The sequence below is a fragment of the Polypterus senegalus genome, chromosome 15 (assembly GCF_016835505.1).
Source record: "Polypterus senegalus isolate Bchr_013 chromosome 15, ASM1683550v1, whole genome shotgun sequence".
In the NCBI taxonomy this organism is placed as follows: Eukaryota; Metazoa; Chordata; class Cladistia; order Polypteriformes; family Polypteridae; genus Polypterus; species Polypterus senegalus.
The window spans coordinates 51,940,986-52,001,933 of NC_053168.1; the positions used below are offsets into that span (position 1 = coordinate 51,940,986).

A 60,948-nucleotide genomic window follows, 5' to 3' on the forward strand; every position below is an offset into this window, starting at 1 on the left:
GCAGGGAGACACAGCAAACCTTCTGGCAATGACACGTATTGATGTGCCATCCTGGAGAAGTTGGACTACCTGTGCAACCTCTGTAGGGTCCAGGTATCGCCTCATGCTACCAGTAGTGACACTGACTGTAGCCAAATGCAAAACTAGTGAAGAAACAGTCAGAAAAGATGAGGAGGGAAAAATGTCAGTGGCCTCCACCTGTTAAACCATTCCTGTTTTGGGGGTCATCTCATTGTTGCCCCTCTAGTGCATCTGTTGTTAATTTCATTAACACCACAGCAGCTGAAACTGATTAACAACCCCCTCTGCTACTTAACTGACCAGATTAATATCCCATAAGTTTCATTGACTTTATGCTATACTCTGATTAAAAAGTGTTCCTTTAATTCTTTTGAGCAGTATATTTAATCAAACTAATTTATTTTAGGTAAATTTGAGTTAATTAATAAATTAAGTTTACTCAATAATGCAGTATATTAAATCTACTCAAAAATAGTGCTTGCAATTTGTTGCCTTATTTTTTTTAAGTAATTTTAACGCATTATTTGAAATTGGAAAAAATCAATTCTCACTTAGAGGATCAGGGCAGAACTTTTTCAAAATCTGGCAGGATCTAATCAATAATATTTTAGAATAAGCTCTTAAAGCACTGAGAAAACAGATTCTCTTCCCATTTCTTTTTTCTTCTCCATTTATCTTTATCCGCTTATTAAACTCATCACTTTATTAATTTTTACTAGCTTTAAGTTTTACTTCGTTGGCCATGCTCTTTCTCATGGGTGAGGGTTGATTTGTTTTCAATCCTATTTTTTGTAAAAATGTATCTGTTTGTATGGAATAATTACAATAAAATCAATAAAATTTAAAAAAAAAAAGAATTCACAATATACTGTAACTGTACTCTGCGTCAGGCATGCAGCACTAGCTATTTAAAGTGTTGCACTGGTGACATCGTGCTGCTTGACTTCCAGAACCACACCAATCACAACCAAGCAATGCATCAAAGTAGTGGTTCCAAAAACTCGCAGCATAAATGGGAAAACCAAAATGGCATTGCATTAAAAGACAAACATCATAAAAATTGCATAACTCCAGAAGCTTAATATGACCAAAATAATTAGACTCAAATAATCTCTGATGTTCGAAAGTTACAATTTTATACAGTACACATTTATTAGGGCTTTTGATAATATTATTATTATTAGCACAAATAGTTCTGGCAAGAAAACAATATGAAATTAAATAAACATAGAAAAAGGATTTAAATAAATGGTTAAATGGGCAAACATATTAAGTGTAACTGATGATATTCAGGAATACCAATCCATCTTCTTGCCTGTGAAACTATTTTTAAAAAGTTGTCTGAGTTATAAACACATCTAAAGTAAAAATATGAAAATGCTTCCCATAGAAAAATACTAAACAGGTTTTATTTTATGTACTCTGTGAACAAGAAAATTACTGTGAGAAAAATAGAAATTACCAAGAGATATCAAGAAGCAAAATACGACAAAATGAAAACTAATGTCAAAGTTGTTGAGTAAACAGCAAATTAATTATTCTTAAAATAGAAATAGAAGCAGACGTCATATCCATCTTGGGAAGTTTAATAAAATTTACTTCTTTGGCTGAGAAGTAACTCTGTTAGGCAATTTTCCTTTGAAATTAGAAGCCTTTTGCTGTTTTGCCATTTTCTCCATTTTCAGCTAGGGAAAAAAAGAACTGTATTAATTTATGAAAATGGACAGTTTGTGGAAGACTACATTTTCACTGTAGTTGTTACACTGCTTTTATGGTAAATGCCAATATTTCAACAGAAGTACAAGTAGAACTCATACTAAAAGTTAACATCACCAACTGAGACCGTAAATTAGCAAACAGTCACACATATGAAAATGACAAATTGCATATTACAATTCAGTTTTTACTCTTTTTAAAGGATCAACTGTCCAAAAGGTGCATTTTATTTATGATGGTCAACACTCCTTAGCCTCATGATCAGTATAAAAAGATGCCATGAAGACCGTAATGGAAAAAAACTAAAACAAAATCTAACTTTACACATTCCTAGTTCTTTTATGTGTACAATTAATGGAAAAACACAGAAGTTCAAGGATTAACACATTTAGCCCCCTCAGCTCATTATTGATCCCCTAAGCCACAGAACGCTGACATCTGAGTTCACCATCCACAGTAGCAGTAGGTGGGTGTGATGGCACTTATGCAACAAGAACTGCATTTGTAGGCCACGTTCTGATTTACTAGACTCTGGGATAGTAGAACTAATGAGTGTCATTATTCTGTGTTGTCAGAATAAGATCCATTCTCCCAGCCTTGAACTGGACTAAGCAAGTTCAAAAATGGACAAACAAATGGCCATTTACTTATGGAGGACCCTGTACAGTTCAGCACCTTCTAGGCTCATTATGAAATAAACAGAGAACACTGGTTGTATGTTAAAGGACGAAATGACAGAAATGAATACACAATTCATATTAACACATTGAAGAACTATGTGCAATTAAAAAAGAGAAAATGCACCCATTCTATTCATTTTTGAACTTGTATTTTCTGTCACCTGGTGGCAGAGAACCAAAGGCTTTCTGCATTGACATGTCAGATGAACACTGGGAGAACTGGAAAAGCTCCACACAGGTAATAAATGGGATGGATCTCAGGACATGAGGCAACAACCCTAACCACTACACTACCATAATTCCATAAAAAAGAATTTGATAAATCAAGAATAATAGTTAAAAAAACTAATTGTACTTAATGCATATATTTTTAAAATATTATACATGCTACACAATTTTGGAACAAATAGGTGCACACGATTTAAACATTTGGACAGTAACATCATTTGTCACCCTTTCTTGGTATCGTCTTTCAAAAAAAGCCATATCTTCTTCTTCGGAAATACGCCTGCAGACAGTTTCCTGTGCCTTTGTATCTAAGTTTTTACCTGCAAAAAAATGCCACATGTCATCATAAATCTTTTATTTCTTATATTATTTACTAGAATGAACCATCAAGCAACCCGTCAAAAAATCTTTACCAAAGCAGAAATACTTCATACTTCTGAGTTATGACAATTAATGATCTATTTTTTTGCCCATAAAAAGACACTGTTTACTCACACAGAACACCTGAGTAACATAGTTTATTACACAAATAGCAAAATGACCTGAAACATAAAATAATGTATTTGCAAGAACAGACAATACTGACAATTAAAGTGGCAGATCAATCCCACTCATATCAACATCACTCATGCTTAGCCCTTGTTCACATTGGTGCTCACACACATATATATACTACATAATGTATTGATTTTTTAGTTAATAACATTTCCTTGAATTTTTAACATTGCTTTATGGCAGGGGTCCTCGACTCTGGTCCTGGAGTGCCCCAGTGGATGCAGGTTTTCATTCTAACCCTTTTCTTCATTAGTGACCTGTTTTTGCTCCTAATTAACTTCTTTTGAATTAAATTTATTTGACTTTCTCTTGAAGACTTGGGCCCCTTAATTGTATATTTTTCCATAATTAGCAGCCAAACAATAGTGAGATACAAAATTAACCAAAACAGGACCAGCAAACTGTGTCCATCATACAATATCTGAAAATAAAGAAGGTCTAAGGAATGCTGCTCTGCTCAGGTCCCCAAAACATTTTAACAGAAATCTTAGAAAAGAGAAATTCAGCAATTCCAGAAACATATGCTATTGCACAATGGCAGCAGCAACAAGCCATGGATTTAAAGAACGGGTTTAATTAACAACAACAATCGGTGCCTCATTAAGCAACTGGTTGGAGTTTCAAGCCCTGACTTAGTTGGTCTTCTGTTGGCTCACTCACTTCACATTTCATTTCTGTCTGGGTGCCATTTAAGGAAAGAAATGAAGCAATTCAGAACAAGTCAATTAAATAAAAAGAAAAGAATTAGCAGCAAAAACTGGTCACCAATTAAGAAAAGCATTAGAATGAAAACCTGCAGCCACTATGCCCTCCAGGGCCAGAGATGGGGAACCCCACTTAATAGCATTTGGTGTGGTTTGGTTTGCAGAAAAAAAATCAAAATGTAGTGTAAAATTAAAACACACATTATTCCAAGTACAGTATATTAAGCCAAATTAAAGCATCTATAAAAGATGAATTTCCTGTTACTATTCCTTTTGGGCCAAAACTGATCGATCGGACGACTATAATAAAATGTTAATTCAAGGAAAATCAGAAGAGCCCAGTAATTACTGTTTCTGCTTCACAGCACTAGAGTCCTGCATTTGAATCTAGATCATGGCATTGCTTGGTGGATTTTGCATGCTCTCAATATGGATTTTCCTTTAGATACTTTGGTTTCCTCTTACACCAAAAATGTGTTTCTTAGATTAACTGGCAACTCTACATTTGTCCAGAATAAATGTACATGTGAATGTACCCTGTTATAGACTAAGACTCTGTTCAGGGTTGGTTTCAATCTGCATCCATGCTGCTATGACAGGCACTGTGTCTCTGTGACTCTGAGCTGGATAAACAAATTAAAAAGTCTTCAGAAAAAAAAAAATCCATCTTCATCCTCCTACTTAAACCACATTTGCTTGTATTAATAATTCCTTAGTAGGCAGTTTATTTTCCATAATAAGAAAAAAATGTCAAAGTTTTACTCAGACAAGCAGTGCAAATGAAGTATACAAAGAGTGGTATTTCTGATGTTATATGGTGAATATTAAAATGTGAATATTGCAAAAATAAATAAATAAATTTGTGGTATAAGTAATTGATTGATTGTACCACTAGAGGACACCAAACATTAAAAAAGTGACTGAATTTTCTTTTTATAGATTGTTTTTTATCACTCCCATGCACACATGTAATTGACATAACATACTTCATTACTATTACATATTGGGGTGATGCCTTTATCCACGCAACTTCCAAAATAAGATAAGCTACATCTTTTTATAGATATTTTTTATACTTGAAGAACAAGCAGGTTTAAGTCATTTTTTAGGGGTCAAACAGTGAGGTTGAAATAATAATTGAACTGGCATCTTTTAGTTTTAAAGTCTACCGCATTAATCCATAATGAATAACCTTTTTAGGGCAAATAAGTATGAAAATATAAAAACCTATTTGATTATGTACATTGTGAAATTATACACATTACACAGTCTATTGTGGTGGTGTATTATTATTTTTTTTTTTGTTGTTTTTTCTGTCCTCCTGACCTTACTTTATTGTTACTTAGAATTGCCTAATCTTATTTTTATAAACTTTTCTTTCTTCATCTTGTAAAGCACTTTGACCTACACCATTTGTGTGACAATGTGCTATATAAATAAATGTTGTTATTTAAGGCATATTACCCTGCACTCTGGCGAAAAACAGCGGCACTCATCTATAACTACACTGATACAGAGCTACTTTCATTAAACAATTGCATAACATTTTCAGTTACATTTATTTAAAAATAATGTGAAACCATGTAAAGACAATCTTTAAAACTGGAGTGGATTTTGCTGCTCCCCCCCCCGCCTCCCCGAAAAAACTCCAAGACCCCAGGGGATCATGGCACCCAGTTTGAAAACCTCTGGATTAGAGCACTGGCCACCTTCACCAAAGACAAGTAACCAGTCACAGGGATGCTCTGCCCTTTTACCCACTATTAAAATGACATATGTAAATTACCCTTTGATTCTAGGACATGTATGACAGCCAGAAAAACTTAAAAGACATTACAACAACAACATTTATTTATTTAGCACATTTTCATACAAAAAGTAGCTCAAAGTTTACATTAGTGAAGCAGCAGAGTCAATCACTTCACAATTATGCTATTTAACTGCAACTGTTGAAAGGTATCACTTAAGGAAATCCTAACCAATGACCTGAAAGACAGTAATAAAAACATGTTGCTACCTTGCAAAAAGTAAAAGTAGTTTTTACAACTATTTCTTTTTTTTTCTTGTGTACAAGACTATCTGCCTAATTAATTGAATTCTTCATGTAAAAACAGCTTCTAGGAGAATCTGAGAAATAGTTCTTTAGGTGGTTTGTGAGTTCCAAAAATAGACAGAAAACAAGAACTTTCACAAACAAATAGAAACAAATTAGTCCATCAGGGTTGTTTGGTTAGCTAAGAGCAAAGCTGTCCTGATATCTTGTCCAGTTACTTTTTACACATAATAAATGTATGGCTCACTAGTCTTTCCCACCAGGTTCTCATGAGTCTTTAAGGCGCTTTTCCACTGCATAGTACGGCACAGCACGGTTCAGTACAGCTCACCTTGGTTCGGCTCAGTTCGGCTCGGTTTGCGTTTCGACTGCAGTTTAGTACCGCTTTAGAGTGGGCAGGATTATTCACGTGTCGTTATAGTTGCCGCCTCTACTGCCGTGACACCGTGGAACTTTTACAACAACACGCAGACAACGACAATACTTTAGCTCGACGGCGCAAGGGTAAGCATCTAAAAAAAGCACATCACTAGCTAACTTTTATCACTGTTGCAAAGCATAAAATGAACTTAACTGCCAGTGTAACATTAAAATGCTGATTCTGTATATTACAGATCTTCCACATTTTGCAAAAAAGTCGCCGCAACAGACCATCTGTTTGGACATTTAACCGTGCTTCAGAGTGGTGGGATGTGATTGTTCCCGGTTTTACAAACACTCAGTGGCTGGAGAACTTTTGAATGTCTGAAGAAACATTCATCCACTTATGCAACAAACTGCGTCCAGCGATGGAGAGACGGGACACAAACTTCCGCGTGTGTGTACCTTTAAAGAAAAGAATAGCCAGTGACGCAGTAATGACGATTTTCTCCGGCCAATCAGTGACCAGCAGAGTTTACACGTCACGTTTTGGTAACGGTTCGGCGCGCTTGGAACCTCGGCTGAGATGGTACTAAAAAAAGGACCAGGTACCAGGTACTGTTCCCAGTGGAAAACCCCAAAAGTGAGCTGAACTGAACCGTGTCGTGCCGTACTATGCAGTGGAAAAGCGCCATTTGTGTCAAGAAACACTTCCTAGTCTGCACAAGTGTCTTAGAGTAGAGGGTTTTCTGACCATCCACCTACAGTATACCTCTCAGATGGTTTACCACCGGGGTGACAAACTCAGATCTTGACGGGCTGCACTTTGGTCAAGTTTCAGTCCAGCCACTTTCAGTTAAGCTGCTAGTTTACTGTACTCATTTTTTTAAATTTCACATTTTATTTACTTACTAGCTTTTAATTTCATAATCGGCACTCAAACAATAAAGATGGCCAAAGCCTAATACAAAAAAAAAAACTGAAAAGATCTAGGTGTAAAGGGAGGTGAGAGCAGATCAAGGCTGAGAGACATATGAAAAGGCAGAGTCAATGGTACAACTAGATGAGCAGGTCTGACCTGTCAGCCAACCACCTTAACTAATAACTACTTTCCTGCCCATGGTGCGTCAAAGCATTGAAGTACTCACAGGTTTTACCACTAACAGGCCTAGCCCTAATGGTGTGGTACCATGAGGAAAGGTAATTTTGAATGATTCTTTTTCTGGCCTTTATGCATATGCTGTATTCACTTGTGAATTGAGTTGTTCCAAGTTACAATTTGAGAAATCACACCCTCCCACCTTATTTTTCGCAATTTTGGAAAAAATGTAAGGCTACTATTTAAAGGCAGCTTAATATACACAAAAAGCAATCAAAGAATGGCTCTAAATTTTTTATGATCCAAATACAATGCAACCTTCAGCTACAATTCTAGTTGATCTTGAAATTATTTTTTTTAATTTTATCCAATCACTGCTACTTCAGAAGTTGTCGAAATCTGATAAAAAAAGTTACCTCCGAATTCTTCTACTGGGACCTGTTACTTAAAATGGTGTTAATGTATAGTTACCCACAAGGAAATATCTATTTCCCATAGCATGTGGATACCACGGGTAACTCTATTAGGAAAATTAAGCTTCTGATAATATTTCTCAAATGACCTTTGGACAGCATAGATCACTCCAAAAACTCAAGATCACAGACGTTGTTATTAGTTTCTACAATAAAAATGCACCATAATAGTACAAAACCATATTGGAAGTAAAATAAATTAATTTATAACTATACCTCAATATCAGTTAATGTAGATTGGTGGTGGCTTAAGAGAATTTTATTGAAATTCCATTTTGAATTTCCTCCCTAGTAAATGCCTTGAGAACAGCACTCACTGCTTTCTTACCTTCACATGTAGGAGAATTCTGCCTATTAAAAGTCTGAATGAACATGTTGTCTATAGCTCCTCCTGGTGTGTCAAGAAGGTCCATGGATGGGGCTCCTAGAAGAAAATGAAATATTTTAAAAAGATGGATCTTATTAAGAATATCCTACACCTGTAGATCACATTGCTGACATAGTATGCAACATTATATGAAGATTTATATTGCAAACTACAATTAAGGTATGTAACTTCAACTTTGTATTACTGTGTCTTTTAGAAACTGTAGAGTATTGGATTCCTTCATTTATCGAATTTCATTTCAAGTAAACAATCTTCAGATCCATCACTAGTTTACTTGTCAGAATAACCTCTTCAAATTTCATGTTTGCATTCAGATTCAGGATCCTGTCAACATTTCGTTTTTAATTCAAGAAGAAGAATGAAAATTCTTTAAATAAGAAAAGGAATTATCATTTTAGAAAATATATTGATTGAAATATTAGAATGAGAGATCCAAGGCCAGTATCCAACAACCTGTGGAGCAATATTCTTAAAAACTACATGCCCTAAGATGATCAGGTGTTTACATAAAATGGAAGGCTGCACTGTTGAAAATACTTAATACTCAAGATTAGTTTTAAATCACTTATCTAAACAAACCAAATCCTAGCTGTCAAATAAATTAGCCTAGGCCTCAAGGAAAAAAGATGACTGTTAGATGGTTAAATCAGAATTAAACTGCTGACTCACAGGATGACGTTTTGTAAATCTCAACAAAAAATAAAATGAATCAAAATCAAACAATTACTATTATTAATGATTCAAGTGCTACATTTTCAGACTTGAACTGCAACTTACTTTTGTTGACACTAAAAGAGCATATCTCCTATCCCCTACCCTGACCAAACTTTTGCTGGTACAATATGTTTGAGAAAAGATTATTGAACTTGTGAAATTCGGGTTAGATGTGTGGTGTTTAGAAATGTGATATTCAATTAATCAGTGATTTTGAATACCCTTACTTTTTTTGTTTTTCTCCATTTTATTAGTATTATAAGTCTACAGAAAGCATGTTTCAGAACAACTGAGCATACATTTAATGATACAAAATTGCATATGAAATTCAATTTAATCTTTATCCTCATTTACAACCCATATCAAGTAAGATACAACATAGAGAAAACAAGGTAGTATTAAGATACAGGTCAGTTTGGGGAGTATGCACTGGTACAGTGCATTACTACACCCACTGCATTAAAAAACAGCTCGAAATCACAGTTGGCAACCCCACCAGGCAGACACAAGGAGTCTTGTCTGCCGTTTCAGAGCTGCGTGAAGTTTTTCAAGAGTCAATCCTGCCACCAACCACCAAATTTTCCCTGCAAGTTGGAGGACCACTAGTGTATTAAAATAACACAACATATTTTCGCTATGCAATATTATACTATTTGGTAATTCTCTGAAAACTGCTTTACACAGATTAAAAATAATACTGATTCCAATGCTGTCTGATTGGTAGGGGAAGAAATCCTTGCAAGTGTACTGGATGCCTCCATAAAGAATCTGAACAAGTCAGAAAAATATGGCTCACCCACACCCTGGTGTTATATTACCCCAGTGGGTAATGGGTGGTCAACCCAGTAAGTGAAAGGGATGTCTCATCCATCAAAACAACCACACTATCTCCCTCTCTCTCTTTTGTGCAATGGTGACCCCCACATTTTGCCCTTTAATTGCCAACAATAACCCTGCCTGCACCTTCCCACACTGGAATGTCAAGTTGCTCATTGTAAGTATTAGTGGCTCACTCTCTCTTTATCAATTTTTCACTCTCCTCAGGATGCTGTGTGTACAAAGTTACTCTAGCTTAGTTAACTTGACTAAGTGTCATTTAAGTCAAGTCAAGTTGGGGAGCATGCACTGGTACAGTGCATTGCCGCACCCACTACACAAAGAAACAACTTGGGATCCCGGTTTGCAACCCCCCAGGCAGACACACGTTCCAGTCCCACCCTCCGAAAATGACCCTCTATCTGCCGCAGCCAGGAGTTACGTGGATGACCCCTTGGCCTGGTACAGCCACTCGGGTCCCCAACAATGAGGATCTTACGAGCTGGATCACCCTCGGGGAAACGCGCCACATGGCCGTAGTGCCATAACTGACGCTGTCTCTCACTGTGCAGGTAATGTGCCTCATTCGGGACTCCATGAGCAACTGCTCATTCAACACAAAGTCAAACCAACGGTACCAAAGGATTATCCAGAGAGACACAGTACTAAAGGAGTCCAGTCTTCGTCTCAGGTCACTGGATAGTGTCCATGTCTCGCAACCATATAGCAAGACAGGAAGCACCAGGACTCTAAAGACTTGGACCTTCGTCCTTTTGCATAAATATCGAGAGCGCCACACACCCCTTTCCAACGACCTCATGACCCCCCATGCTCTCCCAATCCGTCTACTGACTTCATAGGAAGAGTCACCAGAGAAATGAATGTCACTGCCTCTCAACAAGGTTAACACTCTCTCCGCAAACAGACACACTGCTGATGGCTGTGCCCAAGAGGTCATTAACGGCCTGGAGCTTGGTTTTTATCCAGGACACTCGCAGGCCCAGACAGACTCCTCGCTCAGTCTCTCGAGCACCCCGGTCAGAGCCTCCATTGACTCCGCGAAGATCACAGCATCGTCAGCAAAGTCAAGATCTGTGAATCTTTCTTCACCAACAGATGCCCCACAGCTGCTGGACCCCATGACCTTGCCCAACACCCAGTCCATACAAGCATTGAACAGAGTAGGAGCAAGAACACAGCGCAAACATGAATATGCAAAATATTGCAGCCTTTGTCGATTTTCACAAAGCGTTCGACTCAGTTGATCGAGCTGCCCTGTGGGACATCCTGAGGGTTTGCGGGATCCCCTCGAGGTTGCTGGATATCATGGCCGGCCTGTACAGTGGTACTGTGAGTGCTGTGCAGAGTGGAGGCAGGACCCTCTGCATTTTTCCCAGTTGATTCTGGGATTCGTCAGGGTAAGTGTTATTACACTTGGCAAAATCTTACCAGCCAGGCATCCGTATAGACAGCTTTTAAATCAATGAAAAACTGAATTATGTTACTAAATTGGCAAAATTTGTGGTGAAATGTGAATGCATATATTGCTGAAGACTCTTTCTACATAGTAAATCACACATAATCTCCATGGACAATTTAAAATATTAGAACATTAGAACAATCTAGACGAGAACAGACCATTCAGCCCAACAAAGCTCGCCAGTCCTATCCACTTAATTCTTCTAAAAAAACATCAAGTCTAGTTTTGAATGTCCCTAAAGTCTTACTGTCTACCTTGATATTTGGTAGCTTATTCCAAGTGTCTATGGTTTTCTGTGTAAAGAAAATCTTCCTAATATTTGTGTGAAATTTACCCTTAACGAGTTTCCAACTGTGTCCCCGTGTCCTTGACGAACTCAATTTAAAATAACAGTCTCAATCCACTATACTAATTCCCTTCATAATTTTAAATACTTCAGTCATGTCACCTCTTAATCTTTTTTTGCTTAAACTGAAAATGCTTAGCTTTTTTAATCTTTCCTCATAATTCATCCCCTTTAGCCCTGGAATCAGCCTAGTCGCTCTTCTCTGGACCTTTTCTAGCACTGTTATGTTCTTTTTGTAGCCTGAAGACCAAAACTTCACACAGTATTCCAGATGAGGCTTAACCAGTACATTATAAAGCCATTTTATAAAATCACTAGACATTTAGCCCGTTACAATAACGGGTGCTAGAACAGTAGTGCATAAACATCAGTAGGAAGAGTCTATATTAAATGGCAAGGGAACTTTCTATGTGGATGTAATATGCATCACTGTATTGTGTGTCTGTAATTTTCTCTGACAGTAATACAGTGGAACCTCAGTTCACGACCATAATTTGTTCCAAAACTCTGGCCAAAACCCGATTTGGTTGTGAACCGAAGTAATTTCCCCCATAGGATTTTATGTAAATACAATTAATCCGTTCCAGACCGTACAAACTGTATGTAAATATATTTTTTTAAGTTTTTAAGCACAAATATAGTTAATTATACCATAGAATGCACAGCGTAATAGTAAACTAAATGTAAAAACATTGAATAACAGTGAGAAAACTTTGAACAACAGAGAAAACTAACACTGCAAGAGTTTGCACTATAGCGCTGCGAACCGCTCCCTAAAAACACTTTTTTTTAATGAGTCTGTGTGTGTCTCTCTTTCTCTCGTGCACCTGTGTGTGTCTGTCTCTCGTGTGTCTGTGTGTGTGTCTCTCTCTCTCGTGCACCTGTGTGTGTGTCTCTCTCGCGCGCCTGTGTGTGTGTCTGTGTGTATCTTGCGCGCCTGTGTATGTGTGTGTGTCTCTCTCTCTCGCGCACGTGCCTGTGTGCGTCTCTCTCTCTCTCTCTCTCTCTCTCTCTCTCTGCAGAGGGAGAGACTGAACATGCCCTGCGCATGCGCACTTCACCAGAAGACACACACACACACGGACACCTGGATGCACACAGGGGTTTTATTAAGGAGGATTCTTTTAGAGACCCACTTCAGTCATTGTATGTAATACAGTGGAAGAAAATTGGACAATGTCCACTTTGCCCTTGGCATTATACTAGGCTTTACTTATACTGAACCTTTCATAAAGCTGGAATAATAACACATATTTCATGTGGTTTGTTTTAAAGTATTGCTTTTTTTAATTGTCAAATGTTTGCTGTTTACTAATTAAACTGTTATCTGAATATTAACATTACAATTTAAAACACACAGTAGCATTAATACAAACATCCTTTGATACTTTTACTTCAAGACTTCTTTGAACATTTCATCAAAAAAGAGAATATTTATAATAAAGACACTACACTAGGTCAGATGTACTAAGAGTTAAATAAGCAGAGTAGGCATATTTTAAACATTTACTTAATTCTAATAAACCTGCATTGCCTCTGCTGAATTTGTTCTCTTTCCTTAGTCTGGAAACACCAATACCTACCAATGCCACTGTCATCAAGTCTCATGTAACCTTCAGCCAAAGAGCTGAACCCTGTCAGTCCACCCATTGCAGCATAAGGAACACTTTTGCCTACCGGTCTGCCACGAGCCAACCGTTCTTCTCTTGTCTCAACAATTGTCTCATGAGCAGAGGCAGGTTGGCCACAACCACAAGTAAATGGGCTATGAAATCCAGTGCAATTTGAACCTGAATTAAAAATAAAATACAAGAAAAACTTAATGATTGTTTTAAAAAGTAAGATGTCAGAATATGATTTTAAAATAAAGAGTTTTTCCAAAACAGAGAAGTTTAATATCTTTGAGAATTTACTTGGACTCTGACTTTGCCATTATAGAGGCTTGAAATCTATGATCAAAAGTAGTTTAAATAATGCTTAATTCTTCTAAGGACTCCTCCATTTCTTATTTTTATTTTATCTTTGTAGCTGTACTTTTTTTACTTAGTGAAAAGCATTTTGGGCTACACTTTTTACAAGAAAATGTGCTATATTAATAATGTTGTTATACTCCTATAAAATTAAAAACAAAAATTGCACTCACAGAAACAATGCTTTTAGCTTTTAGCTAATAATCATGAATCTCAATTACTTATTTTTTATATTTTGTTAATTTGTTCATCCTTCTCTAATATCTTGAACAACAATTTATAGGTTGGAACTTAGTGCTTGTCCTAATCCTATTGACATATACGGATTTTTATTATTCTACATGCCACTTTTCAACACGTAACAATAATTCATACAGCTAGTGCACATTTGCACTGCTTGAGATATGATGGTAGGTAAGCAACATGTGATTTTCCAACCACAGCTATAATTTGATTTTTTCTTATGTTAAGTCTCTAAGTTCTCTCTGTCTTCTTGAGCTCACTTCATCCTAATGTTATTAAAATGCAGTTTATATAAATTATAGTTTGTTTTTGTTTCAGACAGATTGTTACTGGTTCTGTTGGTTAAGGTCAACTTTTAGTTTTCTGTCCACCCTTTCAGACTAACGTACAATCATGCCACTATCAGATTTTGTTTTCAACAAAGCTCAAATAAAACCTGACACTTCAAAACTACCAGAATATAAACCAATGTTACTGTATCTGGTAGGAGGTTAAGAGAGAAGATCAGACTTCGAGAATTGGACAGTAGTTAGTCAGACAGTTTGGTGTTAAAATAAGACTGAGACATTTAAGAAGTTGATTGGCATGGTCAGAACTGTCATAGCAGTTGGTTACAAATATCCCACTATGGGACTCAAATGTTAATCTGTCTAGGTAAAGTTTCCATAAAATGGAAGTACAGGAAGAAATAAAGATTCCAGAAATAGCTAATCCAGAGTGATAGTTGGCAGCAGGTAAACATACTGACTTATTCACAGTCTTCTCTTTCACGTTACGAGGCCTCTAAAAGGTTGTCTAGCCCTTACATTATTGACAAGTGTGTGGGACTACAAAGATGCTGAGTTTGTCAAAGGGAGTTCTTCATGGATGGCTCATAGAATTCTGTGAAGACATCCTGAACACTCAGCTGACTCAAGGCTGGGGCCCAAACCTGTTCTGGCAGGATGGTGCAAGGCACCTTCTTCTCTACAAAAATGATGAGTTAACAGCACTGTGCTAAGTAGTTGAAAATGCTACCCTCGCAAAGAGAAAGACCGACCAGGTTAATCTAAAACACAATGCTGAGGGAGGTGAAGAGGAGAGTAACTTGTGGTAGCTGTGAAAGGGAAAGAGGACCAGCAACTTCATGGCTCAGTCCTGGGTCTTTATTTTTTGCATCAAGAACCAAAGTGTCAGATAATTTTTTTTTGTGCATTACTATGTATTTTGTTACTCCTCTTGATCTACCAAATCGTATTATGTGATATCATCTACTGTTAAATTCTGCTCTGCACTTTTATTTCTATTGCACTATTATATTGTATTGACGATTACTTGTGTTCTGTTCTGTGTATTGTACTGTATTGTATTGACACCCTTTTTTTTGACACCCACTGTATGCCCAATCTACTTGGAAAGGGGACTCTCTTTGAACTGCCTTTTCCAAGGTTTCTTCCATCTTTTTTCCCCTACAAGGTTTTTTTTGGGAGTTTTTCGTTGTCTTCTTAGAGAGTCAAGGCTGGGGGGCTGTCAAAAGGCAGGGCCTGTTAAGGCTCATTGCAGAATTTCTTGTGTGATTTTTGAGTTATATAAAAATAAATTGTATTGTATTGTATTGTACAAACACTTGAAACTCTATTGTGTTAATAAATTGCCTTACTGGTTTTTCTGATGTTATTTTTGAGTTTGGGTTCAACTTCAATATTCCTAAAGACTGCACAGTACTAAAATTTAGTTACAGTATAATCACAGCACTGTAAGTGTGTGGGAAATTTTGTGTGTGTGAGTTAGAATAGTCACTTGGCATTAATCAATCAATTAATTAATGGTTTTGCTTTTGGCAGTGTCAACAAGTAATTAGCCAGTTTAATAAGGCCCCCACTTTATTTGCCTTACCTTTCTCTACAGATGGGTTTTTCAGCTGTTAAACCTACTGTATATCACAGTTACTGAAGCACACACATTTCAATAAACAGAACAATACAAGTTAATGATTCACTACCATATGATAACTACTTATCCAACAGCATAAACGATGATATGCAAGTCAGACAAATATATAACACATAAGAGGCTGGTTGTATTTTGTCTATTTAGAAGTTTTCTGAAGCTTGTGGTTTTAAAAGCCTTCTGTTTAGTATTATACTTCTGAAATTTCAATGCAATGTCACTATCAGCATGCCCTATGTTCTAAATGCCTAAAAATGGGTGAGAAATAGCTGCACTGTTATGTTGTGATTAAAGGCTTATGTTGTCCATTTAGCCAAACCCTTGTAAAAGTTAGACATTTACCTGACACAGTAATAGTCAAAAATGAAAATGTATGTTCTTAGCTTGCTGTTTACAATCTATTTAGAGTTGTAATTTGTTTAGGTTCAGATAAAGAGTTTTACGATAACCAGCCTTTAAGGACAGATACTGTGTGGTGTTGTGTGCCATTGCCCTGGGTTCAAATGAAGAGCTTTGTTTGCTTTGAAGTGCATTTCTTGAATTTGCCTCATGGTCCTTTACTGTGGTACATGTTATCAGCTAGTTGTTAGCCTATCTGACCTCTTCAAGGTCATAAAAAAGAATGATTCTGTTTTGCAAGAGAGTTTAGGAACTGAAGTTCCCTTCTTGAAGTATGGCTTGTTGTCTCTCCATAGTCCACAGTCTCTGGCACAGAACTTAATCTTAGAATAATGGAACTTAGAGGTAGAATGTCCTGCTCCATGGTTCAACTAAGAGCAGCTTCCTTGCCCAAAAATGTACTTTCTTACTACCAAGAGAGTGGCTCAGCTTCCTTCCTTTCCTAAGAGATAGAAGAGATAAATGCACCTATTTCTGAGGGAAGATGTAGCTTCTGGGGCCTAATGCAAAGCATTGTGCATACAATTCACACTAAAACATGGTGTATGGACAAAAACAGAAATTTGTGTATGCACAAAAAATTCAGATGCATAAAACTGTGCATAAGGAAAGTTCCATGCAGTTTCCCTTTATAAATCCCAATCAACATGAATTTTAAAGCACATGCAAAAGCCTACAGCCCCACCCCGAATTCTGCCCCAAAATTTTCATATTTAAATATGCAAATCAATATAAATAGCCCCTTCCATTGAGTGTTTTGTTAAAAGACAATGGCAAAAACACACAAAACAAGAAGAATTTCAGGCAAGGAAAAACAGCCCACAATCTGTTTATTCTGTTTCGGGCAATAGTACAAAAGCTGATCCCCATGTCAAGGCTGCAACTCCAGGTGGTGATGGTGCTGCTGTGCCCAGCACATCTTCGGGCACTGGATGCTTACACACCTCTGCCTCAGAAACCACTGGGCGACCATCTGGCTGTGTGCTGATAGACACTGTTATGGAGTCACCAAATGCAACATTCAATGCTGTAAGAGGTGTGTGCAATGAACTAAGGAATACTAGGGTTATACTATGTGATACTGACAACAAATTAAAAGAATTGGTTAAAAAATAAATGTTGCATCTGATTACCTGTTTTTACATTCTGCTAATTACATTCAAACAAAGTTGTAACGCTGTCTGATTTTGCTGATCATTTGGCGTGTCAGAATCATCTTACCGGTATGGGGAAGTCATGATTGTGTGCCACATTATGCAACATGCTACAAGCTTGCACAATGTGACACACTTTTTTTGAACTGCAGAGCAGCATATTAATAGAGTGGAAATACTTTCTATTTAGAATAGAAAATTAATTCTCTGAAGACACCTTTATATTGTAGAGTCTGTGCCGAGCGCCACAACGGATAGATTCTCTGATCCTTACATGGCTCTTTGAGATGACTCGCTATCCTTAAAAGGATTACTTGCCTTTTGTCACACTAGTTGGGAAAAATACCTGCGACTGTGCAAAGGTGCCATTTTTATAGGCTCTCCTGCTATAGATGATGTAATGCCAGCTCATTCTTTTGGTGCTTCATTCCTGGCTAATGTAACTTGTCCAGCGCCATTGCAATATCAATGTATATACAGTTGACTGCTAAGATTACATTTGGAAAACCAGACATTGCTGAGAATTGCAGTATGATGTTTGTCAGTTCAGCCACAGTGTAAGGAAATCTTATATACATATCTGGATGACAAGTGGATAATACTATCCCATACAGCTGGCAAGGTGTGACTTAAGTGATGATTGCGAAATACCCACTCGGTCAGCAAGTACATGTTGAAAAGCTCCTGTGGCGAAAAACCCAAGGGTGGTGAGAACTTGCAAAGGGACAGTTAGAGCTCAAAGTCTGCCTATGTAAAGCCAGTACCAGTTCAGCACACAGCTCCAACAGGATAGCTCTTGAAAATCGAAATCGACTTAGAAGCCAGTCATCATCATCTATAAATATGCACTCTCTTCTAATTCTTAAATTTGCTATGTCTTCGAACAACGCTAAAGCAGCTATGGTAGTTGGAATAGTTTGGCCATTCCATGCACTATTATATTGTTACAGAATGATTACAATCAAGAGACTTAAATTTGTAAACAATATGCAATTAATTTTGGTGTATTTGATACAGCATGCATCATGGATGTGAATCTAAAAAAGAAAGACCACAGAAACATTAGCATTGCTTTGCTGGGTGCCACCCATTTGTAAACCTGAGCAGAAACTTGTGTATGCACAGTGTGAAGCTGCCATGATAATGTGCGTGGCTTTATACAAAGTTTAGCTTTTATACTTCTTGAAGTGAGCAACATTTTTGTGATAATTGGATCATGTTCCTTTCCAATTACCAATCGAGTGCCTGTTTATAAGTACATTATTTTATCCATCAGATTCAGCCAGATTTCAGCCTGTAGTTTCAGGCTTACAATTAATTTTCCTTTAGGTGTCTTTTTATCTGAAGGTGTCTCTGCAGACATGTAAGCTCATCCTTGATTAACACCTCTTGTTGATATATCAGACTCAAAGCATTCTGACCAAATGTTGGTAAAGCTGTAGTTTAGCCATTCATTTAAGTGTTTAACCTAAAAAACAGATGGAGGGGGAGGCAGCTGGCTTTCTGCATCATTGTTGCATCTGCTCTCTTTACAGGCCACTGAAGACTATCAACAATGGATAATGCCCACTTTGTAAAACAGTTACAAGCATATATCAAAGAAAAGTTAGAAGCATATATCAAAGAAAGTTAAAAAAACTAACTAAAAGACTTACATTTTTTGCATTTGTAGCCTCCAGTCTCACTGTGTTCATGAGGAAAGTGCTTACACCTACATCGTACTGTCTGTGACCCATTTTGTGGCACGAAGTTGTAAGATGCACACTGACAACCTCGCACGCGGCAAGGAAGCAAAACTGGACGGTCTTTTGGAATCTCTTCAAAGTCAGTTTTATGCTGTTTGTATCTAGTCAAAAATAGAATATAACAGGAAGGTTAACATATTCTTATTGCAACATATATTTTAGCGTATCAGGATATTTCATTCACTTTAAAAATACTGCTACATCGATAACTTTCTCAATTTTGCCTATACCATCGTGTAAAAAAAGTAAGGTAAATTTTCACAATTATGACAATATTCTCTGATAGCAATTCAAAATAAAAATGTATATACTGTTCCATGTGTTATAGTACAGGATGTTGGCACAGGCTTCACATTGCCAAAAATTCTGCATTTAGATCACTCACCAGTTCCATATGTGCTATTTAGCAGATACAACAACAGAATCACAATTTTTCCCTTCTGTTTTAAAAAATTATTGGCAATTCTTCCTTAAGATCTGCTGCCTCTTTTTTCCAGACTTTCTGGATTACTTGCATGCAATGCCTGCTTTAGATCTTGCCATAACATTTTTGTTGAACTATTTTTTAGGTATATTACTGGAATGTTTAAGAATGTTTTCACAATGAGCTGGGGTCAGGGTATTTTTGACTGAACTTCAACTTAGAAGCAGAGTTCTCCACAATAACATTTTCTAAAGACTCTGAATTTATCATTTCCTTTATGGTAAGACTTCCAAAGATCAATTTAAAGTTATCAGTTTAGAATGTCCTAAGGATGGGAGGACTGTCATCCTGAAAGATTCCACTTCTATCAGGACAGAAATGTTGCATCATAAGATGAATGTGAACACTTATAATTTCTTTGGAAATTGGAAAATTTGGACATTTACCTTATTCGTTTCACAACTCACAATAGAGCTATCAGAACTTAACCAGGCTGGGATGTGATAGTCTTTATTATTTCAAGCGCCACACCTATTTAGAAGTACTTCCGTTTAATATGGTTTGCATCCTTAAGTTAACTACATTTTTGTCAGTTTCCTGTAACAGTTGAAGAGGGCTGGAGCTTACCCCAGTAGCAACACACACAGGACAGGGCACCAGTTCATTGCAAGTATTCTTGTGCATTTGCATTTACTTATTTGGCTGATGCCTTTATCCAAGGTGACTTATAACATTCATGATACAATTGGTTACATTTCTTTTTGGTATTCCAATTGGAGCACGGGGGGCCAAGAGACTTGCTCAAGGTCACACAGTGTCAGTAGCGGGATTTGCACCCACAACCTCAGGGTAAGTAGTCCAAGATCTTAACCACTACATCACACTGTCTCCAAATATAATGCATATAAAGTATGGAACTTTTTAACAAATATTTGAAACTATGATAGTACACAATCATTTATTATTTCATCTGCACACCCATACAGGTTCAATTTAGCATTACCCATCAAGCTATTAAAGTTCATACCTTGGAGAATACATGTATATTTTGTATTATCAGTAGAAAAGACCAGGAGACAAATTAAGTACAGGAGCAGACAAGGTTCAGAACTGGGGAATCAAAGTAACTAGTGTCTTAAACCAAAGTACATGACAAGAATCTTAAGTGAAAAGGCTGTAACAGAAGTCAGTAACAAAAAAAGCCATAACCAAAATGTTTTCTGAAGTTGTAGTATTTTCTTTGAATATGCAAAAACTTAGATACAGAGCTAAGTGCCCCACCGTCATGTAATATTATATGAACATAATATTATACTTTACTAAGCAATAAAAGACTAAAGGATTTCTACATATACTGTATATGGTCTCCATACAGTACCTGTGATTGCAGAAGCAGGGTGTCTCTGGTCCAACAAGTTTACAATCCATTCCTGATGGAACACCCCAGGAAACATACAATCTATTCATCAGTCGAGCTGGTAAAACTTTCTTCTTGTACTCTTCATATTCTTCAGGAGTAAATAGCTTTCCCCCATCATCCTCTCCTACAATCCTAGAAAATAATGTGTTTGTGACATCATAAATAGAAATCAATGCAGGAAATAACTGAATGTGATTGTGTTAATTTGTTTATTCATTGATTTGTTTTCCAAACATGTTTACATAAAGAAAGGGGCAAAAATTTTGTGGCTTTGTTGAAAAACATTTTGTACCACAGGCAGTCTATTTTTCTATTGAATCGTCAAAGAGATACTATCCGGTTGCCTCAAACACCAGTCCTGGAGGTCTGGAGTGGCTGCAGGTTTTCATTCTAACCCTTTCCTTAATTGGTGACCAGTTTTGCTGCTAACCAACTCCTTTTTAGTTCATTTTAATTGATTTGTTTTTTAAGATTCACTCTTCTGAATTGCTTCATTTCTTGCCTTAAATGGTACCCAAACAGAAATGAAATTTGAAGTGAGTGAGCCAACAGAAGACCAACTAAGTCAGGGCCTCAAACTCCAACCAATTTCACTCCAACCAGTTGCATAATTAGGCACTGATTCTTGTTGTTAAGTAAATCCATTGTTTTATTCTATGGCTTGTTGCTGCTCTCATTGTGCAATGGCATACATTTACAAAACTTCTGATTTTCTCTAATCTAAGAGCACTGTTAAAATGTTTTGGGAATCTAAGAAGATCAACATTCCTGAGACCTTCATCTTTCTTGTATATTGTATGATGGAAACAGTTTGCTGGTCATGTTTTGGTTCATTGTTTGTCTGCTAATTAAGGAAAAAGAAATAATTATGGGTTCTGAGTCTTCAACAGCAAGTCAATTAAAATTAATTCAAAAGAAGTTAATGAGCAGCAACAACAGGTCACTAATTGAGAAAAGGGTTAAAATGAAAACTTGCATTCACTGTGGTCCTCCAGGACTGGAGTTGTAGACCCTGCAATAATACCAATGGTTTTTAAGTTTAGTTATTGTGTACCCCTATAGTTTTGGGTTTTTCTTCCAACCAATTTAACAAATCAATGGCTCACTTTTAATTCTAATTAATCTAATTGTTTATTTAGTTGCCATTTTTTCTTCTGATACTTTGTATTTAGAGCAGCATGCCATGGATTTAAATGAATGAACTAATTTTTTCCATTTTCCTTAAGTCACTTTTTTCTGCATATCTTTCTACCTAAATGTAAGCAAATACTCATAAGTAGTGATGAGCAGACACAAATATATATATATATTTCATTTTTGAAAAAAGAGAAAACTTTGTTTATTTTTAGGCTAAGAGATACTGGTCTGTCACATCTTATATGACGTTTTCAGGCAATTAAACAGGTGGCTGTGATAATACTTGAAATCTGTATATATTAGCTAGTAGACAAGAGAAAGTTACATTAGATAAGGAAAAGAAAATGTCTAATCAAGTAATTGGTATAGTAGGCCACTAGCAAACTACCAGCAGTAATGTATACTTAAACCATCAGTGAAAGAGACAATTCACAAAATGATGCCAGTGTCATCAATGGAGCAGATTACTGAATGTCAGGTGAATCAAGCATTATGGCGAACACAATAAAAAAGGCTTCCTCTCTTTGCCCACCTTTTCTCATTGCAGATGACCATGAACTTATTTATAAAGATGTGCTGGGCAACATGAAAGTCCCAGACCCAGGTAAAAATAAGTTAGGAAAAGAATTGAAAAGAAATACAGTAAATAAATAAAAACACTATAGTCTCAATATATTTCATTGATGTTATTTTAATGGGGGAGTAGTTTCTCCCACAAATTGCAACAAATTGACTAGGCACACCACAGGTTTAGTTTTTTGGTCTTTGAAAAAATGTCTGAAATCAGTAAAGAGACAGATGAGTTTAAATAGAGTAGAACATCCAAGTTCTAGGCATTCTAAAGGGTTAAATGTAGAAAATTGTCAAATATTTCTCAGGATGACATAAGTACAAGTTTTGATTCACTGTGTTCAGAGGGGTTTATTTTAATGCATATTTTCACTGAAGTTGCTTTTAGGATTAATAGTTATGATCCTGTTTGAAGTGTCCAGGTATTTTTCATTGTTCCTGATTGTTATTGTTTTTCATGAACATCACAGTGTTGTTGATAGCAACTGTGCTGCTGTTAAACCAACATGTTCAATATTGTGACCACATTCACACTGCAATTGAATTCTCATTTTTCTCATTCTCAATTTTCTGAAAGGATTTAGCTTCAACATGAAAGCAGCCTAGATGACTTGTGCTCTTTCTGACAAGAGCCATTTTATGTCAACAACAGCATCCAAAAAATATTAAATGTGTGAAAATGCTAAAAATGGGAACATTAAATCCGGTTCAATTGTAAATGCTTTTTATCAGGTGAGGCCCCTAAATTCTTCAAAGCACGTATTAAACAAGCTGCTGGAAACATTCTTCAGGAATTTAGGTTTGTGCCAATTCAAATACAAATTAAGCAGTTTCTGCATATTTTCTGGCAACACATTCATGCTGCGAACCATTGCAAAAGCTCAGATATGAGGACTATGCAGGCGACTGGAGTAACTTGAACTCAGTCATGTGTGGAGAAGAATCTTGTCACAATATTTGCCTTGTGACATGCCTGATTATCCAGTTGGAAACACCCATTTGAAAAAAAAGAATAATTGGCAACAATAAAGAGAAGCACATGGTTAGGAAAAGTGATAAAGCATGCCATAACATTCAACTGATGTTCAATCTGCTTTGAAATGCCCTTTATATTAGCCAAGAAAATATTCCCCAAATCATTAAACTACCTACACCACTACATACTGTTGACACAAGGTAGCATTGATCCGTGGATTAATTAATGCTGTCCATAAGTAAAATTCTGACCCTACAATCAGTATATCACTACAGAAATTTATATTTCTATGAGTAGCTAATATTTATTAAGTCTTTTGATTATCTCATTTAAATGGGCATGTGGCCTAGTACACTTGCCTTCCTGTTCTTTGTTGTCTGAAGTGAAACCTGGCCTGGTTTTCTCTGCTGCTGTAGATCACATGCTTCAAAGTACAATGAGCTGTGTTTTTGGAGATGCCCTTACAAAGAATAGCTATTTGAGTTTTAGCATTGTTTCTTTTAGCTTATTGTACAGTATTTTGTGTATTGTACCATTCTTTGTAAACTCTAGAAACAATTGTACATGAAAATAAACAAAAGCTCTCAGACTTTGCCAGCAATGCATCTGGTAACAACAAGCATGCCACCTCTAGAGTTGTTTACATTACATTTTATTAAGTCCATTCTAATGTGGGCAGGAACAACCATACCTCTTAACGTCTGGAGGCAACATAAAGCATATATATAAAGTATCTATTATCCAGCCTATATTATCTAGTTGAGGGCAGGGTTACAGTAGGCCAAAGTCCATTCTGGCAGTGTCAGGCACAGGACTCACTCAAACTCACATACAGGTCAACTTGGGGTTACTAAATACCCAACCTGTACATCTTTACAGATGTGGGAGGAAAACTAGAATACCTCAATTAAAACCTGTACAGAAGTAAATGGAACATGTAAAGTTTACACAAACAACAACCAGAGGAACTGAAACCAGGACACTGGATCCTTAGTTAATCATTGCTAAACAAACAATAAACGTATTCTTTATAATTATGGAATAAAAAGAAAAAAGTCAGATCTTTAAAAACTGGAGTTAGATATAAAACACACAAACCACATTTCTTACATTATAACAGTACTTATTTGGAGTTTCGGTTTCTTATTTTGTGGTTCAGATGTATTCTGCTTGGTCCAAAGAATTCACTGCTGTGGCCAGAAGAGTCCTGCCTTTCTCCTATTAATGGCCTATTAAACATAATAAGTACATAAAAACAGCAAGACAGAATTGCTGATCAAAAATGTATGGTTGAATAGATAGACAGAATGGTAAGGTTCACTGTGGCCTCTTTACGATTATCCAAGGACAAACTGCACCACTTAGAAAGTAAACAGAATGTTCGCTTATAGGATCATCTTAATGAGGCACTCCTGAATCAGTCTTGGTAACCGACGGCTCTTGAGAGTTTCCACAATACCTCTTAAACCAACAACTGTGAACGTTGTCTCAGGGGTGACAATTACACTTGTGAGGGATATTTTAACACACTGCTGTTATGATATGCTTAGGATCGCGAAGGTGAGAGATTAATATGGTTTTGTTTGTAGCTCGCATATTATCCATGTGTACACAGAAGTCAGGCGGTTATGGTGGTGATTAATCTTATAAATCAAGAAATGAATGGCTCATTAGAGGTATTAAACTGTATATATGCATACCTATACTCAATATTCTATACTGAAAGCGTGAACCGTATGCGTTGCAATTAAAAGCTGTTTAAACCTCTATCCCCACGAACGGAGAGTACAGTACTTTAAAGTGCGATATCGAGAAAGGGCTGTCTACACACCTATTGTAGAGCAGGTATTCGTCTACTGCTGCTGCCGCATCACTGCTGAGGCATATCCTTTGCATTGTAAACGCAGGACGTATCAGACCATTAAACAACACGGGTGCTCCCTGATCACCGGTCCTCTTCACTCGGCTTGGCCTCAAAGTCTCAGCAGTCAAGCTAACCTGTGAGAGTTGTGGTTGCGTTGCTAGGCGACGCGGTGAGTGCGCCAAGAAAAAACGAGATAAGAGATTAAGGCTTCGGGACTCACTTCACACGCCAACCTAGGGGTGATCTGGGGAACTACACCCTGCGCCGAATTTCCCACCTCTTCTATTGACTCTTTTAAGCACATCTACGCAGAACTGAAAAAGGAGCCAGCGTAATGATTTTGCAGGCAGCGCTGTAAAGTAATGGTGTGCAAAGCAAAAAAACCTACGTAGCAATCAGCTTTATTCTTTGTGCGTCAGAGTGACTTTCATGCACCTTTAAGTTTTACTTTCATCACATGACCTTAAGAAAATTACCTTTTCTTAAGAAAAAAATACGATTTACATACTAAAAAAAAGCAAAATACACACACAACTATATTATATATAAAATATATAAATATTATATAGTACGGCATATAACATGTAACATAAATAAATCTTGTATTATGTATTACACATATTATGATTTATGCAAAGTATAAATACACACTAGACACCCTAATCATGTGCCCTACATTGCAGTGAATATTACCTTTACATAATGCTCAAGAAAATATTCTGTTTGTTTACCATTTGGTTATCCGCTACCTTTTTAACATCTGTAGGTTGTTTGTGTACTTTAGTTTAAAAACATTTGTGTTGGTCTTACGTTTTTGGAAATAAAAAAGTCAATGAATTGTCATCAGTATACAGCATTTCAATATCAAAATACCAGTTAGACATCCAGTTTGGCAAAATATAGAATAACGAGGGAGGTACCTACAGTATATTAGTAGTTGATAAGGCTGAAATAAAACATTTAAATCTTAAATTCATAAGACAATTGTGAAACCACAAAATTAGTCTGGAACAAACTCCCATGTTTACTCTATTTCACAAACAAATATGACTGAACAGTACTGAATGCACTACGATGATAAATTAAAATAATGACTTGATTCTGAGCCTAATCTATATGTTCAATTATATTTTTGGTGTTGCTAACAAGACATTCTGAGTATCACCTGCTATTTATCTGGTTTGGATTTCAAAAGTTTGCAAATTCCAGAAGAAGGTCTTTTAGTTCAATCTGCTTAAAATATTACACTAGTACTGAAAATAGAACAATTGGGTTTTGATTATTCAATACTGGTGCTCCACTGATATTGGACAATCAGGCAATCACTGATCTTTTTGTGTTTTGTGTTGGTGAATACACTGCCTGAAAAACAGTTAATTTATTAGAAATACTTTGGATAATTTCCTAATTCTTTAAAGAATTAGAGCAAAACAGCAAAGGTCATGACTTTTTAATACCACTTTAATACAGTTTAAACATTTTGAAGCAATCAGTTGTGAAAGAGTCTCTTTTCTGTCGATGAAAAAAAAGAGTATGGTGTAGTTTTTTTTCTTTGTCTTTTGCTGAATTCTTAGCCTCCAGTTTTTTGCCCGGTGATTTAGTTTGGAGAAAAGATCCAAAGTTCCCTTTACTGTGTATTCATTTTTGCTGCCCATTTTTTTCACTTTTTATTTACTTATATTAGCTTTTATCTTTTACATACCTGCTGAAATCTGAAATCAGCAAGCAATAATTCTGTTGCCTGTGTGGTATTAGCCATACCATATAGTTTAGTGTCATTACAACATTTAACAAACTTGTAATTTATATTTTTATCAAGTTTGTTTACATACATTAAAAGACGAGCGGCCCCAGAACTGATCCCTGAGGAACAACTCTTTTAATACTTCTTAATTTTAAAAAATGTTTTTGTGTTTGATGCAATTTTATGCCAACTATACAGTGCTCCTTGAATGCCCACTTGTTTCAGTTTGACCATTAGCTTCACATTAAGCACTTTATCAAAGACATTTTGAAAAATAGTATATAATATTGTACGCACTCTTCTGATCAAATAGTTTTCTTTATTCCTCATAAAAGTCTAGCACATTAATAATGAAGCACTGTCTGCCCCATGTGTGCCCATGATGTGTTTCAATAAGGCATTCATACTTTACAAGTGTTGCTTAATATTTTCATATAGTTGCTTTTGCTTATTTGGTGTAAACAGCATGAATTCATGGATTCATCTTGCTTTGTGTTAATGAGGTAGGCTGCTGTTAGTGGTATAATTGTGGAGGAAATGTTTTCTTTGCACATGTTGTGCCTTTTAACACCAATGGATCCTAAAGTGAATGCCACAGCATACAGTGCATCCAGAAAGTATTCACAGCGCATCACTTTTTCCACATTTTGTTATGTTACAGCCTTATTCCACAATGGATTAAATTCATTTTTTTCCTCAGAATTCTACACACAACACCCCATAATGACAACGTGAAAAATGTTTACTTGAGGTTTGGATCTCAGGTCATCTCCATTTCCTTATTGAACTGAGTTTGACGCAATCAGGACAAGAATTAGCATTCCTAAATCTGAGGTCATACTCAAACGATCAGATAGTTACAGAATAATGGCTCAGTACTGTGGCAGCAGTACTGTTGTTGTTGTAATATAGGGTAGTTATCAAGCAGGAGCTAAATCATCTGACACAGTTTTCAATTTACAAGTCAATCCATGAGTCCATCCTCATACATGTTCAAAAGCCTTAGGTAGTGACCAATAGAACTGCTTCACATGAACATGTGACAAACATTAATTTCTGGCCTTAGTCTGTGTAACATGGACAGGGCCTCAACAATTTGAGATGCAACCCCTCCTAATCAAGAAGCGCAAGCAAGTACACTGGAAACAGATCAGGATATGTGATGTGAAAACCAGGAAAGAACAATTAAAGCTGATCCTTACATAGATTTCTAATCCTGGTTTCCTTCTCAGCCTTTACCTATTCACTTCAGGTCCTGCTCAATTTCAGTAGTATATCACCTTCATTAATTTAGTTAACTAGTTCCTGTTTTCAACTTTATTTCTTCTGTGAGTACTTCTAATGTTTTAACCTCCCTATTCCCCTTGTCTTTAGTCTATAGTGTTTTGAAATTGTTTTACCTAATCCACAACTCATGTGTTTCCTGGTGGCCATCATTATGTTTCACTGTATAAAAAGTGATTGCTCAATTCCCAGCCATTTTTCTGCTTAGCATGGTACATACTTCTTTGTGGTAAACATTTCCTCCATTGTTTAAATTATAGATTTTATTTAAATGCTCAGTGATTAGTGCAAAAAACATATTAATATATTCAACTTCTAAACACATTTTTTGTAGAGGAAGCAAAAGCCTATCCCAGCATCAGTGGACGCAAAGCTAGAACAAGGTTCTAGATAGGGTTCCCATCTATCACAGGGCATACTCATGCACCTACTAACACTGGGACAATTTATATTTATTAATCAGCAGGTATTTTGACTGTAAAACTCATTCAAAGAAGGCACCCAAGCCAGTAACTAAATGGGGTCCAAAACACTGCAACTCAGCAATGCTAACCACTGTGGCACTATAATGCTCTGGGTTTAATTATATTATTATAAAATGTACTCTCATTTTCTCTCTTCAGTCCATACCAAACCTCTTGCATTTTAAAAAATTAAAGCAACCCAAAATTTGTCATTGCCACTCTTCATTTTATATAAAATCGTGAGGAAATGTTGTTACTTTAAAGGTACTAAAAGGCATATTCTGCATATTTTTGACAGTTTCATATTATTGGTTGATATTCTGAATAATGTCAGTTTGTGTTGCAAGGTTTTTTGTTTGTTTTCTTTTTTGCACTATAAGGACCCTACAGGTGGCCAAATATTTCTTCTAATTATGAACGTTTGCATAAAGTTGTACAAATACTACAAAGACTAGCAATTTAATTGCAAGCAACTAATAATCCATGAAGATCATTTTTAGCAAGAGTTTGTTGAAGGGATAACAAAAAACAAATTGTAATAAAATTAAACATGATAAATGATTAAGAAAGAGCCATATAGGTAAAGCAGTTTTGTTAATTAAGTTTACTTATTTCAGGCAACAGAAGGCACAACAATGAAATTAATGTACAAAAATTAGAAATGACAAGCGAAGAAACTGATATTTAAGTGTGTAAACATCAAGCAAAAAAAAAAAGCTAATGTAAAGTCTAGCTTTAAACAGTTCACATACAGTAAGATCAGTTTGAAGTGTGCATGTGCCTTCTGCCTACAGTAATAATCAGAAAATTTGGTTAAGCGTCTACTTAGTGAACTCTCATGTATTTGCTGAATCATGTGTTAGGACCAGCCAGAATGGAAGCCTTTTCAGGAAATATTGAATGAGGTAGTAACCAACTCTAAGTGAGAGGCTAGTTCTGCAGTTTATTACAAAATGCAAAACGCAAATTCGTTACTGACTGCTGCAATATAATTTACTGAAGCAGAATTGAAAAGTTTTCGTTTTTAACCTATGGTGTTAGATTAGTCATTTCCTGTCTCAGGACTATATTTTTTACTTGAAGTGATCTAATGCAAGTTGCATGCACTGCTAAACAAAGATGTCAAGATTGTGAACACCTTGACCTACAGTACATACTTTTTGCTTAATTGGTCTTCCTCTGAGTATGTGGGGATTTGAAAACATGCTAAATTTAACTATGTACTTATGTTTTTACTCAGTTTCATTTTGAAGCTGTTAGTTGTTGAACACTATAGTTTTGTTTTTCCCACTCTCCGGTTTTGTTTTTCATTGATGCCACCATTTTTGGGCACCCTGTAGTCTTTTTGTTGTTAGTAACTGCTCCTGTTGCCACCATGGGACAACTGGAAGTCACAACATGTGACATAATTGGGTCACTGGTATAAGGGTCAGTGTCATGGGCTTCTGGGTTGTCCAAGATTGCAGGTTCCAGACACTCTTCTGAGAGTTTTCTAACTGATATTTAAAACCTAGGGTAAAAACTTATTGCTAATAGTTTCAGACTATGAGTAAAGATTTTGGTGCATGGTTGAATTTCATTGTTTTTTTTTTATTTTACTAATGTTTGGTCTGATTTATAGTTAGGAATTTATTATAATGTAACAACAATTTGTCTTAGGTTTCTTTAGAATTCTAATTGCATTTAGAACTCTACTTCATCCCAGACCATTAGGTTTTCTTCTTCCATATCCTGATCCTAAAAAGAAACATTTTCCAACTGTGTCATAATATTAAAGAGTTGGGGCCTCCTGACACAGTTATTCTTGAGGCATATTTAAGGGCCTTTACCAAACTTCTGAGGAAATTAACTAATTCGACTTCTTTTGTTTGGTTCCCTTGGTGTTGTTATAATGTGCTGTTTTCTTTCATTTTTGTTGGTTTCCTTAAGGTTAAGTACATGTTGTACATGAATTATATGATTTTGGGCCCCAATGATTATGATTTTTACATTCAGTTCTTTATGTAATATTTACAGTGTTTAATCTTGATAATGTCTTATTACAATGCTATATTGTGTATGTAAGCACGTCAATTGTTGCCCCGGTGATCTTTCCCAAAACCCATGGGAGTATATGACATACGATGTCATCTTGAGTACTTGAATAAAGACCAGCATTTCGTATGCCATAGTATCCGATATTACAGTTCCCATTTTGGTGTGTATTATGTTATTTTGATTTGTCTATTCCTGTGTACAAACTATTACTTTTTTCTGGTTAAAAGGCTTTGATTATTTGATTAGCATTTTAAACTTGATGACTGATTGACTGTCTTTGCTGGTTTCAACTCTTGCATGTTTACTCAACCATGTCTATAATCTCCTGATCCTTTTTTATTAAAATCTTTTACAGTTTTGTCTTGAGTGAATACAGGTGTTCCCTGCTTGTCAGGTTTGTGTCTTTTGATTTGTGATTTTGGAATTTTTGCTTTTAGACCCTTTCTCTCACAGATTAGTATTTGGATTTTCAATTTAACACTTTTCATCTTTAATAACAGTTTTGATATTTTGCTCCTTCTCTGATATTATGTTTCTTGTTTTGTTATTGAAGATTTTTAATATTTTTGGATTGATTCCTTTGTTGACCAGGGCTTTGGTGTTTTTCTTTTCCCTTATTGGTATTTTTTTAAGACAAAGCCTTTATATACAGTATGTAGGCCATAGGTCTTTCTTGAAGCTTCTGAAATTTTCTGGATTTGTGAAGCCTAAAATCATAACATGTAAGACATATGATTTGACATATCCCACCTGTTTAGCATGCAAGTGCAATGTCTGATGGTGGTCCTACAATAAAAAAAATTTGACGGACAAAGACTGGCTTATATACAGAAGAGATAAAGATTTCTTTAAAGATTAAGTCAGATCATCAAGATTGCAGGTATAGAGTTATTATAGCCAAGATATATTACCTAGTATTCTATTTGGAATGAATTATTAATTCATTTTGGTGCATTTTGAATTTGTTTATCACATTTGTTTTTGTTTCTATGAATTGTTTTTATTTTAGTTGGTTACATTTTTATTATTATTTTGTTGATGTCATGGGACAAAGTGGGCTTCGCTCCATTTTGTTAGACTGGTAATTAATTAATCAATTCATTAACATCAATTACTTCTACCCCAACTTCCCACAAAATCATCATGTCACCATTTTCTGCATGTGTTTTATTGTGGACACCACCTTATAGCTTTTGGCCATTATTATGGTACTGTACATGGTTTAAAAAAACATCTGACTCATATGTCATGTCACAAATGACATCATTGTGGTTATGATAAAAATGATGATTTCTTTCAAGCAAAGACCCTCATTAGAAACTTAGCACTTGAGCAACTAAACAAACCTCTTAGGAAAATGATTCTCTATGGTTTTGATTTTAAGCTTTTATTCTGAAAGAATAAATGGATTCTACTCATTTAGAGAAGTTAAAAACAAACTTTAAAAACAACATTTTTACAAATGGATGATCCTTACCTCTGCAGTACTGTATGCAAAACAGGTGCCAACCTGGAATGATTTTGTTGTACTACTGTATCAGACTGTATTAGACTTGCTATTTGTCTTTTGTTGTCTCTTAGTGCTCAGACCTTGGACACAATCCCCATACAGAACATGAGCCTTTTGTGTGACAAACCTGTACAATTTCCCCATGTGATTACTAAGTCTTCTCAAGCTGAAGGGAAAATGGAGGTAGAGCATACCAAGCACAGTCAAAATTCTAACAATTATGTATATGCATAGATAAAGAAAAATATCTACAGATCAAATGACTAGCTGCCTATTTTCACCTAACTTTAAAAGTCTATTGTTATGCCAAAAATATTGTGAGATTTTTCACGTAATGAAGACTAAAGTTTCAAAGCAAGGTTGTTATACTCAACTAATCGTGGTGCCAGAGAATGGCAACATGATGTTGACTGCATGCAGGCAAGAATTTCACTGTACTCTGTACACTTGACAATAATTACCTTATATAAACCTATGTTTTTTTTTTACTTCTCAATTATGATAATGGCACCCCAACAAATTGGAAATTACAATCACCTAGTGTACTTAAATGTGAAAGGGAAAAGACAAAATTCAAATACAGTATTACTAATTTACATATGTAAAATTCCAAGGTCTGTTCATCTGTCAAGAGATTACTTGCAAACTAATATGGCAAGAATCTTAAACTTAATTGAAATCTTATGATCTGATATGTTCTGGACATCTGCTGAACATCAAGTTTAGCTTCAGAATGCTAGAATGAGAAAGACAGAGAAAGGCATGCAACGAGGATTCATATGGCCCCTGCAAGCCCATCTATTGATAATTCCCCAGGACGTGGTATACACAAGTTCATTTTAAGTATCGTGTTCATTGACAATTGAATGTTAGAAAAAATTATGTACAATGAACAAGTAAAAAGAAGACTTGCGATATCTGATTAACATTGAGCAATTGAGCAATATGTCCAAAATTGAACAGTGAGCTTGCTCTGTATGAACCACTTTTATTTTAGGACCATAGGTTCATTTGCACTGATGAATCAACAAATATGAGGTAGTGCCAACTTAGCAAAGTGCTCCATGTTTATTTAAGGACCAGAGGTGTTTCCTAGTTCATATGTTTAAAATGTTAAGGTCTGTCCATCTGCCACATGATTACTTGTGAACTTCTGGAGCTAGAACCTAGATCTTGGTCTTAATCAAAAGCTTATGACCTGATACATTCTAGAAATTCTAAAAAAATATATACAGTGCATGTGATTTCTCAGTTTGTTTTTTTTTTAATAAATTTGCAAAAACCTCAAGTAAACTTTTTTCACGTTGTCATTATGGGGTGTTGTGTGTAGAATTCTGAAGAAAAAAATGAATTTAATCCATTTTGGAATAAGGCTGTAACATAACAAAATGTGGAAAAAGTGATGTGCTGTGAATACTTTCAGGATGCACTGTATGTAGCTGCAACCTCAGCAAAATGACCTATGTTTTTATGTTTCTTACAGCAAACTGATGACGAAAGTGACATGGCTAAAAAAAAAGACAGCAGTGGCACCTGCTGAGCATCAAGCAAATCTCAGAAGCCAATTACATAATGAGGACCACTGTAACAGGAACAAGTACAATAAGAGCAGTGCCATCTGCTGAGTGTCAAGCACATCACAGAAAGCATGCAAGACAAAATCCAGGATACAGAATGTAAGAACAAGTACAAGAGTGAAATGAATACCAACTAATGAGCAATTCTTAGGAAAATTACATCACTAGTGTGAGCACTATAAAGCTGTATTTGTTTCATGGTGAAAACAAAAGAATGTGTTGCCAAATTGGAAAAATTCTGCCAGTTCAATATTAATCATATTTTTTTTAGGACCACAGGTCCACATCTTTCACTAGTTAAGTTATACCACCACCCAGCCATTTGCTCTTTCACTTGCTTTAAGAATAGTCATTACTCTGAAATAGCTCCACTATAGTTATTACTCACTCTACTGAATACATGTGACACATTATTAGAACAATAGGTTACGTTTTGACAAGAACAGGCCGTTCTGCCCAACAAGCTCTCACACATTCCACCCCATTTTAGTATCTTACATAAGTCATACATCCCTGTACTTCCCTTTAACAACCGATCTGAGTTCAGCACAATATTTACAAACCTCATCTATGCCAAACCGTACTTTGACCACAGAATGAGCACACCTGAACTTACTTGAATCTTCAGAACGAGTTGTGTTACCCCTTGCTTTCTGAGCACTACGTTTTTTATAAAAATACTTTTAAGTGACTTATGTGTTGTGTTTGATTGATGGTACATATGTGATCCAGTCCCGGGTTCATTCCGTGTTGTCAGGGTATGCCTTGCATTCCCGCTCTCCTGAAAACAGGGACTTAGAAAATGGGCAAAAATCTCACAGCTGTATCTATGTTCTTTATATATTTTGCTCTTTTAATCCTTCTTCCACATACAGGTAAATATACATCATGTCATACTCAAAGTGGATGATTGTAATATATTAGCCAACGAGAATGTCAACTCTTAACATTTAACTTTCTACATCCTTATGACTCTATAAAAACATATTTTGTGAGAAAAATAATATTCAGTGTAGGAAAAAAGTAACCTAGGTCAATGTGTACTATATGTCTTTTAATGTCGTCTGCTCGAAAACTACGCATGCGCACCAAACTGATTGACAAATTTGAGCGGAAAGGGCGGGACGAGGTGAGGGTAACAGTTGTGACTGACTTGAGATTTCTAGCTTTCTGCGAAGAAAAAGGGGAGAAAGAGGACGGTGTTATGTGTAAAATGGTTAAAGTGCAGATGGGGAATTGCTTAATAGAATCCGAATCCAAACCAGCATAAGGAATCAAAAAGAAAGGAAGACACGATAGGAGAAAAGCACAAGGAATTTGGCTATTGCAAAAGAGACGGACAAGGTTCGGTTACTCGTGTGCTGTCGTGTCTTGTTTGACGTGAGACGGGGTAAGCAATGTTTTTCTTAACGCTGTGCGGTTATCTTTTCTATCACTACAAGCATGGATCTAAGTAAGATTGCAGAAATGTTTGTATTGGGGAACCGAGTTTTGCTACGAAGAGTTTAACGAAATCTTGCGTTGTTTAGTTTTGTGGTGTTGCGAGCGAATTGTCTCTATTCCTCAAAGTTCGGTGAACGAGGAGGCAATTTCAGCTAGTGAAAATATAAGTGGCCAGTTGTAATATAATTACATGTCTATCTAATTAACAGTTTTTCACCTCTTAAAAAGATTTTTTGTAATTCCATACTGTATAAAAATATAACAATAGGGCTGTTTACTGTATTTTGACAATAGGATTCTTTCCTTTGTCCATTTTCTAAGATTACTTTATGACGTGATCAAAATTAAAAAAAAATATTCGAGTTGTAAATTCTTATATTTGTTCAGCTTTTGTTATTCATTTTAATCTTTTTTTAACCAAGATAAATCCAAGTATGTCAGTGATAGAGCGGAAAGATCTCAGTGCGGACTGCCATTAAGCCATTTATAGTATGTTTAAATTAATTCTGCACAACATATAAGAAAACTGTCCGGTTACTTATCCAACTTAAAGGAAAAAAAGCTTTCAGTAAACAGCTTGTTTAACTCTGGACAATGTAAACTGCACTCTTTAATGTGAATGGAAGTTGCGGTATTTAGTTGTGCAACCTAAAAGGTCGATACAAATGTTTTGTTTTGTTTACTTTATATAGCGTTGGAGCTCTCCCCGCAAGCAAAAACACATAGTAAATGTAATGATTCAAAAACAGAGCAAATGCACAAGAGGAAAGTTAGCAGTGTGATAGTGTCGGGGTAGAGAATTGTCTATTGCTTTTGCCTAAACTTTATTAATGGAAAGAAAAAGCCATTTAAAAGTTGAGGTAAGATTGTAATATGCAGTATTTGTCATTCAGCAAATGAAACTCTAGCTCATGGAAACATGTTTACCTTTGTTATGTAGAAGCTGGTGTTGTACTGTGATCTTGGAAGGTGTGTATCTGTTATACTTTTTTTGGAATTGGGTTTTTACTGAATCAAGCGAAAAAAACATTGAACAAACCAGTTAATATGGAAATGAACAGTATATTGTAAATTATTTGGTACCCAGTATCCCCAGTCAACAATAAACCTCAGTAGTCAATATTGACATTTAGCATAGCTGAAGAGGAAGAGCATAAAAGGATGAGTTAAATGTTTTTCAAGCCAACATTATTTTTTCATAATTACAGTATACATTAATTTGCCTAAGAAAATTGTTTGTGTAAGTTAAGCACTTTATACATTATGTGTGTATGTATGTATGAATAATTATGGGATACTTGTCCAAACAAAAAACAAAAGTCCTAAAGCTTATTGAAAGTGTCCACTTTGAAGAGGTTTTTGATTTCAGAAAACATGCCTTCCATATTTCTGAGGTGGTTTATGGCAACAAAAAGAAACTGTAGGCAATAAATTTCATTTCAGGTTACTGGCAGTATTTTTCTTGTGGTTCGCAAATGTTCTCATTCACTAGTTTATTTACAGTGAACATTGTGTGGGGAGTTTCATGTAAACAAGGAAGTAAAATAGCACAAAACCACACACATTTCTAAAGCAGTAGAGTACATTTCCAGTTACAATAGTATCTGAAAAATGTGACATGGATGGACAGGATTAGAAATGAATACATTAGAGGATCAACTCAGGTTGGATGGTTGGGAGACAAAGTCAGAAAGGTAAGAATGCATTGGTTTTGGTTTGGACATGTGCAGAGGAGAGATGCTGGGTAAATTGGGAAGGGGATGTTAAGGATGGAGCTGCCAGGTTAGAGGAAAAGAGGAAAGCCTAGGAGGAGGTTTATGGATGTGGTGACAGAATACATGTAGGCGGTAGATGTAGCAAAGCTTAATGCAGAGGACAGGATATGTAAAAATATGTATTTTTATATGACAGGAGGATATGTATCCACTGTGGAGAGGAGCAGCCAAAAGAAGAATAAATGTTTACAGTTTCTATGAACTCTCTTACGATAATAGAGATATATTGGTATTATCTTGCCATTTGTCTAGAGCCATGCTGTACTTCCTGGCTGCATATTTTCCTCCTTTTGTCTTTTCAGTCTCTGTCTTTATTCTCTCATCTTCCATCTTCTGGGACCTCTCATTGGTATATGCTGGCTCACACAGATAGGTGTTGTGGTCTATGTGAGATTGAGGAAGGAAGTGTGATTATGAGATGGCCCTGAACAGGACAGACAACGATCAAATTCCACAAACACATACCAGAGTGGTAGTGAATGAAACAGGTAATGCCCCTACAACTAAAGTCTTTTGGAAGTACCTTTTAGCTTCTTGAAACCCAAATGGGAGCTGCCAAAAGGTGCAGGAAGAAACTCCAGAATACTAGAGTGAAGTCAAAAGTACTAATAGTAAAAACCCTAACACACAGAAATGAAAACTGAATTCAAAAGAGGGCAAACAAAAAGGTGTGTACACAATTTAGATGTGTGCCCCCCCAACCAGATAAGGTGTTTCTTTTGTTTTCTAAGTGAATCTAATACACAGATAAAGTCCTTTCTGTACCACACCTTTAAATAGAGAGCACATGATGAAGAGCTGCATTGGCCATTGACAACATAAAGTAGCCATCTAAAACCAGCACAAAATATTGTTGGCCTCAAGAAAAGCAAGCAAGATAATGTATTAGTGACATCATCATAACAATATAGGCGGCACATAAAAATTCCATTAAAAAGTGCAGAAGTGGAAAACAATGGTCCTAAAACTCACATTACAACAATACAGTTAAGTAAAAAATGTGTCCTCCTTTTCATTGGCAGTCATTTAAAAATATAGTTTCTCTGTAGCTTCTTAATGTATACCATGATTAAAAAAAAAATAAGTACAACTTGAAAAATACCAAACTTATCCTTTAAGCAAGGTGACAATCTGAGTACACTGCTAAATAAACGAAAGGCAGTATCACTTTACAAGACTTTTCCAGCAACCTTTAATCACAGAGTTCATTTATATAATGTTCGTGAGTCAGCGGCAGTTGAGGAGTGCTCCTGTTACCTCAGGTTGAACACTGTGATATACCCAGTGACTTTGTCCAACTAGTCTGGGAATTACGTTGTAGGGACAAGCAGGTGTTTTGGACCTTGCAAACAGAAGAGACTACTTGTCTGTCTACTGTTGCATGTTTTACACACATAAAAAAGAGACAAGGTTGCACCTGAACTCGGTGTACCTGGAAACTTCCACATGGGCACCATGACTGTCAGGCAACACATTTTAGGCTGTCAAAAAAAGAGGGGAGCATGTGAAACTGGACTGGAAAGTCATCACAAAGTCATCTAATTTAACGTGCCCTGCAATTTCTAATCCTGTAATGTGACATGCTCTGGGGACGTAATCAGCAACTGCAATTATCAAGTTTGATATCCTTTTTTACAAGAAATTGTGTAATGTGACATCAGCTTAAGTTTGCAGTATTGGTGGCATCAGTGGGCCCCAGATAATAGGTAAACTAAGGAAATAACACAATAGACTAGACCAGTAGATAGACCCATAAGAGCATGCTTAAAGGATGGTATATGGTCTATGAATTATTTTATGTAAGATGAATTGGAAATTAGGGTTTCTAGATCAAAATTTAATGTTCATGAAGATATTTAATCTGGAGAGAGAAGGGATGGGGGCCACAGTGGCGAAGTGGTAGTGCTGCTGCCTCGCAGTTAGAAGACCTGGGTTTGCTTCCCGGGTCCTCCCTGCATGGAGTTTGCATGTTTTCCCTGTGTCTGTGTGGATTTCCTCCGGGTACTCCGGTTTCCTCCCACAGTCCAAAGACATGCAGGTTAGGAGGATTGGTGATTCTAAATTGTCCCTAGTGTGTGTGCTTGGTGTGTGTGTCCTGCGGTGGGTTGGCGCCCTGCCTGGGATGTGGCTGGGATTGGCTCCAGCAGACCCCCGTGACCCTGTGCTCGGATTCAGCGGGTTGGAAGATGGATGGATGGAGAGAAGGGGTCAGTAGAGCAAGATTGCAGAACCATTGTGAGATTGAGGGAGGAAGTTTGTATGTTGATTTAGAACAAGAAACAAAGTTTAGACCAAAATTGTTTATTTTTGGATGAGAGAGTCAAACAGAGAATATAGATGGTACATAGGGAAGAGTGTCAAAAGTAAGTATATTTAAAAAAATATATATATATATATATATATATATATATATATATATATATATATATATATCAGTAAGGAACACATGGTGATCCTAGCTCCTGTGAAATCATACTGATGTCTACCCATTTTTCTAAGCCCACTTCTTCCAGTAGAAGACAGCAGGGGTCCTGAAACTGGCTCCCCTGGACACAAGATACAGTAAAATCAACCCTAGACATAAGGCCATTGTATTTGCAGACATGTTTAATTTACAGGTATCGGTTAACCCAGTGGCTCCCATATTCGGTCCTGAGGACCTCCTGTGGCTCCAGGGTTTTGTTCCAACCAGATGCAAATTTTGGTGATAATAATCAATAACAACTGATCTCCTTTAATTAGCTGGGCATTTTTATTCTTGTCTTATTCTGCATTCAGAAAAACACAACCATATGGTTTTTACATTTATAAGACATTTAGAAATTTGTTTTTTTCTAAAGCTATAAATGCTTAACTCACTTTTGTTGTTTTCCTATTATTTCCCCTTACCCTGTGTAGTGTGCTCCCTTCATTTAACCCTAATAGACAATTAACAACCAGCATAGCAGACATCCAGGATGAAGAAAGTTTCAATGACTTTAGTTTCATACCCACTAATTAGTATTCAATCGATTAAATAACCAGAACACCTGGAAAAGCAGAATGAAAATTAAGTTGAAAATACTGTTAATGACTTAAATAAAAGCTACATATTCCTCATATAACTGCTTATTACATTTTAATAAAAATCTACCAAACTTGGTGTGTAATTTCTACATGGACTCCAAAACACAGAAACTGGGAAATAATGACTCTCCTAATTAGGCTAACAGTCCAATGAAAAATGGAAGTTGGTTGGAATGAAAACCTGCAGCCACAGTGGGTCTCCAGGAGCGTGTTTGGGAACCACTGAGTTAACCTAACATTATGTTTTAAACTGGGAGAAGAGTGACACAAGGGAGTAAACTGGTGAAAGCCATGCAGAAGGCACCCCAGCTAGGAATTGACTAGCTGCCTTTTGAACCACTCTGTATTAATTTAAGATATACCTGTGCAGTATGTTTATCTTATTTATCCATCCATCCACTTTCTATGCCCCCTAATCAAGAGCAAAATCATAGAGAGGCTGGACCTGTCAAAGCAAGCATCAGATGCAGGCCAGGGCAGTTCCTGGACAGAAACGGGCTGCTAACTTTAATTACACAAGTAAAAAAACATCTTTTAAGATGATTTGGATGATACTGTATGAATAATGTAGACATGCAAACATGATTGTCCAAAACACAACTGAAAATAGTAAAAAAAAATCAGCCTTAAAGAAACATGGTTTCTATTGCTGACATACTATATTTTTATTTTCAGCTTAACAAAAATATTTTTTTTTCTCTTAACTATTATTCTCTTATTAGTGGAATTTCATACATTGATCTACAAATGATTGTGCCAGCATCAGAACAAAAAAGTATCTCTTAGTAAATGCAATAAATGTTACAAGCAAATGGCAAGAAATATCTATAGAAACACATGACCCTGTCTGTTTGAAAGAGAAATTAGTCTCCAGATATGTAGCTGGTGTTAGTATAGTCTGCAATGTACAAACATCTCACCCCAGTTTCTGGTTTTGTCACTGTTAATGATGTTGTTGGAATATTGTGAGCATGCATGTCATATTTTTCTTCACATGCTATTCTCAGGACTCAGTAACAACTTTGTTTCTCAGCAACTTTTGAAAAAATATTTACCTCTGATTTTATTTGAAGTTTTAAATGCTGTCACTTGCAACATAGAATTCTAATGCACTATGCTTTACCTGATACCCAGACTTGAGAAATTCAGCCACCTGGTTGCCATGGAACCAAAGATTTTTTCCGGCTGGCTTTTTCAGTGTTAAATGTATGGATTGAAGGTACATTGTGTAATGAAAGAAGAATCATCATCATCTCTTTAAAAACATAACTGATGATCATTAAGTTTTTTATACTTTATTCGTACACTGTTCAGCTAAATAAGCTAGTGATGTAGCTCAAAGATCAGTGCACATAATGTAGTAAAGTGCATTTAAAATTTTCTCTAACATCACCTTGAAAAGGAATGACTAAGATATATTCATTAAAGTCAGAATTGTTCTAAATAATAATCTGCATGTAATTTTAAGCCATCCACCTGAACTGCAAAGCATTTTAAAGCAGAATGTCAAAACATTTAAGCTATACTCTTCAGAAGAAGAGCTTCTTGGAGATTGATATTGCTTATACAATATATCTAACAATTATTATTTTCTGGGATTGAGTACCATAGAGTGTAAAGAAGCAATATAAAGAATTGATTTTGATTACATTGTTCTGTTTCAGTTTTACAGTTCAAAAACACTTTATCAAAACTTAAAAATTGCAAATATATTATTTGTTGTGAATACTAACACTTGATCCAGGGTTGTTAAAAAGAACTGCTAGCTATATTAATTGTGTTGAACTGCAAAATGGATCCTAGATTTTGCTGAACATATAAATAAGACACTAACTACACCAATTAATTATCAGATAGCAAGGGTCTTTGTGGGTGCCCTCCACACCATAGAATAACAGCAATAAAGCCAACAACTGATTTAAAAGTATGTCTTTATTAACAATAAATATTTAGAGGGATGATACCACAAAATTAAAATAAAATAGTAAAAGTAACAAAACAAGAACACCCAGTTTTGACACTTTTCCCCACACTCACCCTCTCTTTCTCTTTCTCATGCTCTCCCTAGTTTGGCCTCTACAGGTTTTCATTGCCTGTGTTTAAAGATAGGTGGTTTGCCCTGCTGCCCAAAACATTAGCACACACAGCCTCCGGTACTCTCTTCCGTGATAAGACCAAATTTTTTTTTAACCTCAGGTATGCATGCACCATTGGTAAATTAAGAAACACTAAGAAAACCACAAACCCTCACAAACATGCTTTTTCAATTAGTATGCAATTTTTGTGTTCTGTTTATTGATCACCCTGTATATTCGGCAAAGATTGCCAACAGGAAGAATTAAGCAGTATTACACTGTCTGCACGTCACCTCAGAGTACAAATATACTCTATATATATTCTTTCTGACATGGCATCATAGAGACTCTCCTACATGTTGACTCAGGCAAGCACCAGATAAACCAGTTACATTCCTGTCATGTTAACAATGCTTGTATGTGATTTTATTATCCCTGGAGATTATTTGCTTGAGCGAATAACGTGATTTATTTCAAAGTTGCAAAAAGTTTTAGACAGTGTAGTGATTCTCATTGTATTAGCATTCAAATCTTAAGTATTGTAATGATCCTTTCCCAGACAGGCAAATGAATCTCGCAGGCAAGTGGTAGTAATTACCAAATAAAGAACTAATCAAAATGGTTTTTATTCACTTTCCTTCTTATTTCAACAAACCCAAAAAAAACATCGTCAGAACAAAAGAACAGCAAAAAAACAGACCCCCTTAAAACCCAACCCACATACAAGCACCCCACCTTCTGAGCACCTTAGAGGCTGTTTTATTAAGAGTGGCAGTTGTGTCTCTTCGCCCCCCCTTTTTTTTTTTTTTTTTAATAAACCTATTTATAATTAAAACACTCTGCCCAGTGGCAATTTCTTTCCCAGATCGTTACACTGCCACCAGCTCCTCGCCTCCGAGGACACTTCAAAATGTTGACAACGAGCTGGTAATTGGATGACTCATCAGGGCCACTCAGGATGCGTGACGTCGTCTGTAGAAGGCATTTCTGTTCTGTTCCGTCTCCAGCGCCGAATCGGGCTGTTCTTGGTTTACATCCCTGTCGGCTGGTGTTTCGATCCTTCCATCAACACGAAATCTTCCCCGGTAAGGCGCCAACCGATCCTGATGCAGAAACACCCGACATTACCTTGGTGACATCTGCAACCCAGTACACTACTACGCCCACGCACTCGAGCACTTGGCAAGGGCCCACCCATGCACTGTCAAGTTTGGGGGAGAGACCTTCCTTCCGGACTACACACACACACACACACACACGGTTGCCAGAGGAGTATGGGTGTTCTCTGGCTCTGATGTCATAATGCCGCTTTTGGGTAAGGCCAGCCTTGTGCAGATGGTCCTGTGCGAACGCGTAAGCCCTGTCGATTCGGTCCTGAAGACAGCGGGCATAGTCTTGTCCGGACTGATGTTCTTCCCTTTCTGGTGGAAAACCATACTCAAGAGAGGCTGGGGTTCTCAATTCCTGGCCCAGCATCAACATGGCAGGGGTGCACTGCGTAGACTCCTGGACAACTGTCCAGTATGCCAGGAGAACCAAAGGTAGTTGCTGATCCCAGTCGCGTTGGCCCTTCTTTACCACCATAGCCAACTGAGCCGATAAAGTACTGATGAATTGCTCGGCCAAACCGTCGCTCTGGCGGTGAAGCGGGGTGGTGCGCTTTTTCCGAATGTGTAGCAGATCGCACACATGATGAAAAACTTTACTTTCAGAATTACAGCACTGGTCTGAATGGAGTTCTAGCGGCATGCCAAACCTACTAAACATGCCTTCAATTAGGGCAGTAGCCACAGTTTCCGTATCTTGGCTAGGAATAGGCTACGCCTCTGGCCACTTGAAGAAATAGGTACATCCTTGTTGGGGTAGACTATTTCCCTGACGCGAACGGGGAAAAAGGCCCCAATGTGTCTATTCCAACCCGCACCATAGGCAGACTGACTTGATATTGTTGAAGGGGGGCAACCGATTGTTCAGGAGGCCCTTTTCGCGTGGTGCACACGTCGCAACGGCGGCAGTGATCTTCAACATCTCGTCGGCACCGCCCCCAGTAAAACATCTGTCGGAGCCGCTTCAGCGTCTTACTAACCCCAAAGTGGCCAGACCCCACACCCCCATGCACCGACTTAAGAACATCATCCTGTTTCCCCTTTGGCACTATCACCTGCCAAGTGATCTCTCCAGTGGCAGGGGCTCGCCATCTTCTCATCAGCACCCCATCCCGAATGGTCAAATTGTCCCACTGGGCCCAGAGACCCTTAACAGTCATACCCTCTGGGGCTACCTCCTCCCAACTAGGTCGTTGATTGTCTGTCACCAAGGCTCTAACTTTCTTTATCTCTGGATCCTGGTTCTGCCAAAGCCCCCAGTCGCATTGCCCCTTAGACAGCGCTAACACTGAGCAACTGTGTCTCACCTCCCCTGTTCGCTCTCTGTCCTTCTCACGGCGGCAGTAGTCGCAGTTTGTCTGAGCACATGGCCTGCAGGGTAGCGCATCTGCGTTGTGATGTTGACCCCCCCGGCGATGTTGGATTTCAAACTGAAACGACTGTAGCCATTCCAGCCACCTTGCCACTTGTCCTTCTGGCTCCCTAAAAGACATTAGCCATTGTAAGGATGCATGGTCACTGTGCAGTGTAAATGCAGTCCCTTGTAAGTAGTGTCGAAAATGCCGGATTACTTCCACTACTGCCAGGAGCTCTCTCTGTGTGACACAGTAGTTTCTTTTTTCTCTGCTTAGGGCTCGGCTGAAATAAGCAATTACTCGTTCTCCCTGGGAGTATGGTTGTGACTGGACGGCACCTAGACCTACATTGCTGGCATCCGTGTCTAAAACAAAAGGCAGGGCAGGGTTATGTGGGGCTAAGATGGGAGCCTGGCATAAGGTATCTTTCAAGGCTTGGAAAGCGGACTGTTCCTCTGCTCCCCAGTGGAAATACTGACCCTTCTTTGTTAGCTGGTGAAGGGGAGCAGCCACCGTAGCGAACCCAGGAACAAAACGCCGACAGTAGGATGCCAATCCGAGGAACCACCAGATTTGCCGTACAGATTTGCCGTAACTGGAGTTGGCCAGTCATGGATCGCTCGAGTCTTGCTGCCTTCTGTGGCCACCCCCCTTTCACTTACTCGGTGTCCCAAGTAGGTGACATCTCGGCGCAGCAGTTGGCACTTATCAGGGTGTAGTTTAAGTCCTGCCTCTCGCAATTTCGCTAGTATGGTTCTAAGGGAGTGCAAAGCAGTTTCAAACGTAGGTCCATGTGCCATCACATCGTCCAAATATACCAGGCATCTGGAACAAGGGATGCCCAAGAGGACACAGTCCATTAGCCATTCAAAAGTTGCCGGCGCATTGCACAATCCAAAAGGGAGCACTCGAAACTGCCAAAGCCCACCCCCAGTTGAAAATGCAGTTTTTTCCTTGGCTTTCGGGGTTAGCTCCACCTGCCAGTAGCCACTTCTTAAATCCAGTGTGGAGAACCAACGCGACCCAGACACCAGATCAAGGGCTTCGTCGATTCTAGGAAGCCGATACGAATCTTTCGCATAACTGCATTCAACTGGCGGTAGTCAGAACAGAATCGGCATTCTCCTGATTTCTTTTTAATCAAAACAGTGTAGCACTAAGGAGAATCTGATGGTTCAATAATTCCAGAATTCAACATCTCAAGTACCAACTGATCTGCCTCGATCTGTCATGCCAGGGGAATGCACCCCAGATGTTGTTTGATCGGGTGCGCATCTCCCGTGTCGATGTGATGGGTGGGTAAGGTGAGTTCACCCGATGTCCTTAGAAGGGGTGGTGAAACAGTCTCCAAATTCCTCCAATACATCCTTAAGTTGTTGTCGCTGAGGTTCCTTTAATCCCACTTCTGACACCAGTGTAATGATCCCTTCCCAGATGGGCAAATGAATCTCGCAGGCAAGTGGTGGTAATTATCAAATAAAGAACTAATCAAAATGTTTTTTATTCACTTTCCTTCTTATTTCAACAAACCCAAAAAAACAACAACATTGTCAGGACAAAAGAACAGCAAAAAAACACACCCCCTTAAAACCCAACCCACATACAAGCACCCCACCTTCCCAGCACCCCAGAGGCTTTTTTATTAAGAGTGGCAGTTGTGTCTCTGCCCGCCCCTTTTTTAATTAAACACTCTGCCCAGTGTCAATTTCTTTCCCAGATCGTTACAGTATATACTGAATCTTTTTTTTTTTTTGAAAAGTATAGATGTCTTTTTTGTAAAGCTATATTGTGTGTGTGTATATGTGTATATATATATATATATATGTATATGTATAAATATATATATATATATATATATATATATATATATATATATACACATACATCCACATATATATATACATATAGCAAAATACCCGCGCTTCGCAGCGGAGAAGTAGTGTGTTAAAGAACTTATGAAAAAGAAAAGGAAACATTTTAAAAATAACATAACATGATTGTTAATGTAATTGTTTTGTTATTGATATGAGTGTTGCTGTCATATATATATATATACCACACACACACACACACATATAAACATTTATACATAGACATATATACATATACACATATCTACATATACACACATACACATCGATATATACATATACACATCTACATATATATAAATATATACAGACACATATACATATATACTGCAGTGGGTTGGCACCCTGCCTTGTGCCCTGTGTTGGCTGGGATTGGCTCCAGCAGACCACCGTGACCCTGTATTCAGATTCAGCAGGTTAGAAAATGGATGGATGGATATACATATATACATACACTAGCAAAATACCCGCGCTTCGCAGCGGAGAAGTAGTGTGTTAAAGAAGCAATGAAAAGAAAAGGAAACATTTTGAAAATAACGTAACCTGATTGTCAATGTAATTGTTTTGTCACTGTTGTGAGTGATGAGTGTTGTTGTTTTATATATATATATATATATATATATATATATATATATATATATATATATATATATATATATATATATATAGAGATATATATAGAGATATATATATAGAGATATATATATAGAGATATATATATAGAGAGATATATATATATATATATAGAGATATATAGAGATATATAGAGATATATATATATATATATATATATATATATATATATAGAGATATATATATATATATATATATATAGAGATATATAGAGATATATCTATCTATATATCTATCTATATATATATATATTTATATATATCTATCTATATATATATATGTATATATATCTATATATATATATCTATCTATACATATACACATATATACATACATATATATCTACATATATACACACACATATATACACACATATACATACATACACACACATATATACACACAAATACATATATATATATATATATATATATATATATATACACATACATATCTACATATATACACACACAGCTATTTCGTATCAGTGCAATACGCTGTTTGTTAAAACGGATCACTCCAGCTCTTACGTGCAAAAACAAATCAAATCATTCAATTGTCTTTGCTCATATGTCATTTTAGAGCTGGACGCCTGGCATCTTTTTTTGGCCACAAGTTCGTTTCTGTTTGGTGTGAGGTTCTGTGTTGTGGAGATTCTCAGGATGGATTGCAGGTGCTCATCAGTGAGGCGACTCCTGTGTGCTGTTTTGTTAGGCTTTATCACTGAGAAGAGCTTCTCACACAGATATGTGCTACCAAACATGCACAAGGTTCGAGCCGCATGTAGACGGACTTTTTTTGTTCTTCAAAGTCACCAAAGCGCCGTGCAAACTCAGTGCGCAATAACTCTTAGCTTCGCAATAACTTGCAGCATCATAAGGTAGACTTGATTAACGCGGTAAGTGTTCGGCAAGGCAGCTGAAGCGCTGCATTATGGGATCTGTAGTTTATTGTGTTACCAGCGCTTCATATACCCGGGCTTTAATAACAATAATACAGTATATAAAATGATCCGGCCCGCGGCCCTTGAGTTTAACACATATGGACTAAATAGAACTTGAAAAGATATATTTTTTCAAATGTGATCGCGCAATTCAGATAGAGTTGACGCAAGCACTACAGCCTGCATGCCTCAATGAGTCATCCTCCCTCGCTCTTACTTTTTTACCGTTCATCTAATGAATACACTGAGTATGGCTTTACCAAAACAATCATTGATGGCGAATAAAGTATCCATTATTCGAGTATGTAGAGCGGGATATATATATATACATATATATATACCCGCGTCGCAGCGAGAAGTAGTGTGTTAAAAAGGTAGAAAAAGAAAAGGGAACATTTTAAAAATAACGTAACATGACTGTCAATATACAGTATTTGTTTTGTGAGTGTTACTGAGTGTTGCTGCCATCAAGGATTTGATTATCATTATTTCTTTCAATCAGGTTCGTATTTGTAGGATGTGTTGTGTTCAAGTTACATTCCGTGTTTGTCAATCGTTGTAAAGATGACAGGTTTCATTCATCGATTCGTTTCTTACTGCATCAATAAACAGCTCGTCTTCTTCTTTATCTGAGACCTGACACACTGCATGCACGGGTTTTTTTTACACTGTCTTCCTTTAGCGGGACATTGACTTTTTCCACTGTGTGCTTTGTTTCCACAGTAGCTGCATTTATGAATATGCTTATCAGACGCTTCATATTTTTTGCTGCCTTTTCAATTGTGTAATTCGGTTTTTGTTCAGCGCTCTTTGGAACTGTTGCTTTTATCTGTGCACTGCGTCAGTTCACATGAGCCACTCGGTGTACTTGCATCGAAGGTTCCCAGCTGTGCTGGTGCCATCTCGTGCTATGTCCATAGCTTTATTTAATGTTACCTTAGTCCTGGCACTTAAAACTTTCTCTCGCAGTTTCGCTGAGTTTGTGTCAAACACCACCCTGACCATCTCATCTTCCTCTCCATAAGCACAGTCCTTCACCCGTGAATATTTACCCGTGGCAGTTTGCTATTGGATTGCCGCTGACGGACGGCCTTATATGGGCAGGCACTAAATTACAAACGCCAGCGGCAGCCTGTCTATGAACTTAATTTAAAGTGTAGGTTTACATCGTGCTTTGTTTCCGAGATAGCAGAACTCATGAATATGGTTGTATATGTCACTCGCCGCTTCTTATTGTTTCGCTGCCTTCTCAATTATATAATGCATGTTTTCTTGAGCGCTTTTTTGAGGTCTTCCTGGTTTTCTATGTACTGCGTGATTACGTGGGAGGCGTGATGATGTCACACGAAACTCCGCCCCACAGCGTTGAAGCTCATCTCCATTACAGTAAATGGAGAAAACTGCTTCCAGTTATGACCATTACGCGTAGAATTTCGATATAAAACCTGCCCAACTTTTGTAAGGAAGCTGTAAGGAATGAACCTGCCAAATTTCAGCCTTCCACCCACACGGGAAGTTGGAGAATGAGTGAGTGAGTGTGGGCTTTGCCTTTTATTAGTATAGATACAGATAAATATACTGTACATACATACATATATATATATATATATATATATGGTGGTGGTGTCTGTATATATATCTATGGTTAAAAGGACACTTTGGCCGTATATTCCTTTCCTACTTTTTAAATAAAAAGAATCGTAGCCTTCAACAAATCCAAAACGTTTACCTTTTCGGCAATCATTAACATCTTCCGTTTGCACTTGGGCACGGCCCCTGAAGCAGTAGCAGATCGTTTTGGAGCCATAATGAAGGGCTTGACTATGCACAAAGATAAACACAAAAGAGCATAAAAGTTAACTCTTTACACAGCGAAACACATTGATGCTGAATGAGCGAGACGAGACTTCCTGGTTAACACTGCATTCAGCACGCAGGAACTTAACTGCATGCTCTGATTGGTTAGCTTCTCAGTCATCCGCCAATAGCGTCCCTTGTATGAAATCAACTGGGCAAACCAACTGAGGAAGCATGTACAGGAAGTAAAAAGACACATTGTCCACAGAACCCGCGAAGCAGCGAAAAACCCGTGTTATATATTTAGTTATGCTTTCATATAAAATCCACGAAAAAGTGAAGCTGCGAAAGTCGAAGCGCGATATAGTGAGGGATTACTGTACAGGTTTTTTTTTTTTTGAAGGCACGCGCCCAGTATACCACACATGTTGTTCTAGCACAATGTATATATATACATGTAGTGTGTGTAAATATATATGTATGTATGTATACATATATATATATATATATATATATATATATATATATATATATATATATATATATATATATATATATATATATATACACACACATATATATATATATATACATATATATATATATATATATATATACATATGTACATATATATATGTATGTGTATATATATATATATATGTATATGTATGTGTATATATATGTATATGTATGTGTGTGTATATATATATATATATATATATATATATATATATATACTAGAGAATACCAAGGCAGGCGGAGAAGTAGTGTGTTAAAGAAGTTATGAAAAAAAAAAGGAAACATTTTAAAAATAATGTAAGATGATTGTTAATGTAATTGTTTTGTTACTGATATGAGTGTTGCTGTCATATATATAGACACAGACACACACATACATATATACAGTATATATACATATATATATATATAATGTAACATGATTGACAATGTAATTGTTTTGTCATTGTCATGACTGTTGCTGGCATATATATATATATATATATATATATATATATATATAACACGAGGTGTGGCAGAAAAGTAATGAGACTAATTTTTTATTTACCAAAGTTTTTATTTTTTTCCAAACATCAATGTTATCCCCTTCAAAGTACTTCCCTTGGGCAGCTACACACCGATGGAGACGTTGTTCCCACTGTTGGTAGCAGTGCTGGAAGTCTTCAACCGGTATGGTCTTCAGCATGTCCGTTACACTCTTTTGGATGTTTTCTAAAGTCCCGAGATGACGTCCTTTGAGGACATTTTTCAGTTTAGGAAAAAGGAAAAAGTCACTGACTGTCACGGACTGAGGTCAGGTGAATAAGGGGGCTGGGGAACCACAGGAATGCCTTTTGAGGTCAAAAATTCTGTTATGGAGAGGGCAGTTTTTCGGCACCATTTTGGCACAGACCTTTCGCATGTGCAAATGTTCAGTCAAAATTTGATGAACGGTAAATCTGTTCAAATTTAATTGTTTACTCAACATTCTTAATGTTAAACGACGGTCTGATCTCACAAGAGTGTTCACACGTTCAATGTTTTCATTGGTTTTCGAAGTTGAAGTCCTCCCTGAACGGTGTTCATCTTCAACGTGTTTTCTGCCTTCCAGAAATGATTTGTGCCAGCGAAAAACTTGAGCTCGGGATAAAGAATGTTCCCCATGGGCCTGTTTTAACTTTTCAAACGTCACACTTGCCGTTTAATGGCACAACGTTGCTCCAAATTCCGCTGTTCCATTTTGCGTGACGCACAACCAAAAACACAACTTCGCTAATAGCAGTCACAAAAATCACGTAGTTAATGGAAGGAGTTGAAACTCGCACTGAGCTATGGGAGGGTACTGATACACGTGCTCTATCAAGGACAACAGCGCAGCATTGCCAGATCGCTTGCAGTGTTGCCAGTCTCATTACTTTTCTGCCACACCTCGTATATATACACACAGACATATATACATATACAAATAATTACAAAATGTCAAAATTATATTAGCTAATGTAAGAAATGTTATGCATTAATTCTATTGCCATGCTTTTTATTAAGTGGTATGTATCTCTAAGCTTCCATACTGAGTCTTAATTATGTTGATCGCTAATTTAATGTTTGTTTGTTTTTATTCTAGGGATGTCTACTTTGAAAATGACTAAATGCAGAGGTTTCGTCAAGGCCAGAATATCTGATAGCTGATAAACCTTTGCTTCAGTGTAGTTAATTATCAGCCTTCATGGTTAAATATCAGACAACGGACACTCTTGATTGTGCTGTAAAAGAACATGCTTGGACGATTCTTTAGAAAAAACATGTCCCAGAAACTTGGTATACTTTTATTAATTTTTGGCTTTATTTGGGGATTAATGTTAATGAAGTACACATTTCAGCACCCAAGACACCAAAGCAGTGCTGAGCTACGAGAGCAGATACTTGAACTGAGTAAAAGATACGTCAAAGTTCTAGCTGAGGAAAATCAAAATGTTGATGGCCTCCGTGGTACATCAATGGCTGGATATGGTAAGAATATGTGCAGAACTGAATTATTTGTTGAATATGTATTGTCTTTAAAGTATATTCATATGCCATTAATTTCTGATGTAAGCTATGAACTGAAATTTACAAATTAAGGAAAAGATAAATTGTGCTGTTTAGCTAAAAATACAAGTATGTAACAGGCTCCACTATACACAAGCCCTTGTCTTCATGCATATTTTTTAATTTTTTCTTGAATGACAAGATATGACTCTGTATTTAATAACGGGATCAAATACTGAAGCATAGGAAATACTACAGCAAGTAATCAACCATTTTGAAAATGTTTAAAGGCTATAGTAAGAATGCTTATGTTGTTAACTGAAAATTGTCCATCTATCCATGAGTTAATTTTCAGTGCCAGGGCCTAATTTAGCAGCATTTCGGACAAATTAGGATTAGTTAGGTGATTAGTTAGGTTCTGAAAAGATGGGTGGATTGATGTTTGTATTGATGTTCAACCAAATTGGTTCCTGCAAATTTACTCCAGCATGGATCAGTATTGTTTTTTTTTTTTTTTCCTCAATTTTTTAAAAATCTAGTATTAATTTTTTTCCTCATTAATGTACACACAGCACCCCATATTGACAGACAAAAAAAGAATTTTTGAAATTGTTGCAGATTTATTAAAAACGAAAAACTGAAATTTACATGGTCCGAAGTATTCAGACCCTTTGCTCAGTATTTAGTAGAAGGACCCTTTTGAACTAATACAGCCATGAGTCTTCTTGGGAAAGATGCAACAAGTTTTTCACAACTGGATTTGGGGATCCTCTGCCATTCCTCCTTGCAGATCCTCTCCAGTTCTGTCAGGTTGGATGGTAAACGTTGGTGGACAACCATTTTTAGGTCTCTCCAGAGATGCTCAATTGGGTTTAAGTCAGGGCTCTGGCTGGACCATTCAAGAACAGTCACAGAGTTGTTGTGAAGCCACTCCTTCGTTATTTTAGCTGTGTGCTTAGGGTCATTGTCTTGTTGGAAGGTAAACCTTCGGCCCAGTCTGCAGTCCTTAGCACTCTGGAGAAGGTTTTTGTCCAGGATATCCCTGTACTTGGCCGCATTCATCTTTCTCTCGATTGCAACCAGTTGCCCTGTCCCTGCAGCTGAAAAACAACGACATGCTTCACTGTGGGGACTGTATTGGACAACTGATGAGCAGTGCCTTGTTGTCTCCACACATACCGCTTAGAATTAAGGCAAAAAAGATATATCTTGGTCTCATCAGACCAGAGAATCTTATTTCTCACCATCTCAGAGTCCTTCAGGTATCTTTTAGCAAACTCCATGCGGGCTGTCATGTGTCTTGCCTCTCCTTAGTGTGTGGATATATATATATATATATATATCACAGTAAGATGGACTGGTGCCCTCTCCAGGGCTTGTTCCTGCCTTGTGCCCTGTGCTAGCTGGGAGGGGCTCCAGCTCTCTCTGCAACTTTGGCCTGGATTAAGTTGGTTAGAAAATTACAGGGCTATGTTTCAGAATTACTACTAGTGCATATTAAACACAAATATATAAGGTGTTAGTTTAAAATTTGAATAATTTGAGTATATTGTGTAATTTTTACACCCAGTTCAATTCACTTTATTCTCACATAGGACATTCTATGGTGATGTATAGGAATTTATGTTTATGGCAGTTTTATACATTGTAAGCACTATTTGAGTTCCTGTGTTCCTAGGATATACTTAAATTGAATAGCTTGGACTTCTGTTGTATTTAACTAGTAAACTGAAGTTTATTGCTACATATAGTACACACTTAAATAATTACTGTAGAATATAGATGTACAAGTACTTAATAAAATATAATCTGTAAAGCTCATTAATGAGGAAATAGAAGTCAGAATTTACATTATTGCAATAGATTATATTTTCTCCATATTACACACAGGCTGTGTGAAAATAAATGTCTGTTACAAATGTTGTGATAAAAATAAACAGAAAAAACAAGTACTTTAATAAAAACAATCTGAAGGGTTCACTAACAAGGAAAAAATACTCAATTTACATTATTGCTAAAGAATATATTGTATTTTTTTCTCTTTATCATGTAAATTATCCATCCATATTATACAGAGGCTATGTGAAAATAACAGTCTTTACAAATATTGTGATTTAAAAGAAAAAAAAAGTGACAGCATTTTACACAGATATTTGAAGAACTGTTTCAAGGGCCATTTTTAGTGTTATGTGGCAGCCGAAGTGTATTCTGATATAAATGGGATCAGTCTATTTAATAAGCCCTAACACACAGGTCTTTGGGTTGCGGGAAGAAAACTGGAGTCCCGGAGAAAAGCCCATAGGTAGAACATGCAGTAGTCCACACGGACATGAAACATTTAACCACCTTACTATCTATCCAATGCATTTTTTAGCTTTATTAGTTAATTAGTTTTATTAGTTAAGTTTTTTTTCAATTTAAGAACCTTATTAGTATCAAAAAATATTTATATTATAGTTGATTGGCATTTAATGAGATAAATACAACCTTTATTTGTTTGACTTGTGTCCTCTTTTTTTTTTTTTTTTTTTTTTTTTTTTTTTTTTTTCTTTTGCCAGCTGACTTGAAAAGGACAATTGCTGTCCTCTTGGATGATATTTTGAAGCGACTGGTGAAACTGGAGAACAAAGTTGACACTGTCATTAATGGTTCTGTTGTGAATACTACGAGTATAGTTGCTGGGATTTCATCTGTAGCTAATAAGCAGCTGGGCAAGACAGATACAATGAGATAGCAAGTATTGTTTTAAGCTAAAAGCAAAACTCTTGTTGCACTAAGCAGCAGTCACCTTGATCTAATAATACTTGTACATTTATGATTAAACAGAATGGTACAAAGCTTGTATTTTGCCATGCATTTTTCTTCTGAAATAATCTTAATGTAAGATTGTCTGTATGGGTGCTTAAAGTTAGTAGTGGTTTTAATACAGCACTCACTGTTGATTACAAGCTTTTTTTACTACATTTATTTAATTTTTTTAATGAAAAACTATGAAAGTATGAGTTTTACTAGCTTTCAGTTAAATAATATTGCCAAAGTTTTTTATGGCAAAAACCATATATGAAAAGCTACTGTGATACTATATGATAGGTGTCATGTTAATAGCAAAAGTAATGTAAGAGTAACCTTTAATTCTACACTGATGTTATATATATTATTTTTTTAAACAAAACCTGTTTTATTGAAATTCAGTGGTATGTATGTATATACATGTTTGTGTGTGCGTGTGTGTATATATATATATATATATATATATATATATATATATATATAACCAAACACACATACATGTGTGTGTGTGTGTTAAGTACATTCAGTATTAAGTAATTTAATTCCCAGTATTTGAAATATAGCACAGCCTATGTACTAGTAAATGTAATATTTTTTTATACAGCCACTTTACAATGTATATGAATGGTAAATAAACGGAAAAATATTTTTCATCATATCAGTTTGCGTGTATTAAAATTGTACAAGCAGAATATATGTTTATTAAACATGTCAGAGATTATTGTATAGTAATTGGCCTTAATAAAAGTACATTGTAAAAATAAACAAAGCTGGTCACAAATTAGATTTATTTAATTTGTTATGAAGGTGGATTCTGTTAAAATGTGGTGATAGTTAAGTAAACTCCTACTGTACTAGATTAAGATTATTACAGATTTTGTGAGGAGTATATTATTAATATACTGATTGTTTTTTATCTGTGATGAAACTAAATTGGGTCACATACAACCAGAATTTATTTTGCCAAGTGATGCTTTTGAGTTACTCACCAGTGGCTACAACAGCTGAAAAAATATATGCTACATGCCCACATAGCATATGCCCAGATATGTTAAATTATTAAATTGCTGGAATTTGAAAAACAAAACTGTCTCTTTTGGCTTCAAAAAGCTGAATGAACACAAAGGCTAGGCAGATGCTTTTCAACTGCCATTGAATTGATGTCCTTGGCAGTGTGCTTGGCTGCAAATGTAAAATTTTCCTTTAAGGCCTTTATTGATACTAACCTATAAAAGTATGCTACCTTCTATTGAAGTGACCTATGGTACATTCAGAATGGATACAGTTCTGTTCCTTTAGGGTGCACTGTTGGTTTTGATTGTTTCTTCTATGATGCATAGAAGATAATGTATACAAAAAAGTAGATTTTGTAAAATTGCACAAAAGAGAAAAAAAAACTTGATTGAACTCCCTTCTCCAATAAAAACTGTAACATTGCTGTTTGACTCAAAACATTAATTCCTTCTTTTAGAAAATGTAAGTAGGGTAGTTACTGTGAATATTCGATAGTGAGATAGCATTAATAATACTGTATATTGGCAGGGTGAAAAGGGGATAATGGCTGATAATCCGGGAGCTGAACATTAGAATATGAAAAAAGAATTTTAATCCAGAAAGAATTGAGTATTTTTTAAAAGCAAAATATCGTGCCTTTGAAATAAATTATGTTGAAACTTTTAGATTATGTATGCATGTGTATATTTTATATTTTGCATAGTGAATCAACAGGTGCCATGAAGCTCATAATAATAAAAGTCAAACCAAACTATAAAGTGTCTCTATATATTGCAGTTTTCTGTGTAACATTCATATACATTGCTGGAACCTGACCCAGCCAATCAAACTTCAGGTTATTAACTTCTGTTTTAGTTAGTATATTTCATAATACTTCTAAATTTACAAGGAGAAAATCTATACAATATCTCATTATGAAATTATTCTCACAAGAACTATAAATGTCTGACTGTGAGACATTTCCCAAAATATTAAATATTTATTTTTAAGTAAACTACAAGAACCAAATTTTGTAAGCAAACATTCTAGAGTTGGTATAGATATACAGGAGAATAATTTTTAATATTCAAAAATATTGTGAGGACAATATTGAGTGCAAAATTGTATAAATATATTAGTATTTTGTAGAAAACTAGGAGGCTCCACACCCTGCTCGCTTTGCTCGGCCACCCCCAGGTTTGGTTTACCGGATATAAAATTTAAAGAGATTGTTATTTTCATGGAAATTGTTACATATGCATTATTTTCACTTTTACTTTAAAACTTATTACTACCTTATTTCAGGCTCTGGGTTGGGGGTGGGGCTGAGCACATGCTAAGGAGAAGCGCTCAGATCATCTTCTGCTTGTTCTGCTTGTTGCTTGTCACTGTTTTAAGACCTGGGAGTACATGAAGTGTGTCTGCTAAAAGCATTGCAACAACTGCTAGGTTACATGTCCGTGAATTTGTTTTAAATGTTGTCTCGCATGACGTTAAAGTGTCTTTCGAGGGATGTCAGATTGTCTTCCGAGAAGATCACATCTTGTCTCCCTAGTCTCCCTCCCAAGATTTTTTTTGTTTTATGATACAGAGATGAAACTCCACATTTAAAGTAAAAATGCCTGCATTTTAAAGTATTGATGTTTTGTAGGGTCACAGCATTATTTATTTGTGCAATAAATTACATTTTCTCCACATCAGATCCTTACTAATTTCTGTAATTGTAGATTTAGGATCTAACAGCTACTTTTGTTGCTTTATTTTTTATAAGAGACATGTTTATCCCAATAAAGCAGTAAATATACTGCAGGCAAGTTAGGAAAAAAGTGGCTACAAAAATGTTAGTTTTATGTTTAATAAACAATGGCTTCCTAATTGTGTTTGTTTTTTTGTTGATTTAAGGGAGTTCTGAAATGAGTTTTTGTTCTTTGGAGTTGGCAACTGCAGTGCTAGTTTTGGTATGGAACCACCATACTACCTTTAGGTTATCTAATAGTGAAGCATATGTACATATAGTATGCATATTGTCAAACCTCCTCAATCCATTTTAAGGTCAGAGGTTCTTGGAGCCTATCCCAGCAATGGGTGCAGGTGGGAAACAGTCCTGGACGGAACTCCTGTCCATCACTGAACACACACACTCCCCATCACCAAACATTGGATCCATGAGGCAGCAGTCTGAGTATGAAAGCTTTATCTTTATTTAAACAATGTTTATTTTTTTAATAATTAAACTACACATGCAGCAATCTCCACATTTACTGTATGGTTTTTAAATACAGTAATTGCATTATTTCAGGATTAAAGTAAATGAACTGAATCAATATATTCTTCAGTTTACAGAACACACTTTCTCCATTAAAGGATTACAAGGAGCCTGAACCTGTCCAGTTTTGGAGGATGAGCACAACCATGCACATAACTACAGGGTGGGCCATTTATATGGATACACCTTAATAAAATGGGAATGGTCGGTGATATTAACTTCCTGTTTGTGGCACATTAGTATATGTGAGGGGGGAAACTTCAAGATGGGTGGTGACCATGGTGGCCATTTGGAAGTCGGCCATTTTGGATCCAACTTTTGTTTTTTCAATAGGAAGAGGGTCATGTGACACATCAAACTTATTGGGAATTTCACAAGAAAAACAATGGTGTGCTTGGTTTTAACGTAACTTTATTCTTTCATGAGTTATTTACAAGTTTCTGACCACTTATAAAATGTGTTCAATGTGCTGCCCATTGTGTTGGATTGTCAATGCAACCCTCTTCTTCCACTCTTCACACACTGATAGCAACACCGCAGGAGAAATGCTAGCACAGGCTTCCAGTATCCGTAGTTTCAGGTGCTGCACATCTCGTATCTTCACAGCATAGACAATTGCCTTCAGATGACCCCAAAGATAAAAGTCTAAGGGGGTCAGATCGGGAGACCTTGGGGGCCATTCAACTGGCCCATGACGACCAATCCACTTTCCAGGAAACTGTTCATCTAGGAATGCTCGGACCTGACACCCATAATGTGGTGGTGCACCATCTTGCTGGAAAAACTCGGGGAACGTGCCAGCTTCAGTGCATAAAGAGGGAAACACATCATCATGTAGCAATTTTGCATATCCAGTGGCTTTGAGGTTTCCATTGATGAAGAATGGCCCCACTATCTTTGTACCCCATATACCACACCATACCATCAATTTTTTTGTTCCAACAGTCTTGGAGGGATCTATCCAATGTGGGTTAGTGTCAGACCAATAGCGGTGGTTTTGTTTGTTAACTTCACCATTCACATAAAAGTTTGCCTCATCACTGAACAAAATCTGCGTAAACTGAGGGTCCTGTTCCAATTTTTGTTTTGCCCATTCTGCAAATTCAGAGCGCCGATCTGGGTCATCCTCATTGAGATGCTGCAGTAGCTGGAGTTTGTAAGGGTGCCATTTGTGCGTAGCTAATATCCGCCGAAGGGATGTTCGACTAATGCCACTCTCCAGTGACATGCGGCGAGTGCTACACTGGCTGAATGAAGCTAGGACAGCCACTGATGTTTCTTCATTAGTGACAGTTTTCATGAGTCCACATTTTGGCAAATCCAACACTGAACCAGTTTCACGAAACTTAGCAAGCAGTTTGCTAACTGTAGCATGGGAGATGGGTGGTCTCGTAGGGTGTCTTGCATTGAAATCTGCTGCAATGACCCGGTTACTGCGTTCACCAGACATCAACACAATTTCTATCCGCTCCTCACGTGTTAACCTCTGCGACATGTCAATGGCTGTAAACAAAGAGAAACTTGTAAATAACTCATGAAAGAATAAAGTTACGTTAAAACCAAGCACACCATTGTTTTTCTTGTGAAATCCCCAATAACTTTGATGTGTCACATGACCCTCTTCCTATTGAAAAAACAAAAGTTGGATCCAAAATGGCCGACTTCCAAATGGCCACCATGGTCACCACCCATCTTGAAAAGTTTCCCCCCCTCACATATACTAATGTGCCACAAACAGGATGTTAATATCACCAACCATTCCCATTTTATTAAGGTGTATCCATATAAATGGCCCACCCTGTACATTTTCTCATATTAGGTGATTTAGCACATTTCTAGAATGAAGGAGGTAATCTCACGTGGGCACATGGAGAAGATGAAAACTTCATATAATAACTAAGCCAGAATTTGAAGGCAGATCTGCGAAGCTATGAGGCAGCAGGAATTACCTCGCTGATCTAGCAAAACAAAAGCAGTGTACTAGTTGTTGACAATATTCTGTTTGGCCTTCCTTGGCTAATGATCTCCTAGTTTGTCCCAGGGGGTTTAACTGGATTAGTTTTTTTTTTTTTGTAATCATATTCCCAATTGCAAGAGATTCATTGTTTGTTTCAAGATGGTCTCCAGCTATTTGTGCAAACAATTGTAGCTACAGCACAACTGCCCTTCTTACCGGGCTTGGTTTTCCTGATTAAGTTTTCAGACCTTTAATGTTTAGTAGGGCGTTGT

General features: G+C 36.7%; 2 protein-coding genes across 3 annotated transcripts; one reads left to right on the forward strand and one right to left on the reverse strand.

Moving 5' to 3' along the window:
• Window positions 1–1,174: 1,174 nt before the first annotated feature.
• On the reverse strand, window positions 1,175–25,722 carry fam221a (family with sequence similarity 221 member A). The gene is made up of 7 exons (XM_039737388.1): window positions 25,432–25,722; window positions 20,876–21,049; window positions 18,984–19,174; window positions 13,217–13,423; window positions 8,218–8,313; window positions 2,871–2,965; window positions 1,175–1,706 (listed from the first exon to the last, which is right to left on the reverse strand). The coding sequence occupies exons 1-7, from the start codon at window positions 25,494–25,496 to the stop codon at window positions 1,617–1,619; spliced, it is 918 nt and encodes a 305-aa protein (XP_039593322.1). The 5' UTR covers window positions 25,497–25,722; the 3' UTR covers window positions 1,175–1,616.
• Window positions 25,723–35,185: 9,463 nt separating this feature from the next.
• On the forward strand, window positions 35,186–55,890 carry ccdc126 (coiled-coil domain containing 126). 2 transcript variants are annotated; one of them, XM_039737039.1, is made up of 4 exons: window positions 35,186–35,470; window positions 37,601–37,786; window positions 52,267–52,652; window positions 55,229–55,890. In XM_039737039.1, exons 3-4 carry the CDS (start codon window positions 52,418–52,420, stop codon window positions 55,402–55,404), a joined length of 411 nt encoding a protein of 136 aa, XP_039592973.1. In that variant the 5' UTR covers window positions 35,186–35,470; window positions 37,601–37,786; window positions 52,267–52,417; the 3' UTR covers window positions 55,405–55,890. The 2 variants fall into 2 exon arrangements, with proteins under 2 accessions (XP_039592973.1, XP_039592972.1); XM_039737038.1 differs by lacking the exon at window positions 37,601–37,786.
• Window positions 55,891–60,948: the final 5,058 nt, after the last annotated feature.

What these genes read in the sequence shown, in the direction of transcription:
- ccdc126 (XM_039737039.1), top strand. Translation starts at nt 52,418, where the DNA reads ATGCTTGGACGATTCTTTAGAAAAAACATGTCCCAGAAACTTGGTATA. An exon ending in TACATCAATGGCTGGATATG is followed by an intron (nt 52,653 to 55,228) that starts GTAAGAATATGT and finishes TTCTTTTGCCAG; the next exon opens with CTGACTTGAAAAGGACAATT.
- fam221a (XM_039737388.1), bottom strand. Translation starts at nt 25,496, where the DNA reads ATGCAAAGGATATGCCTCAGCAGTGATGCGGCAGCAGCAGTAGACGAA. An exon ending in GAATACCTGCTCTACAATAG is followed by an intron (nt 21,050 to 25,431) that starts GTGTGTAGACAG and finishes ATTATTTTCTAG; the next exon opens with GATTGTAGGAGAGGATGATG. An exon ending in ACTTGATGACAGTGGCATTG is followed by an intron (nt 8,314 to 13,216) that starts GTAGGTATTGGT and finishes ATTTTCTTCTAG; the next exon opens with GAGCCCCATCCATGGACCTT.